Source organism: Ictidomys tridecemlineatus, chromosome 13, assembly GCF_052094955.1.
Source record: "Ictidomys tridecemlineatus isolate mIctTri1 chromosome 13, mIctTri1.hap1, whole genome shotgun sequence".
NCBI classification, from domain to species: Eukaryota; Metazoa; Chordata; class Mammalia; order Rodentia; family Sciuridae; genus Ictidomys; species Ictidomys tridecemlineatus.
The window spans coordinates 17416431-17488519 of NC_135489.1; the positions used below are offsets into that span (position 1 = coordinate 17416431).

Here is a 72089-nt window from a genome sequence, read left to right on the forward strand (position 1 = left end):
ATGTTAATGAGACAGCATTGTAATCACCGGATTTTATAAATATCTCATCCGCAAATTGGACCACAAAACCCAACTGAGCCAGCTGAGCATCTATATTCCATGAGCTAGTGTTTCCCCCACAGTCTTAAACCAGAGGATGTAAAAACGTGTTCTTGCTTTGAAGCCGCTTGGGCCCATGGGTGTTGGATGCTGAAGACAACTGCTGTTCCCCTGGCCCCAGCTCAAGTGGCTTGCTGGGTCTGAGCCTTTCACACAGTCCTGGGTGATGTAAGGGATTTAGGCTTGATCAATTATACCCTTTTCAAGTTAACGCTAGAAAAATGAGAAATTGATTTTTTTTTTGACGAAACGATATTTTAGAAATTCTAGGATATAAAAATGGGATTTGACCTCTCTTATCAAGTCAGCTATCATCATGATGATTACAGTCTACAATTATGCCATATTTTGTATGTCACGGCCTAACGCGATCGGCTTGTCAGATTTGTTCGGGGAGAGGATGCTCTGTCCACCGGATGATAAAGCATCCAGCTGTGACTGCTCTGTGGGGCGAGGGGAGAAGCAGGAGGATCCATCTTGTTTAGCAAATCTGCTAGAATGAGCGTCCTCAGACACGGGGGCATCAGATTCTAATGATCCTGCTAATCTCTGCAGAGATCTGATGGGCAAAAGCCACCTATTGAATACTTTTTCTGGAATTTTGGATTTTTAGCTGGTATTTCATATGTTACTCAATGTGCTCTTATTATGATAGCCAAATTATAACCAAATAATATAATTTCACAATAAGTGAAGAGGTGACATATACTGCAGACAGTCTTATCAGCTGAACTGATGGATTAAATATAATTTTGAAAGCTGGACTGGGCCTTTCTCATTTCTTTATCCTTAGCACCTGGCATACTGCCTGGTCCATAGAATAGGCTTAATTTGTGTTTTTAGAATATTTGTAAATAATTTTTCAGCCATGGAAATATCCAAAAAATATTTCTGAGTGTTTTCGATTGCAGTTCAATATGAAAGAAATCCCTATTCTTCAAAATTTTCTGTTAAAAAAAAAATGTTGTTCACTTTGGATAAGAGATGGCAAGGTGGTTGGTTAACCTGAGTGACCTGGTTAAAAAAATTCCTGGCAAATGAAACAAACAAAAATTATTATGGTGAAAGAAGAACTTGAAAAATTGAGTTAAAAACCATGCCACAGTGACTCCAGCAACATCCACTTCTCTTCAGATGTGGGAACCTGAATGACCATAACTTTAACTTTCTTACTATTCATTCCCAGATGCTTAGCCATTTTTCTCAATGTCATTTCTTTAATTACTGATTTAAAATGTCATTAGAATCATATACTGAATTCTTGGACCTGCCCTTCAGAATTTTTGTTCAAGAACAGAATACATTGATTTTCCTGTCTACTCACTCACTAGTAATACACCTTTAATTATAGTCACTTTTTATATGTTTTAATATCGGCCAAGGCTGGTCATTCATTACTGATTGTTTTTCAATAATTTGGGGGTTGTTTTCTCATAGTCATTCTTTAGGCTGAACTTAAACCATCATTTGGTCAAGTTCAGTTGTTCTATGCTTTGCTCTCTGCTTTCTAGTACCAAAATCTGGTTGGAATTTTGATTGGAATAATGTTGCATTTATGTATTAAATTTGTGGGGAAATGGAGTAATTGCCGATGCCACGTCTCTCATTTTGATGTTGTAACTTCCCACAGATGCCACGGAGACAACACAGCAGAGAGAAAAACCAGTAGACCATGTATCAGACGTGGGGAGCGTAGCACCTTCCCGGGGTTACTACATGCTTCTTTGTGCTGTGCTTCTCTCTTCTCGGTTGTTGAAAGCTCTATCTTAAAAATAGGGGGACTTATTATTTATGATTTTTAAAATCTTTTAAAAATCTTTTTCTGTTTGTTAGGAACTCTAGGATTTTGTTTCAGACAAAAATGACATTATAACTCATTACTATATAGAGCACTTCTCAATCTGTTTAGGAAATAGGAAGTTGTGAGCGATGATGGCTTTGACTTAAAAAAGAAGACTCAGAAAGGCTGCAAAGAAATTCATCAGATGCAACAGCTGAAAAGTGGAAGCCATCAACCCAAAGGTCCATTGATAGATGAATGGATGAACAGAACATGGTCTAAAAAGGAAGGAAATTCTAATTCAAGTTACAGCATGGATGAATCTTGAGAACCTTATTCATAGTGAAATAAATGAGTCACAAAAGGACTAATGCTATATGATCGCACTTACATGAGTAGTCAACTGCTCAGAAATTAGAGCAGTGGATTTTTAGGAGGTGGGTCTTTAGGGGAGTTTTAATGTATGTAGTTTCTGTTTGGGAAGATGAAGAAGTTCTGGAGATGAGTGGGGATGGTGACTTCACAACAGTGTCAATGTTCTTAATGCCACTGAACTGTACACCTAAAAATTATTAGAATATTTCATTTTGTGTTTTTTTTGTGTGTGTACATAATCTCCATTAAAATCAGGAAGCTGAGAACAGAAAGTAACCTGAAGGAAATATACTCTAGAAAGTGTTGAGTTTTCCTGAGATGGAAGAATAAAGCAGCAGCAGAGAGAACATGCCAGAGATAGAGATAAGAAGCCAATTGTGTTACTATCACAAAATGCTTGAGACTTAATATTTTATAAAGAAAATAAACTTATTTAGCTCACAGTTCTAGAAGTCAAAGAGCATGGCATTTGGTGTTTGCTTGGCTTCTTGTGAAGGTAACAGGTTACTCCATGCATGATGGAAGTTTGGAAAGGAAACAGGCACATGTGAGAGATCATATGGTGAGAGAGTGAGGGAATGGGAGAGAGAGCGGGAGAGTGAGCAAGGAAGCATGCACACAGTAGAAGTTAAACCCACATTATAACAAACCATTCTTGTGGCAATTAACCTCCTTTCATGGGAACTACCCAATCCCTTCACAAGGGTAGAGCCCCCATGACCTAAGTACCTACCACCTTGCTACACTGTTACTTTGGGAATTAAATTTCGACATGAATTTTGGCATGAACATGCGATTTATAAATCATAGCAACACAACTAAAATAATGAATGTGTGGATTACTTAAAAAATGTATGCCCCCTCCTCAGCTCTTCCTATCCACCCTCTCATTCCCAAGCAGTCAATGATTCTGCTTCCTCTCACTGTAGATGAGTTGGTATTTTCAATAATTTTGTAATCATGTAGGATGCACTCAGATTTGACTTCTTCCACTTGGCAGGATTTTTTTGAGATTCCTATATATTGTTGAGTATATGCATAGTCCATTCCTTTTTACTGTTGAGCAGGATTTCTTTATATGGCTAAACCACAGTTTTTAAAATTGATTCATTTGTTGATAGGTATTCTGGTCATTTCCAGTTTTGAGTTGCGACAAACAAACCTGCTATTAACATTTGTGTCCAAGCATTTGTATAGACATATGTCTTATTTTCTTGGATAAATACCAAGGAATGGAATGGCCAAATCATAGATCAGATACACATTCACCTTTTTAAGAAACTGCCAAACTGTTTTCCAAAGTGGTCATACAATTTTACATTCCTACCAGCAGTATATGAGAGCACTATTTTCTTCATGTCTTTACCAATAGTGGGTAGAATCGGTCTTTTTAATTTTAGCCATTTAATGAATATATAGTGGCATTCTATTGTGATATAATTTGCACATCCCTAATGGCTAATGATGTTGAGCATCTTTTTATGTGCTTAATCACCATCTGTATGTCTTTTTGAATGAAGTGTCTGTTCACATCTATTGTCCTCACTGAAGTTTTAATGGCCACGTGCATGTAGTCCTGCATCACCAGTTAGGACCTGAAGGATCCCCAGTTACTGATTAATTCGGCATCTACCCACATAGCCTTCTGACGGGCTTCAAGGAGTGGTTGGAGCTAGCACCTCCATTAGTTTGTTAGGGCCGCCATAACACAGTACCACAGAGTAATTTGAACAACAGAAATTTATTGTCTCTTAGCTCTGGAATCTAGAAGTCTGAGATAAGGGAGACTTCCATGTTGGTTCCTTCAAGGACAGTGAGAAAGGAGATGTTCTGCGCTCCTCTGCTAGCTTCTGCTGGTTTGCCTACAATCTCTGGCATGCCTTGGTTTGTAGAAGCGTCACCCCATTCTCTGCCATCTTTGCATGGTGTTCTCTTTGTGTTTGGGTTTATTTCCTAATTTCTCCTTTGTATGAAGACACCAGTCATATTGGAGAAGGGGCCTGCGCTACTTTCCTATGAAATTATATGTGCAATGACCTTATTCCCATTCTGGGGTACTTGGGGAGAAATTCAACCCACATATATGCACAAGTTTTGGAGCAGCAAAGCTAATAGAAAACCTTCCCAAGGCACATGATGCTTCCCCAAGTGCAAGGCTGTGGCCCTAAAGGCTGGAGCGTGGGGCATATGACCTGAGAGAAGTCCATTGGAGACACTCCTGGTCTTCACTGGGTGCACTGCAGGATCCTACCGAAAACTGGGGCAGAGAGGAGAACATTTGGAGGCCTACTGGTCTTCATCAGATAGAGGAAGTACCTGCTAAATAGAGGGAATGGGCAGGAAAAATCCCTCTGGACACTTCAGACCTCCACAGAGTGCCCTGAAGGCGGAGGACAGCGGCGCATGGCAGGTAGAGATATTTTAATGTAGATAAAGCCAAGGAGAGCAAAGAGAACTTCTCAGCACCCCCAAATCTGCTAGCAGAGCTGAGCTGTAAAGGAGAGAGAGTGGAGGATGTCTTCAGTGATTTTGAGAACTGGTGGCTAGGCTTTCAAACATTGAGATCCTCAGAATTTTGCAAGGACTCAGCTCCCAGGTCTTGCTGAACCAAACATCCAGAGCCTGTCTACAAAACACCTGAAGGCAGTTAATGAACTGAACCTAACTAAAGCTACAGGAAAGCCCAGACTCAGCTCAATTTGGTTTTCTAGGCCATAGCTTGAAAGAGTGTCCTCTTTCCTGGGTAGATATTTACTCCAACTGCTACTTTTAAAAAATATACCATATGGAAATACCACAAGATAAGTGAAGAAGCAAGATAATATGATCCACGGTGAAAAGTGAGAACTGTAATTAATTAGGTCCAGAATCAAAGTTAGAATTGTCAAACGTGGACTTCAAAATAATTATGGCCAATATGTTAAAGGAACTAGTGAAAAAGGTGGACAACATGTGTAAAAACATGGAGAATTTCAACAGAGAGATGAAAGGTAGGACAAAGAAACAAATGTAAATGCTAGAAAAAAAATATAATATCCAAAATTAGTTCGATTGACATGTTTAACTCCCTATGGATATGGCAGAGGAAAGAGTCATGAATTTGGAGCTTTCACTTTCTCTCTCTTCAGAGATGAAGAAGGATATATTTCAATGGTAAAAGGGTCAATTCATCAAGAAGACTGAATATTGCTAAATGTGCCTCCACCTAAGAAGACTATGATAAAATTGACCTTCCAAAGGGAGAAATAGATTAACCTACAGCCAAACTGGTGATTTTGTAACCTCTCAACAATTGACAAAACAGTAGAGAGAGAGAGGGAGAAAAAAAAAAAACAGTAATGAAGAATTGAGCAAAGTTGTGTTCTGTGAGCTTCCTGGATCTGTCTGTGGCTTGGTGTCATTAATTTTGGAAAGTTCTATGCCATTATAACTTTCTTGCACCATTTCCATTTTCTTCTGGCATCCCGATTCTGCATATGCTGCATCTTTTGATATCCTGTGTGTGTGCATGTGTGTGTGTGTGTGTGTGTGTGTGTTTCACTACCTTGGACAGTTTCCATTGACCTGCTCCAAGTTCATTGATTCTTTCTTTGGCTGTGTCTAGTCTACTGATGAACCTATCAAAGGCATTCTTCATTCTGCTACAGTGCTTTTGATTTGTAACATGTCCTTTTCAAAAATAATTAATCAGGCTGGGGGTGTACCTCAGTGGTAGAGCATTGCCCTAGCATGTGTGGAGGCTCTGGGTTCTCTCCCCAGCACAGAAAAAAACAAAACCCACCACCTGGGTAGATATTTACTCCAATTGCTACTTAAAAAAATATACCATATGGAAATATCACAAGATAAGTGAAGAAGCAAGATAAATCAAATTAATTTTTTAAAATCAATGAATAAAAGTTGTATGTATTTATCATGCACAATATGCTGTTTTGAAACAGGTATAAATTGTGGAATGGCTAATTAATGCTAATTAAAATATGCATTACCTCCCATATTTTTTTGTGTGATAAAAACACTTAAAATCTACTTTCTTAGTGATTTTTAAGAATGCACTGCTGTATAATCAACTATGTTATATGCTGGGTCTCTTGAACTTATTCCTGCTGTCTAACTGAAATGTTATGTCTCTGGCCAACATTTCCACAACCCTACGTCCCGCCCCTGGTAACCACCATTCTCCTCTAGCCTTTCCTTTTGATTCTGTCAGTTTCTATCTCTCTCCATTACCCACTTCTCCTGGCAGGTTTTCTTTTCTGTAGTATCATCATCATCACTAGAATTCCCTGTCTGGACACCAACGTCTGTGTCTTATCTGAGCCTCGTTCTGAGGATGGCTTCTCTCTTTGGACCTTTCCTCTTTCCTCTCAGCTTGCCTTGTAGACTTTTCTTGAAGTCAGGCAGGTTGTGCTGGGTAACGGGAACTGGGGTCTGTAGGCCCTAATGTGGGCACTTATGTTAATGAGCCTGGGACTGGGGCTGTGTTCAACATTTGCTGACGTTACAGTGCCTGAGGCTTCAGCTTTTCATGGTGTCCTGTCTCTGTGTCCTTCTGACTTTGGGCTTCCCTAAGTCCACTCCTCACAGCCCTTTCAGCTGTATGCCCTGTTTGCATGCTGGTGGCATCTTGGTGGGGGGATAAGGCTTGGGGGAGAAATTTTCTAACCTTAACCTCAGTCACCCGTGGGCCTGGGTCTCAGGGATGTGACCTTTACAAATGCTGCTTCAGTGGGATTTCTTTTCCTCTCTGGCTGCAGCATCTTCAATCTATTTTTATTTTTTATTTTTGGTAGTCCCTACCTGTGTCAATTGTATTATTCCCTCTTAGGTGAGACAGGAAAGCTGCAGGGAGCTCAAATGAGAGGAACCACCTCCCTGCAGCTGATGTAAGACCCTGGCAAAGTCTTTCCCCTGGAGAGGGGGCCTGTGTGCAGGGCAGCCTCTGATTGGGTGTATTTTACAACAATCACCCTCCGCCTCCTTCCAGACCCACAAGCTGTATGATTTCTTATGATATCAATGAACAGAGTCAGTCTACAGCCCAGGTGACTAGCTGGGGAAAGGGAAGTTGGTGCCATCCCCTTCGTGAGCTGACATCTGTCATTCACTGTCTTGAGGTTTAGTTTCCTCTCTATTAAAAGAAGTGGCTGGGTAAGATGGTCAAAAAATAGGATGATCATAATGACACAGTGTCCAAATAATGAAGTCCTAATGAAAACTAGGCCAGGACAAGAGTCATGAAGTGTTCTTGTCTTGGGCCAGTAGAGATGAACAGTCCTATCAAAAGTGTCACTATAATTAATCCAGCATCATACGAGGTAGCAGGGGTGGTGTGGGTGGTGGTCTGGATCTGGGATTGGATGGTCAGGTGACCTCACGGGTCTGTCTTCTGATGGGCCGTGGGACTCAGTTAGCTCAGCTGTTTGCAAGGCAGCGAGAGGGATTTTAGAAAGGCCTGCAGCTTTCCCATCAAGGCCCTGCTACCTTCCACTCTTGCAGAACAGGAAAGACTTTCCAATAGGAAGGCATTGACATTTCTAGGTTAGAAACGATTGTTGAGATGAAGTTAATTTCTCAATAGGATGATAAATGACTCCTGCTTTCTCCTGCTCTGATAATATGAAAATAATGGGTTTCCTCTACAGGGGTCACCCCTGTTTTCCCCATCTTTGGAGGCAACTGATGATTCTGTATTTGCAAAAGTAAAGGAGATTATAAGCTATTAAAATCATCTCTGTGCTGCCAAGTGATTTGAATGGACTGAAGAGGATGTCCTAAGTGACTAGGTTCCAGCTATTCTGAAATATTAGAACATCAAGTTGATGGAATCCAACTTACTAAAATAGGCATATGACTAGAATTCAGTCCTAGAAAACATTCAATGAATAATATGCATTTGTATATAAAGACAACAGAAAGTAGAAACAACTTAAGAGTATTTAAGAGGCTACTGGAAAATACTTCAAAAGGTTGTAAACCTCCCTAGGGTCATGGTCATGATGGGAGGGGGATTGGATTTAAATGAAAAAGCGGGTACCCTGCTCAGAATTAGGGGAACAGAGACTCTTATAAATATAGCACATTTATTTATAAATAAATCTACCTCTTAGATAATCAGCCAGGGCAGCTTTCTAATTTTTGTGTTTCTAAATAGGATCTCTGTGTCTCCAAACATGCCCCCAGGAGATCTATCATGGGATAATAATCATGAGGGGCAAATCTGGCCCCAGGTCTGTCCTGGGAAAGCTGGGTTGCCTGTGGGTTAAGGGCATGGACTTTATCAGCATGACCTTGAGATATTAGTAATCGCCTCATCACCGATGATAAGGTAGATAAAGTGTGTTTCAATCTTGTAGCATAATCCCAGCGACACAGTTCCATAAATTCCACTACTAAAAAATTAGTCCCCGGTTTGCACGGTGCTTCTATAGTTCTTAATCTTCTCTGTGCTGTTGAAGCTCTTTGGCAGTCTGATGAAGCCTGTAGACTATATCTCAAAACTTTAAAAAATGCAATTATGTTGAATATAACTATCAAAACATTAAAAATCAAATTTTTGATGTAGTCTTTGTGCTTCTTCAGTGCATTAAAGAAGATCTAGTGGTGGTTTTAATATCTACGTAAATAGTGATGCATATATTATACTTAAAGATATCTTTGGCAGTTTAATGTGGTATGAAAATATCTGGGGTTTCTTTTGGTGGCCAAGTCACAGACATCGCTAGTGTCATTGTGGTTTACTGTTTACTTTCACCATTAAAGAAAATTTATCAATTTATTTAGGAATTAGTCAAAATAAAGATATGATTTGTTTCCCATCCAGATTCCTGAGCTGCTGGTATTCTTTCTAGGGTGATCAGCTGTAGCAGTTTGCCTGGGAATAAGGATTTTCTCAGGAATCAGGACTTTTGGCTAACAGTTGGTCACAAGGATCCCCAGGCTAAGCCCCCTTGATCTGGAATCTCTGTAGTCAGATATAAATTAGACCAGAAGGAATTAGAATCAGCTCCAATTACCAACTTATCAAGAGATATAGTTCTTTGAAATCCACTTTGCTTTATTTTTTTTTTTCCTTGTGGTCTTCCTTGTGTTCAGTTTGCCTCACTGTGTTTCTGTTGTTGTTGTTGGAATGCTGCCGAGTTAATTACTAATTATAGCACAACAGCGGTTCTTTCAAATCTAAGCCGCTTCTGCCTTTTTTTTCTTTCTTTTAAAAAAATTTTTTTTATTATTATTAGTTGTTCAAAACATTACAAAGCTCTTGACATATCATATTTCATACATTTGATTCACGCGGATTATGAACTCCCATTTTTACCCCGTATACAAATTGCAGATTCACATCGGTTACACATCCACTTTTTTTACATACTGCCATACTAGTGTCTGTTGTATTCTGCTGCCCTTCCTATCCTCTACTATCCCCCCTCCCCTCCCCTCCCCTCCCATCTTCTCTCTCTACCCCATCTACTGTAATTCATTTCTCTCTCTTGTTTTTTCCCCCCTTTCCCCTCACTTCCTCTTGTATGTAATTTTGTATAACCATGAGGGTCTCCTTCCTTTACCATGCAATCTCCCTTCCTCTCCCTTTCCCTCCCACCTCTCGTCCCTGTTTAATGGTGATCTTCTTCTCATGCTCTAGCTTCTGCCTTTTGATCAGGAACCAGAAAGTCAGAGCACCTAGACATACCTGGCAGGACAGTGCAGCTAGAGGCAGAGGAAAAGATGCTCCCAGCAAGGCAGGGAGGTGAAGGCACACACTGTTTCTGATGCCCCTGTGCTTTATTTTATTCTATTTTTCTCATCAGAAAATGGGGCAGGAGCAGTAGTTGAGGAACTCAGATTCTGGTCTTTGCTCTGTCACTTACAAGCTGTGTGAATTAGAAGTCAGGTCACTCCTCTGACCTTTTTGAAATTAGTTACACTGTTAATATTCTCTGGATTTTAATCCGAGACATACATATTTTTAGCACCCATTCACCTACTGAGCATCATTCCTTGGCATCTTGTTTCTGGAGAGAGGAAAGGAAGTACACTGGGATTGCTTTGACTGAAACATTTCCCTCTCAGTCCCCGATTTGAACTGGGTGTCAAGGCGTCTGTTACTTGTCATGGAGCTTCGGGTTCCTGCTTGGCAGACTTCTCACCAGGAGCACTGTGGATATTGATGGTGCACCGTTGTCCTGGAAGACATCCCCAACCCAGATGATCCTCTTTGGATGGGCTGGCTCAGTCGTTCCCAGGGATTGGCTTAGGCTTGGTGGGTACCACTGCGAGCCTGGGATCGTGGCTTGTGCATCTCAGTGGTGAACTCTAGTTACAAAGTAATGTGAGGTCTGGAGTTGTAATGAATTAATTTATATAAGGGCAGAGAAGAGGGCACCAAGATGGGAGCTGAATAGGGGGTAACTTTGGGGTCAATATGTGAGGATGTCCAGTGCAGGCTGAGGAAAGGAAATGAATGGACTTCCCCCAAACGATGGTGGGATCACATCTTGACAGCCTCGTAGAAAACTGGCAGTCCATTTAGGGTGCTATAACAAAATAACCTAGACTAGGTAGCTTATAAACAACAAAAATTTCTCACAATTCTGAAAGTTGGGAAGTCTAAGATCAAGGTGTTGTCAGACATGGTGTCTGGTGAGGGCCCACCTCCTGCTTCATAGATGGTGCATTTTAGCTCTGTCCTCTTGTGATGGAAAGGAGGAAGGCAGCTCTCTGGGGTGCTCTGATAAGGACACTAATGCCATTCATGAAGACTCTGCTTTTATACCTAATCTCCTCCCAAAGGTCCTACCTCCTAATGCCATTGCTTTAGAGATTAGGGTTCAACATACAAATTTGGGGGAGACACAGACGCTTGGGCCTTAGCAGACAATTTAAAGGGACTGTCAGAGAGTCAACCCTACCAACAAATAGGGAGAGTCGAGGTTTTCAGCAATAAGGAACATGGGGAATGACAAAGATTAAAGAGAATGATGGAGTTCTCATCAGTCTCTTCTTTAGATAGTATCCAGATCAACCTCCCCTCCTCCCTCCATACCTAAGACTCACTGGCCTTCCATCTTCCACAATCCCCCTTTCCCACAGTGTTTGCTGCATGTCATTGCTGAGAGCCATTGCCAAGTAGGAATGACGCATGGCAATTTCTTTGTCAGCCGACTCCTTGTTGCTTAGAGGAAGGACTCTCCATTGTGGAAATGGGCTTGCCTTTGGACCCAGGTCATTTGTAGTGACATTGCATGTATGCTTGAGTAAGGTGACCTTGCTCAAGGATCAGGGCGGATCCGGGTTTAGGGCGGATCAGGATTTAGGGAGTATCCTGCTCCTTGGGTTTAGGACGGTTCCAGGTTTAAGGTGGACCCTGCTGGGAATAGGGTGTATCCTGCTGCCTCAAGCGCCCGCCTGCTCCTTGAGTTCCCGTTGAGTTCTTGTGGGATTCAGAAAGTATTTGGGATTTTGCGCAGAACGTGGATTTGCTCAGAATGTGTGTGTAGAGTGCCGGTGTGAGTTCCGGAATAAAGAATTGCTGTTTGAATCTACAAGGCTGTGAGTGGCTCATGATTTTGTGCCCAGCCAGACTGTGGCATGTCATATAGAAAATCTCCTCTCTTAGTTAGAACTGGATTGGAGTGAGAATAGATAAGCCACATAGTGCTTCCAGGCATAAGATCGTTTCCTGGTGTAGACATCCAGAGCAGGTGGGTGTATGATGTGGTTGATATGTGTCTGGGTTACCCTTGGCTACCTTCATGGAAAACCCTTTCTCATAAAGACCTTCACATCACTCCTAGGGACGAGCCTCCAACCAATCATTCTGGTTTTGAACAACTTTCCCATACATGGCCCATGCTGGGGGACATGGTGCTTCCAATAGGAGGCAGCAAGACCTATGGCTATTGTCGTTTCTGATTTCCTCTTGAACTCTCACTTTTCTCTCTTTGAAGTCACTCAATCATCCTCCTTTATATCTTCTACACGTTGTTAAAGATGGTTTCAATGTGTCCCATGTCTGAGAAAAATATCTCAGACTAAATTTCCACTTTCATTCCCAATAGACTCTGCTTGCTGATTAGGTCACAAGGTTTCTGGAAGCTAAATCAGACATATTAGTGTTTGTGACTAAAGTTGTTTAGATCTATATCTATATATCTGTGATAACTGCTGCAAAGATGAGAATGAGTTTTAAATTGATCTTCAAGGTGTTGAACAATGGGGTCCATGGAAACACTTTAGACATTTCTTCTGAACTTATCATTTCATGTCATAGGTTGGTCAACCTTCATATTTTTCTCTATTTTTACTTTTTTCTTTCAATGTGGTGCATGCACCCCAGCTAGAAAACTCACTTACACAAGATCAATATCCCTGGCACTGAACATCTCCTTGGTGTGGGAAATGAGTTCTTATGTATTAGGAATGTCTGTAGAATTTGTTGATTTCGGAGGGGAATGTTTGATTCGCTTCTAAATCTGTTATTAGAAGAACATCCATTTCCTATCCACAGACAATGGAGAGTTTTATAAAATCTAATTAATTTGAGGACATAACTCCCATCACCCAATAATGCTGTTGGGCTTTCGTAGAATGGATTTGTCACTTTAGAAGAAGAACAATTACACCTGGGGTGCATCTGAGTCTGTGCATTATTGAATGGTGTTTGTGGTCTCTCCTCTGTGGACCTTTGAGTTTCTTTGTGTCTGGATACTGATGTAAATGAATGTAGGAGGATAAATTGTGGCCCTCCAAAGCATGTCCCTCTAAAAGCCCAGGAAGTGATCTTATTTATAATAAGGATCTCTCTGCAGAGTAATTACAGTAGGCATTTTGAGATGATGGACTTGGGTGGCCGGTAAGTTCAGTGGTGAGTCCTTACAAGAGGAGAGAATGGAGAAAAGACACAAAAGCAGAGAGAAGATGGTGGTAGAGATTGGAGTTTTGCACCTACAAGTCAAGGAATGCTAAGGGTTCTGGCAGCTATCAGAAGAAAGGAGAGGAGCACCAAACAGATTTTCTCAAAGCCTCCAGAATGAGTCAACCTTGCTGATACCTTGATTTCAGATGTCGGGCCTCCAGAACTATAAGAGTAAATTTCTGTTGTTTTAAACCATCAAGTCTGTGGCAATTAATTATGGCCACTGTAAGAAACTGAAATGACGAAGGTCAAATGAGAAGTATTTTTCCATACTAGTAAGGAGCTTGTTACCTAATGCAGGTAGCTGTGTCAAACTGTGGCCTCCTGGGCTAAATCTGGCTGCTGCCTGTTTTTATAAATAAAGTTTTATTGGAACATACTGTGCTTACTCATTTTTGTATGGCTGCTTTTGTGCTACAACAGGGGAATTGAGTGTTTGTGATAGAAACTGTAAAACCCACAGTTTTGAGTATATTTGCTAATTTTTTTTTTTTTTTTGGTGAAATGCAGATTTACCTAAGAAAGGGACAATGGTAGAGAATTTTGTGGCGATTGCTTTGGCCGCCCTTTACAATATTTGCCTTGACAATCTATCTGTTAGTATTTTGCATTTGCTTAAAGTTACATCTTTTCTGTAGAAGTAGAGATATTGATTAAAAGGGGTTTGACAAAAACAGCAGATCCATAGGATTCGTGTAGCCTCAGGGTAGATTGTTTGGTTCAACCTCCTTATTTTGACTTCCTGGACTTAATGTGAATTGGAAGCATTATTAGGTTGGCAGGATTGAGTAAGCAATAAACATACTCTTAGAATAAAGAAAAGAGCTATCTATCATGATATTGAAGGCCCGTCTCTGAGATGGTCCTGGGTGCCTCTTATTTGATTAGTAATGAGAGTGTGATTGGATGGGCTTTCTCGGGTGCGTGAGGTTCTTCTGGTTCCTAAATGAGATGTGGTAACTGAATTTAAGTATTTATGCAACAATAGCTTGTTTGTTTACTTTAGTATATAAAAAGGTGTTATTTCTCTGTTGAGGAAGTCATCCTCAATGATGATGCATGCTTTTCTCTGAATTTTTATAAGTTTGCTAGGGAAATAAGGATTTAGGAATTTGATCATTGAACTTCTATATGAACATCTCTATTTGGCTCTGAAAAGTGGCTACTCTGAACACTATACATATACTCAGAATGTCACAGGTAAATAGGGGCTTGGAGATTCTGTGAATCCAGGGCTTTCATTTTCGGGTGAAGAAATTGAGGCTTAGGGAGAGGAAGTGATGTATATTACAAAAATGAGTTGAAAATAATAATATTCAATTATTACCCAAGGAAATAATTGAACATTTAATTACAAAAATAACAATTAAAAATTGCAGATAACCTAAATTTGAGAAAAAAAAAGAACTAAATTAGAAAAGATAATGGATAATTAGTTAAGTAAGCTATGGTACATTTATATTCATTCTGTGAATTTATCATAGAATATTTAATGACATGGAAAGATGTTCTTGATATATTCTTCAGGAGAAGCAGCAGAGAATACAACAGAATATCTGGAGCAGAACAAACACACTTAGTTAAACAGGTGAAAGGTTTAAGTGTTTTGTTAAGTTTTTTGCTTATCTCTGTTAATATGATCTCAATAACTTTTCTGTAATAATAAGTAAAATAAAATAATAAATGACAAAGTAAGTAAAATGAGCAAAATGTCTTTTTAAATTATTTAGAATTGAGGATTATTAGGTGACATAAAAATAACCTTCTTTCCTTTTTCTTCCTGTAAAAGTTGGTAAAGTACCATTGTTGCTCATTAGGAGAGGACATTTGTAGGAATCACTCTCTCTCCCTGGCTTAGTTTCTTCATCTGGAAATGAAGGAAATGAACTTCTCTAAGTTCCTGATCACCTAGGACACTCTGCATGGTATACACAGTGTTGAGAGTAACCTCTTCCTTGAGCTTACTCACTTCACAGGCCGAAGCAGAAAGCCACGCTTCTTTACTGATCTGGGAACTCTGGGGTCACGTTGGCCTTTTTATGAAGGGGGTTTCTCTTTTTAAATCCTCTTTGTCTTGATCAAGCAGTGGTAATGCATTTTCTTAGGAAAAGAATTCTATTTTAAAATTTAATTTGTACTAATCAGCCCCAGGCAGAAAGCCTGCAATAAACTTGGCGTCAATTTTATGTTTTGCTGAAGTTTTGTTTTAGAACAGTGTGCCAGCCCCACTTTCTCTCTCTCTGACATGGGGGTGGGGGCTAGAGAGGAATATTCAGTCTGACAGATACTTTTCAGAAAATGTAACCCCTGCATACTTCATTTGGCCTCTAAAACTTTAATTTGTACTAGAATTTAATGGTGCCCCCCGTTTCCTTCTCTGTTCTTCCCCTGTATTACCAACACCTCAAGCTGTCCAGGATCAAAGGTATTATCCTGTAATGTGTTCAACTGTTTTCTCAATAAGACTTTATTTCTCCAGCATAGGCATTATGATTTTGTTAATTTCGAATCCTGTTCCTGTCTGCCTGGTGTTGAACATAGTGATGGACAAGAGTGCTAGATCTGAAACACAGCAATCCTCTCAGATGCAACCATGCCTCCTGAGGGAAGGGTCCTTTCAATCTGTATTTTTTCTTTTTTTACCTTACTTGGGTTTGTCCTTTCAATGTGAATTGTAGTCAGCCAGGGATACAAACTGGATGGGTTATGGTGCACTCATATGCTGGGATATTGTTGATGTTGGAGCATGGACATTGAGAAAGTTAATTCCGACAATGGTTCATTTGTTCATTCAATCAACAAACGTTTGTTGACTATCGTTCATGCTTATTGACTATTGAACATGGTTAGAGAAGATCCAGGACTTTTGGTATCTGTGTTGTTGGTACAAAATGGGGAGGGAGAGAAGGAAAAAGTTGAAGTGATGTATAGACTATATCCATCCATCCATCCTATCAATATTGATTGCAGGTCTATGAAACTCCTCACATGATTCCAGGGACTACAGGCAAAACATGACTAAGAAGGGCCTAGTTACCTGCTTTGTATAAGGTGGAGCTTGAAACACGGTGGAAACACAGACCATGACTTAATAGCATTATTTCTAGTGATGAGAGACACTGTAAAGATGTATAGCTTTTCATCTCTGTGAAAAAAAAATACTTGATAAGAACAAGATAGAGGAGGAAAATTTTATTTTGGTCCATGGGGTCAATTTCGTCACTTTGGGCCCAAGGTAAGGCAAAACATCATGGCGGAATGGTTTGGTGGAGGAGGGTTACTCACCTCAAGGTGGCCAGGAAGCAGGGAGAGAAAGGGGAAGGAGCTGCAGGGCACACCCCAGCGACCCAGCCCTCCAGCCATGCCCCACCTGCCTACAGTTACCCCCACAGATAGCTCTCGAAGTCTCATCATTTCACCTCTGAATATTCCTCTATTAACACAGGAGCTTTTGGGGGCATCTCATATCCATACCGTAACAGCAGATGAGAATAATCCAACAGAGAAAGGGGACAGAGGCTGTGTGGCAGCCAGGAAAGGCTCTATGAGGAGATATGACCTAACAAGAGACTTCAGGAGTGGGCAGCTGCTCGTTTGTCTCCTCAGCACCTATATGTGCAGCCTGGATCAAGTCCCTCAGTTTCTCTCCCTCACAGAACTCTTGGTTCAATAAAATGATGTTTAATTATAACAGTGAAGAGTAATGTATCATCATTAATAATGTGAAGCCCTTTTTCATTTAAAGACCAATGGATAAAGTTTGCATGGGGCACTTTTGGTATTTGCATCTGGTTCCTGGCTGCAGACAACTAAGCTCAGGCCCCGTGTGGAGTCCCACAAACCTCTGGGAGAAGCCCTCACAACACTGAGGATGAGAAAACAAGTTCTTCACTGTATGAAGTGTGAAGGTGTTAGTGGGTGCAGGCAGGGAGCCGGTGGGGTATCCTCCAAGTGGAACAGAGTCAACCAGCAGTGTTTTCCAATGCACAATAAAAGTTTATTTAAAAACAATGCATTCAGTACTGTGTTTGGCACATGAGGCAATGGGGCAGGCACATTCACACTTAGATACATTTGGAGAGCTGTCAAAGCAAACCATTGCATTTTCTTCACAGACTACAGTCACAATATACACGCAATTACCTCTATGAAAGATGATCGTCCGTATTCACCAGGAAGGCAGAAGATATTTACACGGTCCTCAGTCCAGCAGTGCTGGCTTCTTTCAGGTCTCTGTGGCCCTCACCAGATGGCAGCTGTTTCCAAGGGCAGGAGAGGCTGCCTCTCCCAAAGCAGGTGAGTATGACTTGTAGGGGCCACGGCTTCTTCCAAACAGCAAGATAAATGGTGCTGTTGGGAAGGGGCAAAGCCTTCCTTCGAAGTCTCTCAGCATAAAATTGCATTTTCCAAAACAAATGCATCCAGTGTGTGGGGGAGGGCGCCAAGGTAATAGCAATATGAGGCATTTCTGTTTCCTGACACATGCTTCTCCTTCAATTCTTTAATTTACATTCGGTGTTCTCCGGCCTTTTCCCTTTTGGTTTCATCATTACTCTGTAAAGAGCTTTGTTCGTCATTCTGCACTGATATAACATTTCCTTAAGATGATGCTAAAGTAAAATGGTGAAACCAAAGTAGGTTAAGTGAGAGAAAACATCACAAACATTCTTTTGTCTTGACTTCTGGTTTATGCTTCCACAATCGATTGTCAGCTTCCCACCCAAGTCATAGAAGTGGCACGGTGTGGTGTGAAACCACCAATTGGGAGACCCACACTGGGATTCCAGGTGGACAGACAAGTCACTCTGACCTTCTGAACCTCACCTCTGCATGGAGGATGAGGATCTGCCATCTAGACCTGAGATGATGTCTAGCTCTGTCGGGTTCCACTGCAGACTTAGGTTACTATCCCATATAACTAAATGATCCTGCATTGTGGTGTGTCAGAGTGTTGTCCTGTGTGCAATTTTCAGTGCTAATTGCTGATGCTTGCTGACTGCATCTCAGTCTGTCATAAACCCCTCCCAGGGCTCTTAGCTGTAAGGCTGCTTTTCTGCACGGTGTGAGTCCAGATCTGGATCTTGCAACGTGGTTAAACAGCATTACTAGCCTGGAGTGCAGTTATTCTAAGTCTTGCAAAATAGTCTAAGGGAAACTTCCCCTCCTTTTTGCAAGTGAGTGAATGATTTTATTTCACTTCTATACTTGTTGTCCAAACTCATTGTCTCCCATGGTCTACCAATTTTTCTTTCCTACCTTCTTATCTAAAAAGGTTATAGAAGTGGCTAGTTCCACAAGACCGGCTTTTCTGTAAATTTATTCATAATATAATGGGGCCTACCTGTCAAGTCTCATGTGCATGTAGCTGAGGACTTATTTCTTTGGTGTCAGGAAAAGAACCAGAAGATGAAGGTGTATTTTGTGGTTAGTTACATACAATTTGTTGAGAACATAGAACAACACCAGAACATACACCTGACTCATTTAAAATAAACCTAGGTTGCTGAATATAGAGAAACAAGCTCATTTCCATGATTGTTAAGAACAGAAAACCTTTTAAAAATAATAAATGTTTAATTTGAGTTTCAAACATTGACAATATGGAAATCCCTTACAGAACTTGTAGGATATTTTACTGCAACAAGAAAGTAGATTTGGTCCTTCATGATCTAATTTTGACTCATTACATGAATAAAAACCTGTGGCCATTCACTGTGTTGAAAAATTAAGTACATATTTTTTTTCCAGCATTGCCCTCCAAAGGGCTTAATTAAGACCACCTCAGAATGACTTCTACCAGAAAAGCTGTCCATTTTCAAAGCTTTTCTGTGGATGACCAGTGTATCTGATTTCCAAATCCTCAGCAGGGAGTATGTGCACAGCTATTGGTAAGGAAGGACAGTCTCTGTGCTGCCCAGGGCCAGATGACTGCTATGGTTATGTGTTTGTTTTTTTCATAATCCAGCTTTGCTAAGGGCAAAGCATCACATGACACCTTCCTCTACAGAGTTTGCCCACTCACCCACTGAGTTGCCAGAGGTGTTTTGAGTCAGTGGTGTTTCTTGACCGTCAGCAGCTGTTTGAAGGGTAAATAGAGTCCCACTGTGTATACATGCCAGCTACAGGCATGGTGCTCAGTGGAGTGTCCCCTGTTGGGGTACAGACCTTGAACCACAGAGCTTTTGCAGGTATGCATGACCAGGTGAGCTGATTGGGTGTCTTGTTCTTTCTTGGCTCCTTTCATTGCCTGGTTTTTTGGATACCTGTGAATTTTGTGCTGTGTCAGGAGGAGGATGAGCAAGTGAACATAGAAAAATACAGAGTTGGGAAAACAGGGATGGACTGTAGGATTAAAAGACAAATAAACAGAAGATCAGTCAAATATGGTTTCAACTGGTGGTTAAATTACAGAATGTTTACCTGGAGGAATACTCTCTGAAATTAGAAAAGTGTGGCTGATAATCTTGAGTGCTGAGGAGTCTGTTGAGGGGATCCAAATAGCAAGTGGCTAGGAAAATTTTTGAATGACTTAGGGATTCAGCCTAAAGGACACAACATGCTCTTTTACAAAAAATTAGTGACCCTGGCCTAGGTGAAAATGTTTCCCTCCAAAGCCACTGCCAACCTCTTCTGTTGGGTACTCACTGACTTGGAAATTGTTCGGGCAGTGCTGTGCTGGAGCCTGCTCATGTTATGCTGAAGCCAGCTCTTACTGGCTCTTGAAAACGTTTTTGCAGTTTGAGCTGGCTGACATTAAGTTAGTAGCCTAAAATCGGCTATGCTGAAAATATTTACACCGCAGTAATTGGTAAATGCGTGTTCTCCAGAGCCAGTTGTTTAACATGTGGCAGCACATCAAAGGGCTAAAACTGTTTCTGAATCACACAAAAGGGAAATCAGAGGAGCCCTTTAGTACCTCCGATGACAGAGGCTTTGCATGTGCACATTGATAGAAAGAAGCCTGGCTAAAACTTCATTAGAACTGTGGCACCTTCTCCAACAAAGGCTGGAACAAGGCAGCTGGAACAAATGACCCTTTTTCTTACACTGGTTTGGTCTTAGAATTTTAGCCCCTTGAATTTCTTTTTGGATTGGTTTCATCGCTGGAAAACCTTTGCATTTTGGGCAGTACTTGGAGTTTGAGAAATCAGACCCTTCAAGAAACATTTTAGGCCCTGTGAATCGACTCTCAAATTGAATCTGATTGAATTATGTAAATTCCCTGTTTCTCAGTCGGTTCATTTGTAAAGATGAATCACCTGAAATCTGCCCCTTAGTTTGAAATATGGAGTGGAATATAAAGAGCCAGCCTTGGGGTAAAGTATATTAAAGCAATGCTCCCCACTTGGTCCTCAGGTTTCCATCCATTCTGACTAGAATGAGCAATTACCATTCGATTATGGATCAGTGAATGGTCAATTTAGCTGGAAGAGTTGTCTGGTTGGGTCTTTTGTCTACATGGCCATGTATTGTGGAAACTCTAAGGAACATTTGATACTAACTGTATGAGGACTGATGAGGATTCAGCTACCGTGGTTGGCATGCTATATTTGACTGTGCTTTATATTACTGGTTTCCAAAACAGACCACATCAGAATCATCTGGGAACTTTTGTAAGCTGAGCTTATTCCAAGATATGAGCCAAAGGTTTGGGGTGAGAAATTAAGAGTTGTATTTTCAAGAGTTCCTTATTTCATATAGTTTTGCTTGCTGATGGGTCAGTGGTATAAACCAGGTTCTTACTTCAGAACTCTACAGTAAACTTAGAGTCACTTATTCTGCAACAGGTCTTTGACTATGATTCTACTGTAATCAACACCAAGAAAATGAGCTTTGTTGAGGATAAAATGTCTATTAAAACACATATATCTTCAATAGTCATCACAGTAAAAATAAATTTTCAGAAATACTGACATGATACAATAACGACATTCTAAAACAATAATGACATTCCCATTTCAACTGTTACATCTGCGTGGCAAAGCAGCCTAAGTGTGAGAGGCATAGTCACTTTGGTCCTTGATATCAATTCATCTGTGGCCTTGATTAATTGGGCCACAGAGTCTAGACAGGTCACTCAGCAAGCCAAAGTGCCCTAGATCTCTAGTACCTGTGGTGTTCCCTCTGGGCTTTTCAGCCACATGGACACAGTCCCAACTCCCTTTGAAAACAAAAGGTCAGTTGTACATGTTGTGGAAGAAGCAGCAGCTAAACAGAAACTTTTGCCTGGTACATGCAAATAATTACAAGAAAAAAGGACCTAAGAATCCAGAATTACCCAGAAAATTGCTCATTTTATCATTCTGAAGATTCACCAAAATTGTTATTGTTGGTACAACTTCTCAGCATATTGAACTAAATATAATAATTCAAAGTCTGATGTTGAAATTACTTATAATAAGGAAAGCATTTCTGAGCTCAAGAGACCCCTGCTGCAAAGTAGGCAGAAGGAAAAATGGGCAGCCATTCTCAGCCTTTGGCTTCTAAACTATGCATACCTGTTACTAAAACGAGGTTTTATTAAGACGAACAGAGTATTGAATAGGATTTCCATTGTCAACTGTGAACTATAAAAAACTGAATTGTGATTTACCAAACAGTGAGCACCAAGGGGTTCTTCTTTCATTTCAGGGGAGAAGGTGGGTGGTTACCAGTGAACAAATGTATCCTTTATTGCTCTACATGGAGAAATAATTTTTTTTTTCCTTTGCAACCCTTCCAACTTACTTTTTGTGCCCTAAAGATTCCAGACCAAAATCATGGTCCCTTTGAGTCTATCTTCATTTGATCCTGGTAAGTCCAAGATGAGATAAATTTCTCCAAATTATACAATCTTGGGCTGTCCCTTAGCCTTTCTGTATCTCCATTTTCTCATCTGAAAAGTTGAGAATTAGGACTGGGGAAGCTTATAGGTGCTTATCTTTCCAGTGTCCTAGTACTCTGTAGTCTGATCCCTGATCTGCTGACCTCAGGGCAACAGTGCACTACTGTCTGAGAGTGTCTACTATTTAGTGTCTTGCTTAAAATTAAAGAAATGTTCTTCCATTCCTTGACTTCCCCACCAAATTAGATTTGTCTGGGGACTCACAATCATGTCTAACTGGTGACCTGTGCACAAGGAGACTGGTCCTTTGAATGTCCTTGCTGTAGCTCCACAGTCAGGTGCCTGACATGAGGGTCACACAGATGGCACAGTGGTCACAGTAAGCACTGCTTGGCACACAGCACTTTCCCGATGATCAAGGATACTTAACACAAGGACACAACAATGGAGGAACTACAGAAGTTAATCATCAAATATGGGAAAGAAACTCTGGATGTGGGAGAAATTCTTGACATTACCTTTAACCCTGTCTCCTGGGATCTACATGTCTGTACACTGGGGGTCTAGCATCAAGCAAGCTGCCAAATGTTAGTTGTTTTTCTTTTCTCTTCTGCAACTTAATTGGTTATTTGTGTTGGTGTCATGGACAGAATTGGGAGCCTTATGGTGATATTTATTCCCATAGGTGAACGTGGGCTCTGCTCTAAGTATTCTAAAAAGGGGAACGTTGCTGACAAAAGAATGTCCTTACCCTAGAACCAACAAAATGAGGTCAATGCAAAAGCCAAGGGGTGTGGACCTATAGTGAGTCAAGTAAGAGGTAAATTACCCTGTGGTAAATCTTCCCAGCTCAGTGCACTTGACTCCGCAAGCCTGGGAGCTATGGGAGAGCCAGCAAACTCTGGTTACTGACAGCTGCCTTTCTAATCAGGACACACAGGAGCCACCATGTCTTTTGGTTTAGATGGTGGCTATATAGGTTTAATCTTTGAAACAATCTTTAAAAAACAAAGAGATCTTGTACTATTCACTAGAGGCTGCTTTTCTCAGTGTTGGAACTGCAGGTCAAGGGCATAACCAACAATACAACAATAGGAAAGGCTGCTATATGTTGAGCACTTACTATGCACTGAAAATTGGGATAAATGCTTTACCCACATATTGCATCTAATTTTTTTGAATAGGAGGGGAATGTGAACTACAAATGAAAAAAATTATGAAGTCTGAGTATTGTGGATAACCAAACAGGAGGGCTTAAAATTTTCTTCACAAGATTTTTCTTAATAAAGGGAAATGTGGTCTTTAGGGATCACCTTCAAGAAATCCTGTCTAGAATTAGGGGTGACCTCTAAGTCCTTCTGGTTCTGGAGATAAGTCCATTTCCCCTCTATTTTGAGTTCCTGTTAAATACAGCTGAAATGATGGTAGGGGAAGGAGAAGGTCCTGTCACTCCTAAGATGGAAAAAGCATTCAGTGAGATTAAACAACAACAACTACAACAAACCTCTCAGAACTTAAAAAACAAACAAAGCTTTACATTGAGATGAAATTAAATTTAAATTTAGTCTGCCTTGGAACAATGAACTGTTTTTAAGGATTCTGGTTTTTTGTTGTTGTTGTTGTTCCTTCAATCTGCATGGTTCAAAATGTCTATGTATTTATATTTAGTAAATACTAAAAGGTACATTGGGATTGAAACTCCAGAGTCAGAATCTGGCTCGAGGAATATGGGCATTAAATCACTCAGCTGTAACCAACTGAACTAAGTGCTCAGGAACAGCCAACTACGCATTTCTGTCAGTTATCAATCTCTCTGTGATTCTAACCCAGCGCAGCCTGAGAACAGCAGGATTGTCTTCTTTAAAGTGACAGGGAACATACCACTGAACTTCAGAATGTTTTAAATATCTTCCCTCATAGTTTCTTCATATATGGAATTGTTTTAGTTTCCTGTTTCAAAACTTCTATTCCTACTTCTTCCCATTTATGTAGATGACGACCATACATGATAAGTCATGTCACAGTAGGTACCGTGTTTGAACCGGAATGTTTTTCTTTCACTTTTTCTTTAACCTCTGGATCTATCCAGCTGCTCTGAATAGCTCCCTGAAGCTTTAGGACCATGCAGAACATGAACATAAGGATTATGTCTTTCCTTATTGTATTTGGCTTAATTTTAGGCATGATCTTACTTTCCCAAAGAGGGGCAGTGAACTGACAACTGAATACAGCAATGGTTTTTCATGGGATTTGTGACATTGCAAGCAATCTAGATGAGATTTCTGGAAAAGAATAAACTCTCCCACTCAAACATATAACAAATGTGCTTGACTGGCATTTGGAAAGAAACTTATTAAAATTTAACATCAACTTGGCCAGACTTTGGGCTGAACTGGAAGAACAAAGTGCTGCTCAGTAAGAAGCCAGGGGTGGGGGTGATACGATTTCTACTCCTAAGGCTGAAATAATGAAAGGAGAATGGCCAACTAATTCCTCCATGGCAAGCCTATATAATCTCAAATTCCAAGGACTATTTAGTACTAAGACTCACCACTGCACAATGGCTTTCTCTTTTGAAATACTTAACTTATAGGCATGTAGAACTGATTTCAGGGCAACTAGGGAATATTCAGTGTCTACAAGTGTCTCAAAGCAAACAAACAGCAGGGCCCTGAAATGCTCTCACCTTACCATTATCCACAGAGGATGGCCTGGCTGACCTCCAGCCTTCCTCTCTAGCCCTGCTGGTTCTCAAAGGCTCCAGATGTGCAACATGGTTACCCCATCATGGTGTAGACAGGACAACGGACAACGTAGCAACTTCTAAACAGTCTTTTTCTTCCTTCAGTGTCCCAGTCTCTTCAACTGACTCAATTGCCTCTGTATGCTGAGAGGATGGTTTGGGACTATGGGAAACACCAGGCCTAGGCTGCAATGCCCTTGCAGATGTGGCAACATTGTTATTATCTGCCATAATCACATCCATGCCAAGAGATGCAATGCCACCCACACCATAGGCTTTCTCTGTGATAGTGAAAGATGACCTGCATTATATGCCACTCACCCCAGAGAGACCACCCTGCTGCAGAATGACCATATGGATGAGTGAGGACTTCATAAGATGCATTTCTTATAAAAATAGTCATGAGGGGATTCATCATGATTTTTCTCGGTTTGTCATGAAACATCAAAGTTACCCAGAACCTTGAACACATCAAGTACAGATGCAACACACACAAGCAAAGCTAATTCAATAGGATTCCTAGCAAATTATTAAACTCCGTGGTTGTGGGGCAGGGGAATGGTTTCAGGGAGAGGGAGAGACGTGACAGGGGGTGGGGGAGCAACAGGGAGAGAGGGGGAGAAGGAGGGGGAGGGGAAGGGAGCAGAGAGGGAGATATGCAAACCAATTTTTTGTTTCCATTTTGAAGAGTCTGATCCCACCAGCAAAACAGATTCTGCCCCAATTGGCCTGAGGCCTCTGATTACAAGGACTGTATCTGAGCAGAGCTGCAGAAACTACAGCTCTAGTCCTCATCAACATGGGAGGCAGTTTATTATTAAAATACAAACATGAAAATACTTCACACCATTCTGTTAGCAGCATACTTCCAAATGCAACATTCCCTTTATCAACTGAGCTTAAATTATGTGGCTTCAATGCATCTGTCCTGCCAAGTCTGCTAAGACCATTCAAAGAGTAATGCAAAAGGGGGAGCAGACACCTTTCCTTTTAAGTGGCAGACGAGCCTTGTAAGTCTCTGGGGTTCTACTCTGAAGACTATTCAATTTGATTTGGGGCACTTTTTAAACAGCCATTTGGCACTTTCCATTCCGAGTTCTTAGGCACAGTGTGACAGAGTCAGCTTGGTGAGCCCTTCCCCATGCATTCGATATAGCAGCTGAAACTCAGCAGGCAGCTGGTGGGACTCCTGCCACTTGGTGGTAAATTTGGTTCCTTTTTTGTCATAGTAATGGTACGGAAGATCTTCCCTTGTGTTGGGGTCAAATCCAAAAGGCCAAAATCCATACAAGTGGATCTCTTCACATATTGCTGAGGCAAGGGTGTACATAAGAATACCTGTGCTCAATCGTTTGGGCGACAAGTGTTTGTTTTTCCAGTACCTGCAGAACAATAAGTACACGAGGATTCAGAGGCCAATGTCAAGGCTTCAATCTGATGGGTCAGTTGTACTGGGCTGGGAGATGGATTTGTTTAGACAGTTTAAGTTACATGGATAAATCCACCTCCCAGTCCAGTCACCCTGGCCTTCCCCCTTCCAATTGAAATTTAAAATTCACTAAAATTAAACATGAGGGGAGCCAAAGGATGAGTTTATAAAGAGACAGTCTGGCAGAAGACCTGGCTTCTAGTTCTCCATTTTGGAAGTGATTGTGACGTTAGGTAAATAGTTCTTGCCCTTTATATTTCAGTTGGTTCATCTTTGAACCTGAGAGTTGGGCTCTATTATCTCTGAACGTACATCCTGGTTAATAGGGATTGCCCAAGTCTATGTCTGTTATAGTTGTTGTAATTGTTAACAGGACCCCCTTTCTCTCCAAGGAAAAGTTCTGGTTTGGACTATTAATTATAGAATCACCCTACCTTTCAGAGATGCACCCATTTATTAGACATATCAGCTTATTAGAATCCTTTTTCAATGAGAGGTTAACTAGAGATCTTAAATTTGGAAGACTTTAGGGGCTATAGGATGAGAATAATCTGTTACAGAATGAAAATCCTTAAGATTCCCTGGTTACCAGATTTTTCCAGAACCCCACTCTAATTTGTAGTAATATTTGGTGCTCTGTTGGGACACTTTGTCTTCTTATATAGGGGGAATCAGCATTAGGTAATTTGCTCAGATGATTTAAAAGGAAAAAAAAAATCCAACAATTAATCTTGCTTTCTAACATACCCTGGATTAGTGGCTCTCAATTCCAACTGCATATTTGAATCATCTGGAGAATTACTACAAAACCCCAACTGCCTGGTCCCTTTCTCCCTTTCCACCAGAAAAAATTATATTAGATGCTCTTGGGGTAGAGCCCATATAACAGTATTTTTAAAAGCTCTTCAAGTAATTCTTACGTACAACCAGTACTGAAAACCACCAGGTTATAGGAAAACACAGCTGCTCTGGCTAGTCCATCAAATCATAAGAGATAACAAGGAGCTCATAAAATATTTTTCACAGGTTTTTATATTCCAAAATCAAATTATAAAGGCAGATAATACAATTTGTGATTTATTTAGGTGGTTTGCTGGCCTTGGACATCTACAAAAATATCTAAACTATCTAAACATCAAACAAAAGGGGCAATTTTGAGCCAACTACACCTTCTTTAAAAACCATTTGCTCTGTGTACTTTAGCCAGTGGTAAATTCTTGATTCCTGGTGTTTTCCATGACTTCTCAGTAAGCTTCCCACCAAGAGGGGAAAAGGGAAGAGAGGAGGGAGACTGATGAAACACCAATCTCTCCATTTGACACTGGGCTACCAGCTGGAGGGTAGACGGAACTTTTTAACTGGAATGATTCATTCATTGATTAAGAAAGAGAAGAGTTTTCCCTAAAGTACTAAAACAACTAAGGATGACTCCCAACCCCCAAGAGGTTACAGTATTGATTTGCCATCTGGTGGGGTAAGAGTTAAATGCAATAAAATATACACACCTGTTGACATGCTGCATTATATTTCCAGGCCAAGCCAATTGGACCTTTAACTGACCTCTGTGTTCAACAAAAAAGTCAACTAACGTTCTGGTAACAGTTGCTGAAGTGTGGAAGAAAAACGCAGGGATCCAAAGAATGGCCCCATCAAGCTTTTTTAAACTGAGGAAAAAGTTGTTACGGTCCTGTATGGTCAAAAGATTGTTGTAATATTTTTCCAGGATGCTGGGGTTGAAGGTGGTAAGGTTGGTTTTCCTTCCAACATCTCTCTGGAAAGCCTCCGTAGGGGCGAAATTGCAACGAAAAACAAAATCTGATTTATCTATTTCTTGTCCACACTGGCTCCCTGTCAGGATCCCACTATTTCCAACCACAGCACAAATATTATAATGCTTATTCAGAATGGGTGACACTTCTGGAAGCAGTGACCGGAAGTTATTGCTAATAGAGAAAACATATTTATGGCTGGAATAGTCATAGTGCATCAGTTGTCCGATCCGAACACTATTCTTGGTCAAAGAAAAATTTTTTATTACATCGACATGCTGCAGAATTTCTTGCCTAAAATAAAAAGAAATTCATTAAATGCATTCCATTCAAAAGAACCGAGTTTCCATCTTATGTCTTATGCTGCCATTTCATTCAGACAAGAATCTCAAGTACATTGAATTCAAGGGCTACACATTCATAATTGTGGTCTTTGAAGGGAGGGCTGCAGTCAGAATGTATAGGAATGTTGCAATCTTTCAGTCAGGTTTGGAATGTAATCCTCTGAGGTTTGTAAATGCAACTTGCAGTTTTTTTGCTTTTCTGATCTACTTGAGGAATGTTATTTGACCAGGAAGGAGGTGTATGCCAAACTGTGTTAGAAAATATAGGGAGACAATTTACACAGGCCCCAAAGAGCTTACATTAGTGCACAAACATTGGTGACTTAAGAGTTTGTAACTAGGGACTACTTGTTTGCTATTGGACTGCAATGTTTAAGAATATCAAATATCACTGGTGTCCAAATAAAAGCCAAAGAGATATGAGTCAGTACAACACTATCTATTATTAAAATATGAAAATGGGAGTAGCAGTGGATGTAGTTGAATATTTAATAGAAATGAGATGATAATCTCATTAAGACCCCTTGAATAATGAAACAGGATATTTTCCTGCTTGATTATGTAAAAACAGAATTTAGTGGGATATATCAAATCCTTAGAAACAGAGTCTAATGTAACACTGAAAATATATGTATATTTGAAGAATAAGGAGCTTAAGACAGGAGTGAAACATAAAATGAACTTCAGGTTGATTTCTTATTAATCTTTAAGTAAACTTGTTTCCTTTTAAATGCAAACCCATTAAAATATTTAAGGGACCAGTAATGCCTTACTTTGCTGCTAGATTTCCCAGTGCTAAGAAATTACACTGAAAATCCAGTCTTTTTGTTTAAAAATATCAGGAATGAAATGAAATGTTTTGAAACTTGCTTGGACTTTCATTTTTAAAAAACTACTTCATTATTCAAAGTATAGAGCAACATCAACTGACATCTCCAATCCAAAATTTCCGAAGTGATCAGTACTGTTTTACTGATTATAAAGCTGTTATAAAGGCAAGGAAAGTTTAAAATGATACTGGTGAAAATTAAAGGTTACCTAATAAGTGGATTGAAAGGAGGGAAGTTTTAAAAAAGAAATGCCCTTCTGATTGGTCATCAGGGTCACATGACCTAGTGGGTTAGGAATGTTTTTATTGAGTAAGATATGTGTTTTGGGAAAAGGTATATAATGTGTTCTATCCTTGAAAATTTGGGGGTTATTTATAAAATGAATATTGGATTAAAACCCCAAAAGTTTTTAAAAAGCACCCCAAAAGTTTTACAAAATCACTTAGGGGGTTTTTAATATTACTCAAATTTCCTGAACTAATTTTGGATTAAACATAAATATTTAAAAATATGTAATAATAGTCATATGGTTGTATGTCAATTTTTTTGAATAAACATTTTCCTGACACCATGAATATTTACTGAATATGTTTTAATTTTGCCAGTAGATTACACATTTTTAAAAAGAGCAGTAACTAAAAATGGTATGATCAAAACAACTCCCTAAACAGACTAGTCTGTAAAAATAAGAATTCACACCCTTCATGAATACACTAGATGGCTCACATTGCATCCAGCAGCACGATAATCCCACCAAAAGGAAGAAGCAATGACTTATGTGTGTTTCTGAGAGAAGACCAGAATCCCTGAGGAGAATAAGTAAATTTGAGTAAATCTCATTCCCTCACCCCATGTAAAACAACAACAAAAAACTTTTTCATATATAAAATGAGGCTGCATCAATTAATAAGAATGACCTTAGACAGCTTTATAGTAAGTTAAAAGCTGTAAAAACTTAATGAAAACAACTAGGCAAAATCACAACAGTCCTAAATACCTGCTTATATTTGGGCCCACCTCCTCATCAGGAATTTGATGGAGATGCTATTTCCCGTGTGTCTCAATGAAATAATACAGTTTTACTTTATTTTTCATTTTTCCCCCCAAATGAGCGAATGAAAATGCACTGGGCAGTCTTGAAATTAACTACGGGGCTTTCTTCTTCTTCTTTATTTTTTTAATGGCTGTCTGGCTTTGGTAATCCTAGCCAGACTTGTTAACTGCAAGTCATGGTGTTCTTTCAAGCCCAAGTGAGGGAGGATATTGGAAATACGTATTTTTTTTTTTCCCTATTCCAATTGGTCATTCTGGTGTTTCCTATTTAGAGAGGGCACTACACTCACTGGAGAGGGTAACCAATAATGATTGTGCAGTTAGGCCAGGAAGACAGGGCAAATACACTGGGGGTGGGGGAGAGGGGGAAGGCAGGTTTTTCTTGTTTGGGATTTGGATTTGTTTTTGTTTTGTTCTTGGAGCTTCGGAATTCAAAAGCACCTTTTAGATGGGTTCTTCCTCTCCTACCTTTGATGTAAAAACGCTGTCCGATTAAAGGTCCACTTAGAAGGTTTCTCTTGGAGCTCCTGGGTGAGAGAATTCGTAATGGGCACAAAGGACGGGTCTAGAAACTTCAGCGCAAACTGTGACCTGGAGAGGAGCATGAGTACAGACAAACGTGCTGGCCTCAGCTCGGGGAAGCCGAGGTAGCCATTAAAGTCCAGCCAGCTGGGGCCGGGGGCAGCTGGAGCGCGCAGCGCTCACCCCGGAGCCCCTCTCATTTGTTCCACCCTCTACTACTAGACGCACCGGGTAGAAGGAAGGAAAACCTGGGAAACCCCTCTCCATTGTCCATCCCTCCGGGTGCGGGAGAGACCATAAAATGGCCGTCACGCAGTGAGCAGGGGCGGGAGCCGGCAGCAGGGCTGCAGCCGGCAGCGTGGCCAGGAGCAGGGAGTCAGCACCGCGGACAGCGGCCGCGCCGCTGCCAGTGCGACCCGCGACGCCCCCGCGGCCCGAAGGAATTGATTTTTGGAGAAAGGGCCGAGGAACTGGAGACTCGGGGAAGAGTGCGGGAGGGGCTCCTGCCTTAACCTCTTCCTTCCCGAGCCTGTGTCTGATTTCACTGCCCACCCTCCACTGGGGACCCCGGAGGCCGCCGCCAGCTCTGCTCCTGTGCCCAGGCGGGGCTTCCCTAGGCTCGCACCTCTGGCCCGGCTCGGACCACAGGTTGCAGCAGCCCGTGAGGAGGCCCTGCTGGCGAGCTCCTGGGCACAGGTAGGGGCGGGGGCTCGCCAAGAATCGTGGGGAGCGGCGACTTCGACCCAGGCGAGGGTAGGCGGCCCTTAGGAGGCCAGTGTCCCACTGGGGCGGGAGAATTGCAGAAATCGCCGAGAGAGGAGGGCGGCAGTGAGGGGAAAGGGCCGAGGGAGAAAGCCCTAGGGGCTTCGACAGAACAGACCCGCGCATCCTTTGATGGGGAGGAGGGAGGAGAGGAGGCGAGTGCGAGGAGAGTCGGCGCCTGCGCCATTAAATCGCCCGCACCGCCGGGAGCCCAGCCCGCGGAGTCTGCGGACCGCGAGCTGGGAGGGTGCTCACCTCGCGCCTGTCCATCTCGCGGATCACTCCCCCCACCGCCCCCCGACGCCGTCTCTCCCTCCACCATCTTTCTCCTTAACACCCCACCCCCCATTTCTGAAATGGGGGAAGGGATGCCGAGGAAGAATACAAGAAATGCAATAATATCGATCAGGATTACGAGTTTTAGGGGCTTTGGGTTAAAAAAAAATAAAAGGGAGAAGGAACAGAGAATCCGAGAGGGGAGTGGAGGACCACTCAGTTTGTTTGCCCAAAGTGTCTCAGATGAGCCCCAACACCCCTCTCTGACCTTACCCCGACACATCGTAAACTAGACCGATAGCCCTGGGCGCTCAGGTAGAGGCCCGCACTCACCGGAATCCCGCGTGGAACATGTACATTCGGGGCGCCCCCGGGCTGGCGTACTTGGGAGTGGTGAAGATGTTCTCCTTTTTCAGGGACACGTAGCTGATGAGCGATAAAATCAGGAGGGCGACGCTGAGCATGACCAGCCCCAGCACACTGGCGACCCGGGCCATTTTGCAATTTCTCATCCCGTGCAGGGCTGGGATCAGGGAAACCAGGGAAATCGGTCCATTGAGCGGCCAGCAGCTCGCTGGCGTGTCAGTGAGTGTGTGTGTATGTGTGTGTGTGTGCGTGCGTGCGCGTGTATGTGTGTGTGTGTGCTCTCGGGCGCGTGTGAGCGTGTGTGGCGGGGGAGGGGGAACCTGGGCAGCCGAGCAGCGGAAGGCCGGGGGTGGGGGCGGGCGTGAGTCGCTGGAGTAGCGGGACCCCCAGGGCCGGAGCCAGCGGGGCCCAAGCTGAGCAGGAAGATGGAGGGGCTGCGCGGCGGCGTGGCGATGGAGCGCGCCGCGCTGTGCGTCTCTGGCCGCCGGCTCAGGCTCCCCCGCGCGTTTCCAGCGAGGCTGCCATCTCCACCGCCGCCTGCAAGATAAATGTGATTGGAATAATGTTACAGTTCGATCTAAGCACAGGATTTAATTAATGAACTCTAATCTCCCAAATAACGGGGGGGGGGGTGCAGGAGAGGGAGGGAAGAAGGGGAGGTGGTGGAGGGAGGGATGTGAGGCTAGAAGGCTTCAGCCCACGCCTACCGGCCTCCCTGGCTGAGGGTATCCATGAGGAGGTCGTGGTAAGGAGACAGACACCCAAAGTTTAGTGTAATGGACCATTCATTACTTTATAAAATCTATCATGGAACAAGGGGGTAAATAACTGAATTTGCTATTCGGAGGATAAACACCAGCTGGTTGCTTTTCAGAAATGCAGGAAGAATGTTTTTTAGGATGACAAATGTTTAAAAGCTTTTCTTAACCACCCTCAGCCCCATTGACCAGCACCTGCCAAGGCACCTCAGTAAGGAAGTCCCAACAGCAGCGGGGCTGGTCTGCTTTGGTAGTAGTTAAAACCCTGAAATTTTCTAGAATGTCTCCTTGATCCCCTTTCTATGCCCACCACATAACTTATCTCTAAAAGGTGGATACTGCCTAGCAAGTTGTGAGGTGAGTGTGGTGTAGAGGCCTGGCTCCCTCTCTTCTGTCCCATGCACCCAGAAGGTGAACAAGCTTGTCTGAGTTGACCAGATCTGGATCATTAGCCCTGATTGAAGGATACATTGCACCTCTTTCATACCCACCCCTATGATCAATCTCCTGGCTTTGCTGGGTGGTCTGACTTGCCCAGAAGCTGAGGACATTATAAATGCACAAGATTTCTTTTTCAGGATCCCAAGAAACAGGTTAAAGAGGCTACCTCTGAGGGTGGTAGGAAAACTCACTTACAATTTGTATTGCTTGACCTTAAATTTATTTTAGCATATTAATTCATATGTTATCTTTTTAATATTCATTGAAAATACAGATGAATCCATTTTTAGTCACATTGGGTGGTGAGGAGTAGCTCACATCATGTATTTTAGCTCTGCCCCTTGCAACTGGTATGGCTTCTTCGACCCTATTTACCCTTGGCTTGGTCCTCAAATTTTCATCAGTAAGCACTAATGAAAGAAGCTGGAGGTGAGAAGTTGGCCTTCAAGAGCCTTTTCCCAATAAACAAGAAGAGATATTTTCAAGAGAGTTAGGATTTCTTTCTCTCCTGAAAGTCTTGCCTTATGGACTTGGGTGGACTTACCTTACTATGTTTTGTCAGGGGACTGTAAATTCTCCAAAAGGGTAAGCTCCTAGGCTGTAAGCTCCTGCAGAGCAGGGACCATGTCTTCTTGGCCAGTACTGACTCATATAGAGGGCATGTTTCCTACATGTTTGAGGACCAGATGAGCTTCCTTGTGACGCATATCTGCTTGGTTGTAGACAGTGAGTGGCAAGCAGACTGCTTCTATTTCCAGTGACAAAGGGGGTCACTTAATACCCATTAAAGATATTTATGTCAAAATAAAAATGTGGGTCAGGAGGACACAGATAATCTTCTTTTCCCTGTGGGGCTTTTTCATTATTTAAAACATTTTTGAAAAGTGCATGCCTCAATATGATGAGTACTTGAGTGGAATTTTTTAAAGTAACTACCATGTTTTTTGTTAGAAGATCACATGAGTATAAATGTCCAAAGGAGTAAGATCGTATAAGAGTTATCTAGGAATTAAAAATGTTGGAGGAAAAAAAAGGTCAAGGTAACATGCCACGGGGATTCAGCCAAGGTAGTGGCTCTACTGTCAGGCTCTGGAGCTAGGCAGACCTTACCTAAATGCTGCCTCTGGCACCTATGAGCTACGTGACCTTGGGTGAGCTCTCAACTTCTCTGTTTTTGGCTTCTCATTTATAGAACCAGGATAAAAAAATCTCAGAATTTGGAGTGAGATTAAATACCCTGGCCTGTGACCCCATAAATGCCCTTCTATAAAACATACCAAGGAAAAACATACTTGGGTGAAGTATTTTCCTACAAAGAATGGTGAAGATCAGGTTCAAGTTCAGCTTCCTCTAAAAAACAGTGTTCTGGGCTTCCCTGGGACCTATAATATGAATTTGCTGTACCTAGATTTTAAAAAATTGATATGCTGCTTCTACTTGGCACACCTCTGTGCACCTTTGAAAGGAAGTTCTAGTAGGATGATTCCTATATTGCATATGGTTCATTGAAGGTCACATGATATAAAGGAACCAAATTAGCCAGAAAATAAACAGGCAGGCAGGAATTCTTATTACATGTACCAGGCTGATCTGTGATTGCTCAGTAATTACCAGGGGGATAATCCTGATGGTGGTACTTCAAAGAGTAACTGGAGCTGCTGGATAAGGGGTTTTCCAGACCTGGGATTAAAGCTATTTAATAAACTAAAAAATAATTAGGATCTTTTTACAAAATACCACTTACCAAATTTTACTAGCATCAGCCCTGTGTGTAAGTATAGGAGGGCAAAAAAACCCAACCAACCAAACAAAAAAAACCCCAGCAATGAAAATTCCCTTGGCTTTAATATTTTCTAGAGGATTTGTTATTTGGGACACAGTATTAACTTTCCCTTGCCCACCCCTATGAGTGCCCACTTTTTGCAACATGCTCTGTTATTCTGTGTCCCTTCACCAACCCATACCTACCAAGAACAATTTCCAGGTACATTGGGGTCGGAAGGCCAGGAAAGTTGGTGTCTTTTATTAGAAACAACATTGTGCGTTCTTTTATTCATTCGTCTCTATTTTCTTTCATAAATCCACTAAATAAAATGTGCTGATTATCAAAAACTACAGTAGACATACTGGGGGGTTATAAAGTCACCTTTGACCTCATGATCTTGTGGGGGAGAAGAATATAAACAACAGAAGACTGATGAAAGAACTAAACAATGACCTCTGTCAGCACAAGGTCAGTGGAATTCTTCAGGGGGCAACATTTGGGTTAGGTCTTAAAGCATAAACAGGACTTATTAGATAGAGGATTTTAGAAAAGGGTATCCCAGGTAGAGGCAGGGAAGGTTTGCTGAACAGCAGGAGGTTTGTGGTGAATGCCCCAAAGACAAAGACAAAGAGCAGAGAAAGGGAGTTGGGGTCAGACTGAGAAAGGCCTGTCGGACAGGAAGATATCCAGTGGTGGAGATGGCCAGTGTGTGGGTCAGCTTTGTATTCGTGTGTTCAAAACATCTGATAAGAATAACTTGGAGGAGGGAAAGTTTACTTTGTCTTATGGTTTCAGAGATTTAGACCACGATCACTGAATTCATCCTTTGTGTTCAAGGTGGGACAGAACATCATGGTGGAAGGGCATGGTAGAGAGAAGCTGCTTGACTCATGGTGGCAGGAAGCAGAGAGAGAGCAGAAGGGGCCACAGGGAAGATGCACCCTTCTAGGGCATGTCCCCAGTGACCCACACCCTCCAGCACATCCCACCTGCCTACAGTTACCACCCTCCTAGTCCACTTAATCTAGGATGGACTGATCAGGTTCCAGCTCTCATGATCTAATCATTTCACCTCCTGCATCAACACAGGAGCTTGTGGGAGACACTTCATATCTAAACCATAACAGCTGGTATCTTTAGCAATACTGCTCAGGACTGTCCAAAGTTTGTAGAGAGCAATGAGTTCATGATTTGCCCTGAGTAGAAGGAGAAGCAGCGGGAGTCTCCCATGTGGATGTCAGAAGTCAGCTGTTGTGTCCAGTAGCCCTCCAGCCTGATCACATGCTAGAAGTTCCAGCATGCCTCAATTTAGCAATGAATTTTCCATTATGGGACACTCCTGAATAAGGCATGAGGGAACTTTCAGGAGGGTAAGTAACCCTGGCCAGACAATATGGGGCTTGTAGTTTACAGAGGGCCGGGAGAGTCTATCGGGAAGCTGCTTTTTGGAACTCCATGTTCCTGGAGGTCTTTCTGCATATTATTGACTTAATATCTGTTTTAATAAGTCTAGCCATGGCCACTGAGAAAGAATCTTGGGGTCCTCTTGTTTTCCAATTCCTATTTCCCCACAAAAGGTAAGTACTTTATGAGTTCAGTGGTAAGAAAAGTCACTATGGCCAGAGATATTGCCACCAAAGCTCTCAGAGGCTAGAAAGATGCTTGAAGTTTCCAGAGATGGAGACAATCAGAGAGGGCAGGGCAGGCAGGGCAGCATGACTTCTAGCAGGATGACAGTGTGCAGGCAGAAGAGGGAAGGCTTGGTGGGGTCAAGGAGAAGATATACTTCCTTGGAGTAAAGTGATAGGAGCCCAGGCACCCAGGCACCCAGAGCACGCATGTGCCAGCACTCTTCTACACTATGTGGTGGTCCTGTTAGGAAGGCATGATATTTTTGCTTTACAGTTGAAGAAACTGATGTTGAAAGAGATTAGAGATTTGCTCAAGGTAAAGTCCCTCTAGCTCTAAAGCCACCTTCCACTCGCCCACACTGCTTGTGAGTGAGTCCTGGGATGGTGGCTGGACATAGAAGCAGGCCTGGGGAAGAGTAGAAGCACCAGCCTTTGTAGCGGGAGCCAGTTATTTCTGCTACTACTGGTGATGCTAACAATGCTGAAGCCATCTAGCATTTGTTTTTCACTTGCTGTGTTTGTGTATTGTCCTAGGCAATTTCCATAATTAGTCTCATTCCATCTCTGTTCTGTGCCTTTGAAGACATATGGAGGGTCCCTGTTGGTTTGACCTACAGATTTTCAATTTGCTATGGTATTAAAACAATATATATTCTATAGAATCCATACTTCAAATTTTGATTTTTGATCATGTATCTGGATAGCAACATCTGGTAATACCCTCTCTGCTGAGAAGCAACGAACTGCATCTCCAGCCAATTACACAATCATAAGAGCGAACAACTGAGAAATCATGATGTACGGTGTTATCAGTGTTTTGGGGTACAGATATTCAATATTCAACACTTTGCTCTAAAATGAGTTTTGTGTTAGATGATTTTGCCCGGGTGTAGAATAATGGGAGTATGTCTGAGCATGTTTAATATAGACTGAGCTAAATAAAGATGTTCAGTGGGCTGGGTGTATTATACTTTTCAGATGCATTTTTAACCTGTGATTAATTTAATTTACAATGTGTTTATTGAAATATAACTTTATTTGTAAGTGAGGGAGCATCTGTAATGACTACTACCATTTCAAGAATAAAGAATCTGAGGCTCAGAGAGGTTAAGTAACTTGCTAGAGTCACACAACTCTTGTGTTCCAAAGGAGAGATTGTCTTCACCATGTTTCATTGGTATTCCAGGGACCAGAAGAAGATGATCTTTAACTTTCTCCCATAGTTATTGTGTCTCAGAGATCCTAAGGAAAGGCGTGCACACCAGTTAGGGTGGAGGGGTAGGAGCAACCAAGGAAAGACCAGAGTGGTACCTCTGGTAAGCATGGCTTGCTATGAGGCTGAAGGAAGGTTGGGTAGGGCTGGAGCCTGGGAAGGGAGGGTGAGGACAGCTGGAAACAGCATTTTGTTTTCATTGCATCCTTTCAATGCCGGCAAAGCACCCAGAACAGAGGGTGCTCAGCATGAAAAGAAGGCTGGGAATCTCTCTTGCTTTACAGTGAATCTGAAGTTCAGACCAGAGAGAAAGAGTCTGGTCTCTAGAACCGATTACAGAGAAAGAACATCTGCTCCACTGGGATGCATGAGCTGCCTTGCCTGCTGAAGAGGTCATGGTTAATTAAATTAAGTAATTAGATTAAGTGAGGTGGATATTAATACACGCACATATATAAAACATAGGAGGGATGCACTGTGAACAGGAAAACTCCCCCCACCCTCTCTCAGGATCTCAGTTACCCTCCCTAGGGGCAGCACCATTGCTGTCCAGAGATGCTCAATGCGTCCTGTGCCAGGCATATGAGTATGTATTTGCTTTATACATGTGGATGCTGGGACCAGTTTGAAATGATATTTGCTTCAAGGATTTTGTCTGCATCTCTCCAAAAGACATTTTTGCATAGCATTTTAACATTTCAGATGTTTGCAACGATTACATTTTCTAGAAGCTGAGGAATTACTCACTTTGCGCCTCCAGATGAATGCTTCTCTTAAAGCTCAGTGAAGTGTCTCTATGTGAAAGGAATACAAGAACTTCAAATAGTCTTTTTTTTTTCTTCATTGAATAAATAAAATATATTTGGAAAGCTGTTTTAAAGCTTCAAGCTTTTTGCACTCCAGTCCCTAGGAAATGGTTTGGAAGGAGCTATTATGTTCAATTGTGTTAATCTCCCAGGCCCTTGCATAGAGTTTCGACTTTTCAAATGTTTGCAGCGATTACTTCTTCTAGAAGCTAAGGTATTATACTTGGAGAAGCTACTTGAAAAATAATCTTACAGTTAACTTTTAAGCTATTCTTATGTCTATTGTGTCTCTTTATTGCACTGACTGCAGGTATAGAAAATCACCCACAGTTAGAGCAGCCAAACAGCATTACCTAGGTCCCATGGCAGGGCGGAGGGGGGGGTTGTATTTTAAAAAGAAATCTAATTTTAGCTCTCATCTTGAGTTTTTGGGCAGTTCTTGTACCTTATGCTCTGAAACTATAATTGTCAACAGCATATCTTTGAAAGTAGGAGAAAGGAACCACTGTTTTGTTTGTATATTATTATAACACATAAAATGGTAAGATTTTCATGTAATTTTGAAAAAAAAATGCACTGCCACTTGCTGATTTATTGATGAATACTGTTTCCATAGAGGAAATGATAGGAATTGTTGAAGGATGAACTGCCAAGTAGCCCCTTCCCTGGGCTCTGGACCCCTGTCGCAATTATAAGCACATAACTGTGGCTGGGATTCTTTTTGTCTTTTGTTCATAGGGGATTCATAGAGGTTAGAAGTCACTGGACTTCCTAATATTGAAAAAAAATCATTTTCAATAAGAGAAAAAAAGAGCTATATGCTATTGTATTTTGATCACCTGCACATTCCATCTCCAATCATGCTCACAGGAATGCTGTCTGATGACATTTATATTCCTTTCTTTAAATGTGGGGAAAAGATACCCAAGGAGGTTAAATCACTTGGCCATAGTCACGGTAGCTTTTTGAAAGGTAGAATTTACACATAGGACTGAAGGATCCTTTTCACCAAACCTAGTGACATCCCATGTCAGAAGGTTAGGCTCTGTACACTGGGGCGTAGAAGATGCTTCTTCAAAGAGCATTGTTCTCATTAAGCAAAGAGACAGGGATGCCACACTGATGTTAGCCCTGTGCCCCTTTCCCTGAATACACAAGGAAGCTTAAACACAAGGAGAGTGGTTCCTCCATGGATGAGAACATCATTGTAAACTTGTGAAGAATCCTGTGTAGCTTTGTTTCAAAATCCTTTTCTGTTCTGTGGTTTGACATGCAAAAGGGTCTAAATCCTGGTGCAGGTGGTGTAGGATGAGGCGTGGCTGATTTTTGGGTATCTGTGCCTTGGCTTTGAGTAGGGCAGTTTTTCAACTGGTGGAAGTGGTTGGGTGGAGAATAGTGGAGGAGGTGTGGGCAGATCAAGAATGTCATTAGCACCTTCTCTCTGATAGTAACCTGAGTAGAGCAAATGCCCCCAGGGCAGGCTCCACAGGGGAGGAGGTAACTGATCCTCCCCAGGATATCTCTGATGCTCACGCTAGTTACCTGACACCTGACTTAACTCCTAGTTAGGAGTTTATCCATGTTTTAATTTTTGTTCTGAATTCAAGTTGATAATTAGAAAAAAAAAAGGACACTCAGCCATGAAGTCTACTATTTCCTTGATGAAAATTGTATTTCCTGTGTTTTTACTTACTTACAGGAAATATCAAACCCAAAGTGAGTAAAAGCATGTTGTAATACTACTCTTTACATCTATGGTCATCTATGATTAAAGAAAGCCTCTCTGTTGGACCTTAGCAACTACAAACAGGTACTATTGCTCATCTGGGGAAGGGTAATTGAGAGGAGTGTTGTCATTTCTTGGAGAGACCTTGTATGACATGTCTTATGCAGGTGGGCATATCTGGATACCCAAGTAGACCTCAAGGGGGTCACTGGATTGTACTGGTGGTTTTGGCTCAGATCTTGGACAATCCTTCCCCATCTGCCTGGAGAAGGAGGCTATTCTGATTTGTAGTACTACCTGTTCTCACAGATGTCTCTCAAGCTGTCCTGGCTCACTCTAGCTCTATAATCACACCATGGACAGCTAAATGGGGGACCTTATAATATTAAAATTGCCTTTTAACCTTTACAGCGGCATCTTTCTACTCTTTTTATTTTTTGCTCCATGGCTGTGTGTGTTAGTAATTTTAAGCAGGTTTTGCAAGACTCTGGAAACTGCATCTACTATAGATCTGGCGCAAGGCTGGGGCTGTGAGTTGCAAACAGTATTAGACCTTTAGATAGTAGCTGTGAGCACTTATCAAAGGATGCTGTCTTTGTGAGCTCAGTGTGGAAAGGGATGCTGGTTCCACGTGTAGGTCTTTACAGTTGATAATCACTATCTTTAAGGCCATCTTTTGGGGGGGAAAACATTTTATATTTTCTTACATTTTTTTATAGCACTTCAATCTTTTTTCAAAGTACTCTCACATCTATTATCCCATCTTGACCTCCCAAGGAAACTGTGAGTTGGGCACAGCAAGTATTTTTATCCTGATTTCACAGATAAGACACAAAGAGGTTAAATCACACAGTAAGGCAGAAGGAGACCGAGGCTAAACATCCCACATCTGATGTTAACGCTGCTAGTCTTTCTATGGAAACACACACCTCTCTTTTTATTCTCTTCCACTAGCTTCTACTGTTACCACTCTACTGAAATTGCTACCTTTAAAAAAATTGTCTAACTTCCTTTTATTAGTTTATTTTGAAACTGACAAATAAAAATTGTATGTCGTTATCAAGTACAGATATCTTGAAGTCTTCAGACATTGTAGGATGGCTAAATGGGGCTAATGAATAGATGCTGCTATCACTGTCTTTAAAACTATGTTTCTCAACTCTATTTGCACAGTAGGTTTATCTAAGCCACTCAATTCATCATATCTATGGTCAAGTTCAACCTTAGACCAGTGGAGTCAGGATCTTGGGGGTAGCTGTCATGCATCTGTGTGTTTTAATGATCTTCAAGGAATTCTGATGCACAGTGAGGATCAAAAACCATTGCTAGGGGCTGGGGTTGTGGCTTCGTGGTGAGGTGTTTGCCTGGCATGTGTGAGGTGCTGGGTTCGATCCTCAGCACCAAATATAAAGAAATAAAATAAAAGTCCATTGACAATTAAAAATATATTTAAAAAAAACATTGCTAGAAACTTACTAATGGTAACACTCATGTCAAATTAAATGACTTCCCCCCCCCCTCCAAACCTGGGACCATTTGACACTAATTTCTTCTTTAAACTCACTACTGTGTGGGTGTCTATTAAATGACACCCTTTGGATTCCCTCTTCTCTGATGCTGTCTTCCCTTTCATGTTCTTGCTCACCACCTTCGTTTTGTCTTCCTGACTCAGCTTTCCTCTTTTCACTAGGTCACACAGGATGCAGGGAATTAGTGGGGAATTGTGCAAAGGAGTTAGGCATTGGAATGTAAGCTGTGGGCCTTTCTGTAATGTAAGCTCATTGCTGCAGCTTCAGGATCTAGCACAGTGCCAGAGGCATGCTCAATAACTGCATGCTCCTGAGCTGCATTTCAGTCTCCTTGTCTAATGCCATCTCTTGGTTATGCCACCATCTTCTCAAACCCAACCTGTTCTAAACTGAGCACATCTCCTTCCCTCCTCCTACAAAGTTACTCTTTTAAATATTCCTCTCCATCTCTCTGCTTCCAATAGCTTCATTATTTTAGGTTTTAGGGTCAGTTTTGACTCTTACTTTCCATTCTCCTTCCCTGCACCTCCATTTACCTGACTCTTCCCTGTATCTGATCCCTGGGGAAGCAGTGCTAGGTTATGCCCTGGGCACTGGCTGGATTCAGTAAGCTCACCCATCCATTGGCAAATTGTCTGCATGGTGACCTGGGAGAAAGGCTCCCAGTTTTCTCTAGAACATGATGGGAGGACACAGAGCATGTTGACTGGAAGGAGTACAAAAATGTCCTTCTGAGTCAACTCACTTTGGCAGTACATGGCTTTCTAGATTCAGTTCCAGGTCCCATGAATCATTTAGGGAACCTTAATTTTTCCTAGGTTCCTGACATGAGACTGTTCTGGTGACTCCCACCCATAATCAATTATATGAATATTAGTACAAATATTTCTTCCTATGAAAATAATATTTTTTTCCAACTTGTACTTTTCTTTCTTTTTGTACCATCTAACCAATATCCTAACCACCAGATCTGAACCAATTAATAACTTCTTAGCAGATATATTTGATTATTATTAGCTCTTTCAATACATCCTTTTTGCCATCCCTTCTGCCTGGATTTTATAACTCCAGTTTGACCACCTGGAAAACTTGGTTTGCCTTTTTGGAAATATTTCTTTTTTAAAAAATGAGCTTAGGAAGGAAGAATGGTTCAGAGATAAGTTAACAGAATGGCTCAGGAGTGAGCTCACCTGGGCTTGAATCCCTGGACCAGTAAACTAACATGATGATGGCGAAGTAGGAAAAACTACTTTGTTCACTTTATTATTTCCTTTATTATTGGCATCACCAAGCAAGCACCTTCCTGTTCTTCATTTCTACTCTCCAACAGTTAGGCACTTCTCTGTGGTCATCGATTGTATATTCTCTCATTATTTTGCATGTTAGACCTAAGCAATCTTTTGCATACTGAATTTCACAACTGGGCCATTACATTAAAATTTGGCTGATCCACAGGCTTTGCATCTTTTCCTGGTGCCTCACAACAAAGACTCCTGATTGGTTCTGGGACAGGCACTGCTATCAGACTCCCCAAGAGGCATCTCTTCAGGAGTAATTCTTGATGAGTCCAATCCCAAGATGGCAATTCCATGTTCTCCCCACATCCCACTCTAGGGGGCAACATGAGCCCCTTCCGGCCAGTGAGACATGAAAGGAAGTGTCTGGAAGGATTTCTGAGAAGATGTCCTCAGTTTTAAAATAAGATCTGTTGAAGACCAACAACCCTTCTTATTTACCTGGACATTGTTGTGCTTGCTGTGAGGTCTGGCATTTTGTGACCACGAGAGAGAGAGAGAGAGAGAGATAAATGAGGACAAAGCTAACACCAGTCCTGCCTGTCTGATGCCATCTCCTGGCTGTACCATCATCTTCTCAAACGCAAACTGTTCATAATTGATCACATCACTATTCTTCCTCCTACAAAACAGCTCTATTAAATGTTTCCTACCCACTCTTGCAATAGCCTCACCTCTCATAGTAGGTCCTGGAGGATGTCATGAATCATTGAACTAACTAATCCTGAAAAAATCATTCTTACTGAATAATCTAGTAAAGTCTGGGTTTAATTTGGCTAAAGCCATCCTGACATAGTGTCCAGGAACATTGTTTAAGTTCTGATATGTATTTTTCTAGAACCTGGTCCCTAGTCTGATTGATACCCTGGAACTTCTTACTGAGAGACTTTTCCAGTAGTGACAGCAGAGCGGGGTGACTCATTCCGTCACCATCCTCATCTGCTTCTCTGCCCCTGATCCTACTCAAGCTCAATAGGTTGAAAGGTCTCCAGTCTATCAAGAGAGGGAGAGGAAAATGGGAATCATTGTCAAGGGAGCAGGACCAGCAGGGTGGAGGGCACAGGAAGGAATAAGAGAATTCTGTGAGCATCACCGAGGCCTCTGGAAGCCAAGCCCGTGCAGAAGCACGAGGGAGGTCAGTGCTCTGGTTCCTACAGACCTTCTCAACAGCCTGAAGGTAAGGGCCACCTTCCTGTCATGTCAGAGGCTCCAGGAGGCTAAGTAATGTGGTTTGTGCCATAAAGCATGAGGTTCGGGTTTCTTCTTGTGAGTCTCAGGTGTTTGAGATCCATGATAAGCTCATGTGATGTGTGTGAGCATGTTTCTGGGAGGGGTTTGTGATTCCTTGGAAAGTTTAAGGCTCACATAAGTAAATGATAGAGCTGAGGTTCAACCTCCTTCCATCTTACTCCTGAAGCCCAGTTTCTTGCTTCTACCTGTGTGGCTGCTGAGGGTTTAAGGGTCAGATCTCCTTCCCAATACAGCATTTTCTCTCACTATGGAGTTTCCTTCTGCTTAATCTATTTGCACTTCCCGTGTCTTTTGTTGACTGGGTACAAAATGTAATGACAGGGTTGTGGGTTAAATTTTGTCCTTCACAAAATGAAATGTTCATGTCCTAAACTCCAGGACATATAAATGCAACCTTGTTTGAAAATCAGGTCTTTTGCAGATGTCATGAAGTTAGGATGAGGTCATGTAGAATTAAGGTATCCAATGACTGGTGTCCTTATAAAAATTTGGACACAGAGACACAGAGGAAAGGAGGCCATGGAATGACAGAGACAGAGATTGGAGTCATGTGGCTACAGGCCAAAGAACACCAAGAACTGCTAGCCACCAGCAGAAGCCAGGAGAGAGGCCCAGAACAAACGTTCTCTGACTTCCAGAGGGAACTAACCCTGTCAGTTCTCTGATTTTCCATTTCTAGCTTCCAAAATTGTGATAGAACACATTTCTCTTGCTTCAAGTCACCCAGTTTGTGGTAATTTGTCATGGTAGTCTTAGAAAATGAATACAGATAGTGCCACAGAGTAGAAAACTCTCAATAAGACAACAAATTCAGAGCTTTGCATCTGAAGCAAACATGGCCTTTAGACTCATTGGAAGAACGCTATGAGGTGTTGGTTTTTCCTTCCATGGACCCGCCAACTGGAACCTGAAAGCCACATAACTCACACACATTGCTCAGCTGCTAAGTGGCAGAGCCAAAGGCAAACCCTTATAGGTCTGCACCTGTTGTCCATGATTCACAACAGCCCAAAATGGGACAAAGATGGGGAGGGGGTAATGGTTGGCAGTGAAAGAAAAGATGGAAGGAAAGGAAATGGAGAGGGGTTGAGGAGAACGTGAGAATAAGACCCACAGAGGGAGATAAAGGAAAAGAGGAGGGAGAGAATTGGGGAGGGAATCTAAGACAGTAAGGCAGCTCCTGGGGCCGCTGGGTCCTGTCTTGACTCCTTAGAGGCCAGCACTTCCCCACCCCTATCCCTTGCTGCTCTCTCTGTCCATCCTTGGCCATGAAGCTGGTGGTCACCTACCCCAGATTTCCTCTCTTTCTTCCCTCTCTCCCTCTCTTTTTCTCTTTCTTCTCATTGGTCACGACTGAAGAGAAGTGCCTGGATGCACATGACAGGTGCAGTTCCCCTGGCGAGGGCACACCTGTGCCTGGCTGTCTTCTCTCCACTTCCATCTGCAGTAGGCTGGTGAACTCATCAGTTACGGGAGTGGTTTGGATGCTGTGAATGTCAGTCTACAGATGGGAGGGCTGGGAAGCCATGGTCCATCTTTGCACCGGCTCTTTTATATTTTAAACTTTTAAATTTCTTCTAATTAGTTAGACATAACAGTAGAATGCACTTTGACACATCACACATAGATGGAGTATAATTTCTCATTCTTCTGGTTGTACATGATGTGGAATCCCAAGGGTCGTATAGTTGTATATGTAGAGAGGGTAATAATGTCTGATTCATTCTACTGTCCTTCCTACCCCCTCTCCCTCCCCTCCCTTCACTTCTCTCCACCTAATCTAAAGTAACTCTATTCTTCCCTAGAGCCCTCTCCCCCATTGTGAATTAGCATATCAGAGAAAACATTCAGCCTTTGGATGCATGGATTTTTTTTTTCTTGATTGGACTATTGTGCTTACTCTTTCTTAGATCAAACTATTTGTAGAACCGTATTTATTCTGCCCTCCTCTTCCCCTATGGGAAGTCTAAATTCCAGAGAGCAGCCAGCCAGGTATTCTCTACTGTGATTCCAGGGGCTTCTGAATCTGACTTCCAACCCTTATCTTAGCTGTAGACTCAGCTGTTTCCAGCCTGCCAGACCCTGTCAGCTAAGTGACGTGAAGCATCAACTTTGCTTCTTTTCCCTGGACCTTTGCTTAAAACTTCATGTTCCCAGTTGATTTCTCCAAACCATCTTTGAGCTCACCTGATTCCTATCCCTTCAGCCAATAAATACTTAATGGGACCATATTATGTGCCCAAGTAGTGCTCTGTGCCCTGGGGATCTAGTGATGAATGGTACAGACAGGGCCCAACTCTCCTGGTGCTAATATTGTTCAAGTGACAGTGATGAGTAAACAAGGTCATTTCATGGGGAGCCACTTGTCACGTAGTAAATGTCAGAGGAGATGTGATAGTGAAAATTCAGGGAAAGCCTCTCTGAGGACACAAGAGCACAGGATCAGCCAGGCGCTTCCAAGAAGAGGGAGGAATTGCGATATCCCAGGGGTGGGTCTTAGCTTGGTATGTTGGAGGTGCAGAAAGGTTGGAGGTTGGAGTATAGTGAGGGATGGCCGTTGGCAGCAGATCCCATAGGCCCTTGCAGTAGATTTGGACTTTATTCCAGTTGCAGTGGGAGCCCTTGTATGATCTGAAGTAGTAGAGCAGCAGGGTTAGAGTCACAGTTTTGGAAGCCACTGTGTGGAGAATTGCTTTTGGCTGGGCATGGGGGAGATTGATGGCTTATGAGAGGAAGGCAAGAAAAGAATCAGGGAGAATGGTTAGAAGCCCACTATGATGGATAAGAAGTTTTTGGTTGAGCAAGGTGAAAAAGTCTATGCCCTCATGGGGCTTATAGTATTTTTTTGGTTGGGGGGCTAGGTGAATAAACTGGAGATTCTGAGAAGGTGTGTGTTCTAATAGGAAAGCTTACAACCCAGTACGCTACTGGTTTCCATTACGCCTCCTGGTGCAGTGGGGAGAGCAGTTCATAAGGACATTGACTTGGCAGGTGGTCCAGGGCTCAGCCATTGAAAAACATCTAGTGGGAAGGAAAGATCCTTGCTTCATTGAGCATGTGCAGACATTTACCTTCCATCGATGCAGTCAAGATGCCCAGAGTGACTCTGGGAGACTATAATCACCTGCTAGGGAAGGGGTAGAGGTTTGAACTGAGGTCTGTGTTGCTAAAGACCAGGTTCTTCCCACATTCCATGTCTTGACTGCCTTTTGTCTCCTTTCTCTGAGCTTTCATGATGCTTCTTGTCTCTATATTACTTTGTTGGCATGACCTACATTGTCCTCATACTTCATTTGGCTTTTGATATACAATGCCTGGACTATCAAGGGAGATATTTGATCATTTGCAGTAAAGTGATGCTTTTTACTTTTAATAGCCTATGTGGCATTGGTACACCTTAACTGCTTAATAGGTATTATTCAGTATCTATCATTAATTCCCGCACTCAACTCAGAGATGAGAGTCTAGTTTCCTTTTCTAGCAAGAAAAGATAACTCAGTCTGAATCTTGGGATGATACAGTTGAAACAACCAAACTGGGCATTTGAAGAGAGTTTAATAAAGATGTGGTCGGGGTACATGAAGCCTGCAAGGAATGATAAAGTACTTGGGGGGCAAACAAGGGGTAGCTATTACTTGTCACATGAAGGGCAGAAGAACCTAGAGAGAATATACCATAAAGATGACAAACCGTGGAAGGTGTGGCCTTCAGTTGAGGGTGGCAAAGAAACACTATTCTGAGCCTTTGATCTCCAGCTGGGGTTTTGCATTGGCTTGACCCAAATTAAAATCAGGTGGCAAGGAACGCCCTTGAAGAAGTCCAGACCCAGACCCACATCCTGGGGCACAAAGCAAAGTGGATGGGAACAGAGAGTGGTTTGGAGTGCAAACATAAGAGAGATGTCACAGGAATCTCGCCTCTTCCAATATCTCTTCCTTTTGGAGGATCGACTCAGGAATGACAGAGACTGTGTTTCATTAGAATCAGAGTCAAGTCATCAGCGTACCCATCATCATCATCATCATCATCATCATCATTTTCATCTTCATTCTTATTTACACAAAAGGAATCTACAGAGTTCAACATAATTGGATGCATCGTGGCAGAGCCAGGATCACATCCCAAGCTTTTGGGCTCTGATTCAGTATTTTTGCACCAGCACTCCCTGACATCTCCCTAGCCACCCTGTTCCTTGCCCACATGGGTGACTCCTTTTCATCTCCATAAGTTAGCCCACCTTCATGATGGGCAGCTCACCACAGAGGAACCCTGCCCAGAATCCCGGAGCATGCACACCCTGCAGTTGGTGATTATTTTGTATTGGTACCACCTGTGCCACCATTCTAAAGCCTCTGGGAATGGGAGCCCAAGAGCCACACCCAGTCCTGATGAAATTCTGAGTGGGGAGCCTGTAACTAACAACCAAGAACCACCTGATCCAAATGGTCTCTCCTTTCAGCAGGACCCAGTGTTCTGTTGCCATGTCTGCTGCCAGCAAAGGCTGGCGTCCAGGGAAGCCTCTTCTCAGGGCATGTGCAAGATGTTCTTGGCAGGCAAAGGCCCCAAGAGCTGTGAGATGAAGGAACTGTTTTCCAGGGGTTCATTGCGGGAACCATAAAGTGGAGACAACCTGGGACTCCAGCCAACCCTGAGATGTTAGAAGAGTGGCAATTCTTGAAGATCAAGAGAATTTAGGAAAAGTAATAAAAAAATGAGCTAATATTTATTGTGTGTTTATTACATCAGGCACTATTCCAAGGGCATTATGTATTATCTGATTGAATCCTTGCAGCAGTTTATAGGGGAGGTGGAGGTACTGCTCTGACAATATACCTATTTTCCAGGTCTAGTATCCCCTCTGCTCTCACCCTGTCACACCTGCTTCCTCCTCAGGCTGCTCTACCTCCTTCCTCATTTTTGCTCTCACCTGGCAACTCCACTGAGAAACAGAAGAAACCAGAATGGAACTTTAGCAGCTGCCCACTCTTCTACCACCTTGAGTGAGAGTCTCTCAACTCGACACAGTCTGCCTGGTCTTCTGAGACCATGGGTGACAGCCAGTCCTGCACTTCTGTAGCAGGCCCACCTGCTCTTGCCCAGTCTAGGGTGTTGCTTCCCCTTCATCATCACGTTGTTGCTCTCTGTGAGCTCATTCCCAACAGCCTACTGACATTCTTTGATTTTCCCCATCTTAAGAAAAATTCCTCCCTGACTCTGTACATTCCTTCAGCTACCACCCTTCTTTCTGTCCCCTGTACAGCAAAACTCATCAAGACAGTTGTCTATTCTTGATGTTTCCAGTTCTCCCCTGGATGACCCTATAGAGGCATTTGCCCACGCTATTCCATAGAACACACTCCTGCCAGGATTTACTAAGATTTGCAGTGACTTCCATGTTGGCCAAGATTGGACTCGGTGAGTTGGTCCATTGGAGGTCCAACTTCAATCCTAAGTTTACGAGGCTTTTAGCATCATTTGTCCCAGGTGGTTCTTTCCTGCTTGAACCTATTTGTCCCAAATTCAGGGACATCAGACATCTATGGGTTTCCTCCTTCCTCACAGGCCTTTCCTTCTCAGAATGATTTTCTGGATTCTCCTCATCCCTCTCCCGCCTGTCAATCTTAGAGAATCCCAGAATTCACAGCATGATTTTACATCGACACTCCTTCCCTAGAAGAACTTAACCCGTTCCAGTGATCTGAACTATCTATACATGCTGAACATTTCCAAATTTTTATTTTCACCTGGTAACTCATGTATTCCTGGCTAATTTTTTTTTTCTCCACAACAGTTTTTCTCCATGTGAAAAAATATATTTTACTTCCTTTTTAATTTTCTCACAATCAAACAAAAAATTCATGAGGTCACATTAAAAAAAAACCCTGTTTCATGGAGCACTTCAAACATATAATAAATACCTTGTGTCCACCATCATACTATAATGATAAATTCCTTGCTAATCTTGTATTTTTGATACCACCACTGTGAATTAATTTGTGGCAAATCACAGTTGTCTTATCATTTAATCTGTTAATACCTTGATATGTATCTGTAAAAGATAAGGACACTTTAAATAGAACCATAGTAATTCATTAAAATCATCCATCATCCAATACATAGTCAGTATTCATATTTCTCCTATGGTTTCATAAACACATTTTTATTCTGGTAAAACATAGGTTACATGAAATTTCTCATTTTGCCCATGTTTCTGTGTGCAGGCCAGGAGCATTATTGCCCCTGTACAATTCACATTGTTGTGCCCTCCAGAACGTTTTTTTTTTTCCCATTCCAATTTGAAACTCTGTATTCATGAAATGCACAAATGATTTTTATTTTTTCAATAAGTGATCTTTTAAACACATAAATCAATTTTTTAAAATGTTCTGTTTGTATCAGAACATGTGAGGTTCACAGATTCATAGGCTGCATTTGATTGCTTTCTCTTTTATATTCCTAGGTTTCCCCTTCCTTTTTGTAACTTAATATTGAATTCATTGGGTGTTTTGTCCTGCTTCTCCCTGGGTGCATCTCCTTGATGTCATTGAGCACATCTCTGTATTTCCTGAAAACTGGTAGTTGGATCCTAAGCCTTCTTCGGGTTTGGTTTGGTTCTTGTTGTCTGCCAGGAGTATGACACAGGTGTTACTGTATTGGAAATCTTCTGGCATCTGGTTCTACCTCGTTCTGTGATGTGAGCAGCCACTGATGCTCATAACCCAGATCTCTTGGCTCATCCCAGGGTTGCAAGAAGGTGATAGTGTATCATTTCTTTCTCATTTATTATGTGAAACATTCCTATCAAGTGAAGCATTCTTGCATGAGCTAGTAAGTTACTTTGAGATACAGTTCATTCATGAAAGATAGGTTTTCAGAATAATGCATCTAGCATCCTTAAAATGTGACTATTATAAATATATCATGGAATTTTACAAATTTGATGAAATTTATAACATAAAATATATAAAAATATACCATGGAATTTTAAAACTCTGATGGGTTAATGAATTTACTATTATTAATCTTTTTGATTCTCTTCTTTGGCTTGGCCAGGGGAGATTCATATTGGCTCTCGAGAGCCAACAATCTCTCATAACAAGATCTTCCAGGCCCATCTAGTGCATATTCTGGCAAGACCTGGAATCTTTACCTATTTTGTTCATTGCTGTATTCTTGGCCTTGTTCTATGTGTCAGAATAGTGCCTAGTACATAGTAGGTGCAAAAAAAAAAAAAACCTGAATGAATTCATGCGTCTTCATAGTATAGATGAGGAAAAAGAGGCAGAGGCATAAGGGCTTGCCAGTCACGTGGCAGATGTTGGAACCAGGGCGTCTGCTTTCAGACTTTGTGTTTTTCACCATAACTTATGTGACCACTCCCTGGGCCAGGATGAAAATACAAATTGGCCAAGAAGGAGTAATGCATCATGAGTGATCAAGCCAGAGAAGGTCCTGAGAGTGGAAAAGGCCACTGCGGGTGGCCTCATTCTTGCAGCATCCCCGTAGCACCATTCTGGATGGGAAACCCATATTTACTGTGCACCCAATATATCATTTGCAATTTGCAACAGCCCTCAGAAAAGGTGACCATGATTTGTGGGAGGTGGAGTCTTTCCCTGGGTCCACAGCCAGTCAGTGGAAGCACCAACACAGAGTCCAGTTCTGCCTGATTCCAAGGGAATGTATGCTTTTCCTATGGTTTCAAATTTCCTACAACATTGGGTCAGGACATTTATTAGGGCAGTCCCTTAGGGCTAAATCACCTTTAAGTGTGAAGACACCTAGCCTCTGTGCTGGGAGTTTACTTTTCCCACCTCCCAGGTGGCAATGTTCTGCCTAATCCTCAGAGCTTGGCTCAAGCACCACCCTTGCCCAGTTCTCCTGCCTTATTTCCATGGCCCATTGTTCCTCTTCCCACCCAGCTGCCTTGGGTCTAAATTGCATGTATACACTCCTGAGCAGAAGACCAAGTTCTCTGGAAAGCAGATACCATGCCTCCCATGGTGCCCAACACAGTACCAGGGCACAACCATCACTCATGTGCCCTGAATTGTTGTAGAAGGCATGGGCTGGGCACTTTGAATTTCTTCTTCCCACCTCAGACATGTTCATCTAGGTAACAAGGACACTCCCGCTATGTAGGAAGTTGGCACACCTAAGATGAATGGTTGAACGGGGCTGGCACCTCCAGCCACATTTAAGGAATAACAGGATAACAGGTGATGGGGCTACTTGGGGCCTTGGCCTCCAAAGTGGATTGTACCTGACGACTGGCCAATCAGGGGAAGACAACGTCAGACCTTCCATTTCTCTTTAATTTTGAACTCACCCTTTGACAATGCTTATTTTGGGGTATGTTTTATACTGTACTAATAGACACAGTTGCATACAATTTAAATGCATATATGTTGGGAAGGCATGTAAGGTTTTTTATTAATAGAGGTGAGTGATCATAATGTATGCCTGTATCAAAACATCACTGTATCCAATAAGTGTGCACAATTATTACGTATCAGTTAAAAATAAAATAAAACTTAAAAAATCTTTGAGGACCACTGATTTCTAAAAATTTCTGTCCAACGTCCTCAATAAATTCTTATGGAAAATTTCAGGCTGCCATTACCCAGGCAGAGGGGCAACGAAACAGTTATTCTAAGGCACCCATGATTTCAGCAGGTGTTCTTGTTGATTTTTGCAAGATCTGCCAATTGTTGGCCTATTCTACAGGCCCAAATGGCTAGGGTTGCTCCTATCTGGAGAGCCGAATGAGCTCTCAGCTGGGTGAGGACCAATAGTAGATGGGAGGCGCCAACCTGTCCCCACTGGAGCTGAAGGCCTTGATGTCCTGTGGGGACAATCCGTATGGACTGGTTGCCTGGCCATCCTGTCCTTCACCCCCAGCTCTTCTGGCTGCCCTCTATTCTGTATGTCATTCTTTTTTTGCTCTGCTCAACCCTCTTCCTTACCTTGCCTTTCTGCTTTGTAGTCACCCCACATGTACTCTTTGGCCAACACACCTAGGTACAAATGTTGTGGAAAGGGGTTGAGCCAGGATGGCCTGATCCCATTCTGTCCCTCAGGGCACTGAATCTGGAATGGTGGCATCACTCATCTCCTCACTGGTGCTAGGAAGTTGTGTCCCCAAGGCCCGAGTTCCACAACAGGGAGCCCTCCTCTGCAACAAAGGCGGGGGGGCTGAACAGGAGAAGTAGCTAACGCTGCTGTCCCTGGGCGGATAAGTATAAATTCTAGAAGTGACAACTGGACCGGGAACTAGAAGCAGAGGAGGAGTCCTGAGGGACTCCCTGTTTCTCTAACTGTGCTGCATGTACCCTCCAATCGGCTTGTGGGGGGTATTTACAATAATAAGATGAATGTGGTGCATTTTCCTAGGGTATCAGTTTTATCTGAAGAATAGGGGAAAAATTTTACACCAACATAAATTCAGAAACATTATGGAATTAGCTATAAAGAGCACATGCATCTTAAAGGTGGAACACTGTTATTTTGTTGTTGTTTGTTGTTTTTATTTTAGATCTTTGACTATCACCTTCTTCCCAGACACCAGGGATTTGTGTTCTGTGCTTGTGGGAAGCCCATACCAGAGCACCGTGTGTGGGTTGTTAAGCATGAACGGCCAGAGATCAAAGATACAGGTCCTTTCTGGCCCCACTGAGCAGGTAAGAGAAGCTGACTTGGCCTATAGCACAGGACCCCAGGCCAGAGCAAGTCCTGGCTGTCACCCTTAGTCTTCAGCGGGGAAATCTGATCCCACCTAGGGGTGTGGTGTCAGCTTCATCCCTCTTGGCAACCAGTCCTTGCCTTGTAGTGTCACTTGCCCTAGGAGCTGGGACAAAAGAAGTTTCCATGGGCTCAGAGCCAAAGCATACTTGGGGGATATAGGGATCTTTTTGGATTGAATCAAAACCACTTATTGGGGGTCTGAGAAGAGAGATATCTGCCCATGTGGTGTTAAATTACTGAAGATCTGAGCAGGGAGGAACTGCACAAAGCCTCATCTAAATCAATGGTTACACGTGAGACCCTGGAACCCCGGGAAGTGATTAATTGGCTGGCCTGGTTAGTGACGGAGACAGATTAAAAATAACACATTGGTTTCTTAATCCAAGGCTGTTTGTTCCCTCCAGATGCTTTTTATTAGAGAAGAACTGAATGATCCATGTGTTCCAACAAGACTAGGCCTTGACACATGGTCAGAATTTCGTAGGACAGCTTTCCCTAAGGATATGTCTTAGTAACCTTAGTAACTCATACAAAAAGGTATTCTCTCTCTCTCTCTCTCTCTCTCTCTTTTTTTTTTTTTTACAGTACTAGGTATTGAATCTAGGGCCTTGCATATGATAGGCAAGCACCAATGAGCTGTATCTCCAGCCATGCACAAGGATCTTTAAAACAACATTAGGGAAAATAACAAATGCAGGGACAAACCAAAAGACAGATTAGTTTATTTGTTGTGGATCAATCACCAAGGTAATATATCATTTAATGTATATCATTAAAAATCTTCTTTGGAAGAATATATGTTAGTCAGTTTTCTGTTGCTGTGACACAATTCCCGAAACTATAAAATTATAAAGAGGAAAGGTTTATTTTGGCTCATGGTTTCAGAGCTTTGAGTTCATGGTTGCTTGGCTCTGTGGCCCTACGCCTGCTAGTGAGGCAGACTATTATGGCCAAGGGCACAAAGAGGGAGGAAGCTGTGCAGCTTATGACAAAAAAGGAGACAGAAAGGAGCCCTAATATTCCCTGCAAGGGCACACACATAATTTTTTTATGTATTTAAAATGCTGCTTTTTTGCTCTTAGTTTTGAATGATCATTTAGCAGGATGTATAGTTTTTGTTCTATTTTCCCTCAGCACTTTGAAGCTATCATTTGATTGTCTTCTAGCATTGATGCTACTAATAAAAAGATTGAGTTTAGTTCAATATGCATGTCTTTTTTTTTTTTTTTTTTTTTTTTTGGTGCTGAGGATTGAACCCAGGGCCTTGTGCATGCAAGGCAAGTGAACATGTCTTTTTGGTGGCAATCTTTTCTCTCTCTCTCAGAGCTATTATGATTTTATCTATAATATTCTGCAGCGTCACTACACTATGCCTAAGTGGGGATTTTATCTTTGTTTTTTTTTCTATTTGGTACTTGGTGTACACTTTCAATCTGAGGACTCATCATATCTCATTAACTTTTATCCATTTCCTTTTTCAATATTGCCTTGCCATCAGTTCCTCCTATCGTCTAGAAGTCTTGATTCGATTTATGGCCAGGTTTTTCAACTATATTCTGTTTTCTTAACAGTAAGTTTCTTCTTAAATTGAGGCAAAATGAATATAGAGGGGAATGCATAGACCTTACATGTAAAATTTAATAAATGTACGTACCTGTGTACCCACAATCCCAACCAACATTTCCACCATCATGAACATTTCCTTCTGCCTTCATCCAGTTCGTTACCACTTCTCAGAGACAGCTGTTGTGATTTTTTTGGTCACAGAGGAGTTTTCCTGTTCTTACGCTTCCTATAAATGGAATTATGTAGATTATAGCTTTTATGTCTGAAATCTTTAACTCAAACTATTTTTGAGATTCAGCCATGTTATTGCATGTACAAGAGCAGCTCATTCCCTTTTAAAAAAATGAATAATATTTCATAGCAAAAAAAAATATCAGAATTTGTTCAACATATTTTTCTGAATCATCTGGGGAGGGGAGGAGGAGTCTATTTTATTGACTGCTTTCTTTCCCCCATTGACTATTCGTCACTTTCCCTCTGTCTTCGTATGCCTAGTGATTTTCAGCTATATACTGGACACTATGATGGCTATAGTATAGAGGCTCTGAATTCTGTCCTCCTCCTCTGATTAATTCTAGCATGGATTTAAGTCGTGACTGATCACTTTGGACATGTGGAGTCCTGCTTTTTGCCTGTGGTCACGGGGAGACGTTTCACCAGGCTTCAGGGGTCAGCCTGGCTCCACAGGATTTCGGGTGCCTTTATCCTCCCAGGGACCACGTTTTCAGCTGCAGAGCACGTCCTTCTGGAGTGCAGTGCTTCCACTCTGCTTCTGCCGTTTTCTATTCCTGATCTGGAGGATATTTGCCTTTTCTGTGTCTTTTCAAATTTTCTTCCATATATTGCACTTTTTTTTTTTTTTAACATCACTGTGTTTGCAGGTGGAGGGGAGGATGCAAAGCACGAGTTGACAGCACCGCCATAGCTAAAAACCTTTCTGCGGCTCATAAAGCCAAGAGATAAGTCACTGAAACCACTTCTGTGTCACTCCTCTCTCTCAGTTCTACACTCTTCACCCCGTTTCAGTATCCACTGTTTCCCTCTAACCCACTTCTCCTGCATCTCCCCACTTAACTCCAATCCTTTAGCGGGGAAGAATCTGAATGTGTGATTCACACCTACTCAAACACTGGGAGGGGTGATGGACAGAAAAATACCTCCTCCAATGTCCATGTCTTAATCCCTAGAATCTGTGACTCTGTGGCCTTATATTTAAAAAAAAAATAGGATGACTTTGCAGGTAGGATTAATTTAAAGATTTTGAGATAGATTATCCTTGGTTACTTGAGGGTCCAATGCAATCACAAGGGTCCTCCTAAGAGGGTCCACAGGAGAGAAGTGATACCAGGCAAAGAAAACAGAAAAGGTGATGTAGTGTGAGTGTGAGTGTGTGTTTGTGTTTGTGTGTGTGTGTGAGTGCTGGGGGTGGGAGTTGGAAGTTGCTATGCTGCTGAATTTCAAAATGGAGGACGAAGGTGGCCAAGGAATGCAGGCAACCTTTAGAAGCTAGGAAAAGCAAGGAAACAAATTCTTTCCCAGAACCTTCAGAAAGAACTCAGCCCTTTTGATCCATTTAGACTTCTGACCCCTAGAACTCTGAATCAGTTCTTATTGTCTTAAGCTACAAGTTTATGTTCATTTGTTACAGCAGCAATAAGAAATGAGTACAGGGACTGAAGTTCAACCTCTCCAGAAATGCTGGAAGGGCAAGATGGGGCCAAAGGAGAAGAGCATTACTTAACTCAAGTGAATGACTGCAGCGGGGCAGTTTCCGCCACCTCATCTCCAAGGCCTGCTCCACGAGGGTTGCTGTGCCACATGTCTGGACCTCCCTCATCAGCACCGTTGCTTTGGATCAGCCTTTATTTCTCCATAAGGCTCCTTTATCGACAATAGTGGGCCTGGAGGACACTAGGATGGGAGCAGGTACTAGTTTTAGAGTTGGAACAGACACATCGCAGGGAGCAGGGTGTGAAATTCACCAGGTTCTCAGCTGACAGGCTGAGGCCCGGTGGGGCCTTGGGCATCTGGTGGCAGGGAGAGGCCAGGATGGTGGAGGAAGGCATCCAGGTCCATGGCTGGCCCCACGAGTTCTCGCCCTTCCGTCCTACAGGCCAGCGAGGTCATGGGCAGCTCCTCTGACACATGGTGTGGAGGAACAAGTTGCAGGAAGAAACAAAGGTGATTCTGCTTCACATTCTTCAGAGTAGCAATATGTCAGCAGCCCCCAGAGAGGCCGAAAGTAAATGAATCAGTGCTAGAAAGTGAAGGATACCATCCGCACTGAATGGTGAAAAGGACTCCCGAACAGTATCTTCATTGATTTTTTCTGTAATTGACACAGCATCTTGGTTTGCCTTCGGGCTTCAGCAGGAGAAAACGGGGAGCCATGTACACAGAGCTTCCTAGTGTTGGAATTTAATAAAAATCTCTCCTGAATGAGCTCCCTTTTCTTTTCCTTTCTCTCTCTTCTTTCTCTCCCTCTTCTTTCTGCTTCCTTCATATCTTCCTAACTTCCTGTCCTTCTCCCAGTCTTTCTCTCTCTCCCTCTGTGCACAACACACGGGCGCACGTGTGCACACACACACCTCGTACACTTATTTCCTTTTGTTTAGTACAAGAACTTAATACAACAGGGACGACATGGTCAGAAACCTGTTTTTGCTGGCCATGACATTAAGGACTTTAGGAAAGAAAAAAATAACACATTCCCTCTTTCCTAGTGGCTGAAATCGCATTCAGGCAGAAGCTCAGTATACATTACTTGTGGTTCCATATCTGAGAACAGGCCTCTGGAGTAGGGTATTGAGAAGGCGTGGGCTGGCCCCGGGCTCCCAGGGGCTCACTGTACAGGAGACGGGGGTGGGGGGATCAGCACCTCACCTGCAGGGCAGCTCCACGAGGCCACAGTGGCAGAGCCTGGCCAGTTATGGGGTTCACAGACCTGGGAAGCAGAGGCCAGCCTGAGAATTTTCAAGAGTCCCCTGAAACGAGTCCCTGAGTAGGGCAAGTCTGATAGCAGAGGTGGAGGTTATTCTCAGCTTGAAGCTGACTTGATGAGGCCTGGGAAGAAAGGGAGGGAAGTCCTAAATCAGAGGGAAGTGGTATCTGCGGATTTATCGCTGCTGGGCCCTGCCCAAGGGAAGTCTGGTGCTGGGGGACACAGATTTCCAATAACCCCTCCTCTACCAAACAGGCTTGTCCAGTGTTCTCAGAGGAATGGAGCATTCCCGCAAGGAAGGTGCTCCACCAGACTCAAGCTAGTCTGGGAGCAGAGGAGGTTCACAGTATCCTTCCCTTTCTAGCACTGATTCATTTAATTTGTCTTTGCTTGTTTGTCCTAGAGTTGCCTCCAAATTGGCATTTGGGAACCGTAGTCACTCATTCAACAAGTCCTTATGAAGGTCCTACTATGTACCAGGCTCTGTGCTTTCTGCTGTGAATATAACGGTCGGCAACAAGTCAGGTGGCACGTCTTCTTAAGTGAAGGAGATGGACTTTGATCCAAGACTTTGACAAATAAGTGGAAAACAAACAGTGTGGTAGGTGCCATGGAGAAGAGACGTAAAGAGGCAAGGGCAAGATAACCGGAGGCCGTCTTGTTTAAGGAGGTCAGGGATCATTGTCCTGGAAAGGACTGAGCTGGCCTGGGGAGCTGAAGTCTGCAGGGAAAGCACAAATCGACAGGGGAGAATCAAGGTGATCGAGGAAAATATCTAAGGATAAAGCAGACCTGTCTAGAGGCCCCTCGGCAGGGAGGTTTCAAGGAATGCAAGAAGCCACCCACGGTTGGCTAGGACCAGCACTGGAGAGTCAGACTTTGTCATGGAATTTGTTCTTTACCTCAAAAGGATTTTTTTAGCAGCTTTAATGTGTGTGTGTGTGTGTGTGTGTGTGTGTGTGTGTGTGTGAGAGAGAGAGAGAGAGAGAGAGAGAGAGAGAGAGAGAGAGAGAGAGAGAGAGTTTAATATTTATTTTTTCATTTTTGGCGGACACAACATCTTTGTTTGTATGTGGTGCTGAGGATCGAACCCAGGCCGTACGCATGCCAGGCGAGCGCGCTACCTACCGCTTGAGCCACATCCCCAGCCCCCATGTATATTTTTAAGGGAAAATAATCGATTTGGTGCTGGGTTCAAGAGAAAGGTGGATGATGGGAAAGCATTAGGAATGACTCCCAGCTGTTGGTTTGAGCAACCATGGAATGGGTCACGGTGCCACTTGATGAAGAGGAGAGCCATGGAAAAACAGCAGATTCAGGACGAGGGTGGATTTGATGACAGGCACACTGGGGTGGAGATTTGGGGTTCACTTTCATATGCTCCTCAGCACTTGCTCTCTGGGGAGTCCTCCAGGTGCTTGCTGGGTACGGGAGACCTGCCCTTCCTCAGAGGCCAGCCCTACCTATCCTGACCTCCTGCCCAGGCTTCTGAGAGGTATGTGTCGTCCCAGAGTTATCCCTCCCGTGGGGAAGGGATCTGAGCCACCAGCTAAAGAAGGTGGCAGCGACTCTACAGCCCCACACAGACCCATCTCTCGGGGACCTGTAGATTTGCAGCGGAGCCTGAGCCCTTCATGATTGCAAGGCCCTTTCCCAACTAGAGCACCATCCATTGTGGGTGGGATCATTCATTGTTGTGGGAGAGCATCCTGTGCATTGTAGGATGTTCAGCAGACCTTGCTTCTATCCACCAGTTGTAACAATCAGAAGTATCTCCAGATATTGTCAAATGTCCTTTACAGGGCAAAATTGCTACTGATTGAAAACTGCTGCCATAACAATTCCAATGGACGCCAACATATCTAGGTAGGCACAACAAGTATTATCATCCTCATGGTTAGATGAGAACACTGAAGCTCAGAAAGGTTGAGTGCTTGCCCAAGATCACACAGCTAGAAACTTGTAGAACTGAGATCAGAGCCTAATCTTTTGACCTCTAGCAGGGCCTGCCTTCCATTTTATCACGCTGCTTTGTAGTTAAGGTATATCAATAATGATGCATTTCTTTGCCCTGTGGGAAACTTCGAGAGGAAGGTATTTTGGCACCTGGAGACTTCTGCCCAGGTGGCCCCAAGTCTGTCTCCAAGTGAGATTAGGGCCACCAAAAACCTCAGTGCCAATGGCATACACCAATATGTCTAGATACTTGCTTGTGTGGTCATGGTTTGAGGATCCAATATTACATTCGAGATTTAAGATTCTAATGAAGAAAGAGGACTAACATTTATTGCGGATTCGTTTATTCATCACAACTCTGCTGTATTGTGGAGGTGGGCATCCCAATTGCCATTTTATGGACAAGTAAACTGAGGGACCTTACTGTCAGAAAGTGGCCCTGCTGGGGTGGGAGCTGCGGTTGGTGTGAAGGTGCATTCACATTCTTTGAATGAAACCTTGCTGATTCCTCAGCGGGTGATGGGCTGGACAGATGGCCTTGAAGGGCCCTTCTTATGCTCCCATGTAATGATCTGGATTATGAAATCACTGTTAGGGAAAAATCGGCACTGAGCATGGCCCTAATGTGCATGCTCTGTTGCATGATGCTATTTTCCTTGACCAAGACTGGGCTCTGAGGATGTGCAGAATACTAATGCTCATTTTTGCCTGGTCTATGGAAAAAAAAAGATCAAACTCCAAATAAAGCAATAAAACGATTCTCATGGAGTACTCTTAATGAGGAAAAATTGGTCTGCTCCTTTTTCCTTTCTAGCAGTCTGCTTTGAACTTGGGAGGGAGATAAGTTTAACCACAGAAGAATTCTAAGCAAAAAGATTTAGAGGTGCCTCACGAAACCCAGAAGGAGGCTGGAAACTGGCAAACCTTTCAGGCGGGGAAGTTTCCCAGCCTCCTGGGGCGTCCCTTCCCTTAGGGCTCCAGGCCCTTCCTGCTTTCCTGAGCGTGGGGGAGCCCCAACATGTGCGGAGTGCTCTGCATCAGAGTCCGGCCACCCTGCCGCACGTTAGAATTGCAGGGAGGAAACTTTAAAAAATACACAGAGATAGGCCCTTATCCAAGACCAATTAATTCAGAGCCTTTGGCATTGCGTGACGATTTTAGTCTCACCAGGTCTCAGCACCACTGCCCTGGCCATTGCTCTCTGTCCTGGCTCCCATTCTTTGGGGGGACTTGTTGCTATGAGAAGCTGGGTTAAGCTAAGGCCTTAGAGGTTGTAATAGTTTAGTGGCTGAGTGTTTGAGATGGGTGTTTGCATATTTGCAGCCTCTTGGTCCGTTTCAACCTGCTCCTTGTCTTCTAAACTTCACGGAATGAAGGACCACTCCCAGTCTTTGCCTCAACCAGACTCACTTGCAACATATTAGGAACTCCTCACCACCTGTGAGGTGGGGTGTCTAGGGGAGTCATGCCCCCACAGGTGGCTCCCCAAAGAGCCACCATCAGCCCCTTCTGGTATGGCCCCTGTGAGGAAGAGCCGTGGACTTCTGCGGGCTCCAACCAGACCTAGACAACACACCATCTGCACTGTGGCTCCTCGGCACATCAGCTTATAAAATGATATCCTTTACCTTTAAGAGAGAGAGAGAGAGAGAGAGAGAGAGAGAGAGAGAGAGAGAGAGAGAGAGAGAGAGAGAAACCAGGAGATCTGAGATGATGGAGGACCTTGTTTAGCTGCTGAGGATGGGGCAGATCTCACTTAGACTACTCAAAACAGCCTCTGCCTCTTCCTTTCCTAAAGACCCTGTATTAGAATAAGTTTTGTTCTGTTCTTAGTTTGCTAAAATTTTTTTTTTTTTTAAATCACGAATGGATATTGGATTTGATCAGCTCCTTTCCCTGAATCTACTGAGTATCTACTGTTATAGGATGTGGTTCTCTTCTCTTCTGTTAAGGTGGTGGATAATCTTGACTTTTTTTTTTTTCCTAATCTGAAACCAAGCTTGCATTCCTTGAATCTACTCAACTTGCTTATGAGATGATATTGATTTTACATAGATAAAAAGAAAGTACGGAAAGACCTGGAGGTCCAAGGTTAGGAGGTTAGCCAGACCACACAACTCACTGGAGGCAGAGTGGGGACTTAAGCAGACTCTGTTGACTCCAAAGTCCCTGTGTGTGCCTTTGTGGGACTTTGGGAAAGGCTAGTTTAGGAGGTAGACAGGAGGAGGGACTAGTGAAGGCACCCAGGACCAGCCTTCAGAGAGGTAGGGGAGAGCTTGGCGTCAGGAATGACGAGGAAGAAGTCACACTGGGAGGGGGTGGTTGGAGATGTCTCAAGGAGAGAGGAGGGTTGGGAGGAGGGAGCGCTGGGTTCAGCCACTGAGTTCATCCAGAGCCATCTTAAGGGTGCAGTGGGGGGCTGGAAGCTGCCTGAAGGGAGGAGGGATCCGGAGTTGGGCACACATGTCTGTTTTTTAAGGTAGTTGGTGGCAAAAGGAAAGGGAGACAGCGCTGGTGTGCTGGGGCCAAGCACAAGAGTGGAGGACAGAGAGACGGAGTGAAGGATGAGGCTTCCACCTTCTTCCCAGGCCAGGAGTCCACTTGTTTTCTCTCCTTTGACTTCTCTGTGCCTCAGTTTCCATATCTGTGAAATGGAGACAATAACAAGCGCTGCTTCCGAGGGCTGTGGCCAGTGGAGAGGGCTGTGGGATGCAGTAGATGCCACAAGGGCTGGTGTCATCACCACCAACCACACACATTCTTCTATCGGCACAATCTCTGTCCCCCTCCAACAAGCAGGCCACATGGTCCTGGGGGCATGGCGTGGGATGGCACCATCTCCCAGCCTGGGTGGGTGGCCTGGAAGTGCTGCAGGGTGTTGGAAGTTAAGGCAGCTCCCCTGCTGTGCCTCTGGCTGGGGTTTTTGGTTATTTCTCCTCAGTGTCTAATAGCCATATTATTTTTTTCACAAAAATCTATACTTGCTCCTCACAGCATATGGTGCAATGACAAAACTCTGTGTATCGGAGTGCGGGGGAAGTCTCCTCGTTTTTTCGTGAAAAATTATGTTTCGACTGAAGGCATCAGCACCCCTCCCTTGTCTGGCTGCCGGTTCCTGTGTCTGTCCCTGAATGTGGGGCTGAGAGAAATCAGCGCTAGGTACCAGACAGTCCGCCCTGGTTCCACCAGCAAGCTGCTGTGTGATCTCAGGGAAGAGGCTTTGACTCTCTGGGTCTAGGTGTCTTCCTGTGAGGGTAGAGGGCCTCCACCTGCATCCATCCATAAGCACTTGTTGGGCAAGGTGGATGCTGTCATTCATGGAAAGAAAACGGCTGAGAAACGGCAGGGCAGGCTTTTAGGGGATCCCAGAAGGCCAGCTGCATCCTGTCGCCGTCAGCTTTTACACTGTTGGAACCAAAAGACGTGACAAGAACAATTTTAGAAGAGGAAAAATGAGTACTGAACAGGTATAGGCCAGCCCATGTGCGCGGTGAACAAGAGCTGTCCTGTACCCCTGTTCTATACCCATTTTAAAAAAATTCTGTTCCTATGGAGAATTATCTTGACTTTTTTTCTTCTAATCTGAAACCAAACTTGCATTCCTTGAATCTACTCAACCTGCCTCCAAAATGATACTGTTTTTACTTTGAGAAAAGAAAAAAGACCTGGAGGTTAACCAGGTTAACCGGGTCCTGGTCTTTTTAACCAGGACCACACCATAACTAGAGGTGGAGTGGGGACTTCAACGTGCTGTATAGACTTCAGAGTCTGTGTTGGTGCCTTCTTGGGACTTTTGGGGAAGGCTAGTTTAGGAGGTGGACAGGAGGAGGGACTAGTGAAGGCCCCAGGACCAGCCTAAAGAGAGGTCGGGGAGAGCTTGGCGTCAGAGGACTATAGACCGCGGATCTGTTGACAGGGACCCAAGGGGAGGAGCATATCATGGAGGAAGAGTGTGTCAGAGGAAAGCAGTTCAGGACATGGAGGGAAAGAGAGGGAAAAGAGAAAGAGAGCTCCACTCACCAGGACAAAATATAATCCCCAAAGGCCACCCCCAGGGACCCACCTCCTCCAGCCACACCCTGCCTGCCTACAGTGACCACCCAGTGAATCTCTATCAGGGGATTGACATGTTGATTAGGTTAACACTCTCCTAACCCAATTATTTCACCTCTAAGCTTTCCTGCATTTCCACATGAGCTTTTGGGGGACACTTCATACCCAAACCATAACAACCCCCAACAGGGACATCTGGGATTTATTTTGTTTCACAGCCAAGGGCTGCAATCAGGCATGTTACTCAAAGTCCCCTCCATCTCAGCGTGAATGCACAGCTGCTGCTCCCCCGAGAGGAGGGCACCCACCAGGGCCTCGAGGGAAGGTGGGAAGAGTGGAGAGGGCAGCAGACCACTAGGAGAAAGCAAAGGACTTTCTCACACACCCACAGGTGGCCCAGTCAGGGGAAGGCATCACACCTGACATGCCAGCCGAACTGTGATTCTATCCATCTTTCATGGCCATGCTGAGTCATGGACTTGACATCCAGCAGAAGTGGCTGGGTGGCCTTGTGTAGCTTATTGACTGTTGCCTCAGTTTTCACGTCCTCAGGGTTCCCCACTAACAGCCGAGGTGGGGTGACATTCCCCATGAAGGGGGCAGTCCTGTCCCCGCACAGCATCCTGTGTGTTAGTGCTATTAGAGTTCTCAACTTACAAACCAGGAAACTGAAATCTAGGTAGGTTCCATGACTGTGATAAGTTCCACGTCTGTTACGTGTCAGAGCCGGGATGCCACTCAGGCAGATGGCTGCAGTCTGTGCTCGCAGCTCTAGTGCCTTGCTGCCTCGCTAGAGCCTCATGTCCTCCTACACTGCCACCCACTCCCCCCCCATGTTGTAGTCATTCACTACAGAATCACCCCAGAATCACCCTCTGGTTCCCCGAAGACTTGACTTCTCCATCACTGTTACTCTTTCCCAAAATATTCCTTCCAGTTCTTAGTAAACCGTCTCTTCTCACCTTACCTGCTCTTTGACTTCCCCTTTCCAACTCACCTCCCCATTGGATCATTCCAATCACCATGCATAGAGGCTGGAAGTTCTTACACCCTTAATAAAATGCAAAACTCTGTGGTCCATCTCTATTTATTGCTTCATCTTTTTCTCCTCTTTGCAGCAAAAACTGCAATGTGACCTGTTCTTGCAGCCCAATTGCCTTTCTTCCATTCTTTCTTGAATTGCCTTTCTTCCGTTCTTTCTTGAATCCACTGTAATAGGGCTTTTGCCTCCAAAATCCAAAGGCTTTGCTCTTGTCAAGGTGACTGATAACTTTCGTGTTGTGAAAACCAATGATTAATTCTCAGTCTTCATTTTGTTTTGCCACGGTACCTACGTTTTACTCAGCTTCTTCATCTTTCCTCTCACACATTTTGTTGACTTGGCATCTTGGACATTAGCTACACTCTTTCAGCTTCCATCTCACTTCATTGACTATACATACTTCCTCAGTATCCTTTGCCATTCTCCACAGCTCCCTAGTTTCCAAACATGGGCATTCCCTAAGGTTCAGTCAGTCCTTGGATCTCTACTATTTTCTATTCTTCTCTAGCTCCCTTGATGATCTTATCCGGGCTTTAAACATCATCTATATGCTGGTTTCTCATGATTTTATATTTCTAGCCTGATTCTTGTTCTTGAACTCCACATTTATATAGCCAGTAGCTACCTGCATAGCTCTGCCTCCGTCTTACAACCGAACTCCTGATCATCACCTTCCAACTTGCTCCTCTCATCCCCCTGGAGGTCGCATCCTTTCAGGTACCAAGGTCAAGACCTTCAGATCAACAGTGACTTTCTCCAAGATTCACACTCCATGCCCAATTCATCAGCAAATCCTGGTGGCTCTACTCTGCATAGCAGCTACAGTGGCCCTTTCCAAATGCAAGTCAGATTGTGTTACTTCTCTTCTCTAAATCCTTTTAATGGATTTCTAAGTGTAAAAAGCCAAAATATTTCAAAAATATTCAAGGCTCACTATGGTTTGCACTCCCTATTATGCATCTGACTTAATCTCTCTTTCTCTCTCTCTCTCTCTAAAAACTTTTCTACTTCTTCACTTCTCTCTAGCCCAAACTTGAAAAGAACTTGCTTACTTGCCTGCAATGCTTTTCCCTCAGAAATCCACAGGGCTTGCCTTCCAACCTCCTTTTTAGTGAGGACTTCCATTATGGCTCTAGCTATGATTGCTAACTTGCTTTTTTCCTCTATAGAACCTATCATCATTTGATGTTACATATTTTGTTCATCTATTTTATTTTCTCTCTTTCCTACTAGGGTGTACTCCATGAAGAGAGCAATTCTTACAGATTTGTTCCCTGCTGATCTCCAGCACCTACAACAATGCCTGACATACAGTAGTTATTCAAAAATAATCTGTTGAACAAATGAAGAATCTCCAAAATGGAGGTTCTTGAGTTTTTGACTTGTTTAATTCAGTAATATAATGTTACTGTCACATACGCTTAATAAATAGTAACCATTATGACTGTTCCTTGTGTATTTGGATATTAATCCCTCACAGATAGATGATTGAGTAGTAATTATTATTAATCTCCATCTTAGATGAATAAACCAACCATAATGGTAATCATGCCCTGTACTCATTATAAGTTTACATTTATGAAGCATTAGGTTAAAACTTAGTTATGTCATTAGTGCTAAAAATTATATTTGGAGAGGAATTTAGAGGACTTGGAGTTATGAAATGACAAGATCTAAAATATCTATTAAAGCTTAAGAAAACTTTGATGAGAAGTGAAATCAAAATTACTCATGCTTAAATTATAAATACATGACAGTGGTGGCAGGGATTTGAAATAAGATTTGTCAGAAGCCAAGCTGTGTTCCCTAACTTTGCTCTCCTCTCTGTTGGAGCATGTTACTCAAATGCTCCTTACCTCTGCTCAATGTGGATAAATGGATTTAAAAGCCAGATAAGGGGAATAGGAAAAGTTATTAGATTTGCTCAAGGAGTTTTTTATTTTACAGATCATAACTTGATTTCTGAAACTCTGAAACATAAATATTCATATGGTCTAATACTGTTGAAGGTGGTAATGGTAAATGAGAACTAAATGCCTTCTCTTGGGTATTATTAGCTCTAACATGATGGCTGCATCCACATGTATTTGTGAGGACTGATTGATAAGAAAAAATTTAGGCAATCAGCCTATAGATGTGAGCCTGTCAGTGATTTGGGTCAGCGTACACTGTGGTGCAGATGGCTAATGCCTGTCTTCATTAGGTTACTCCCTGCCATTCATTTCACTGATCATTTATGGAAACTTTGTAAGTCTTCTGAGTTGGCCTTCTAGGTAGAGGGAGAAAGCCGAGGCAAGCCAAGATCTTGATCATACTCCGTGTCTTATGGTGCCATAGCTATCTGGAGACAGCAAAGGGGCTGGGCCAAAGGTGGAGCTTGCTGAGCATCCCCTTCCCCTGGTTATCTGGCAAGACATGGGAGAACTACATATAGCTGCAGCCCTGAAACCTACAGTGGAGGTAGTGCAGGGTAACTAAGTTGGGTACCTTAGAGGTGTGGTGTGTAGAAAATGATCAAATGCAACCCAGATCAAGAGCTAATGCCAGCTTCCCGGCAAGCAGTCAAAATTTTCATTCGAGGACATATTCACGCTGATTCTCATTTGAATTCCAAAAACGACCAGGGAAAGCCTTGTCCTAATATTGCTTGTGTTGTCCCTTGACAGTTTTGAGGACAGGAGCCATATATTACTCATCTAGCAGGATGCCCAGAATGCAGTGGATTCTCAAGAAACTTGCAAAAAGTGAATAAATCATTCAGAACTGTGTCATGAAGGAGCTAAAAAAGTGGGTGCTTCTGGTGCTCATTTAAAAGGGTATTGTTGGGATGCAGAGGTAGCATCTCTATGAAGTGGGTTTTGGGGAAGGGTAGTTAAAGACCTGGAGGTATTTTTAAAAGCCCCTTTAGCCAGAGCCTATTTGTGTGCTGGGGTGTGAAACTCTATGAATGTATTATCAGCAGGGCCTTCGATGGGTTTGTGTGATTTGCTTTGGGCAGAATCAGGCTCCTTCTTTACAGATTCCCCGGGGATAGAGAGACCAAAAGAACCAACTGCTACTCTAATGGTTCACCCACCCCACGATTAATGAGGGAGATGTTTTGGGTCTTTAAAGGCACAGTGTCAGTGAAATGTCTGAAACAGTAGCCACACGTGGCTCCTGGCACTGAAAATGTAGCTAGTTCAAATTCAGATGTGCTTTGAGTATAAAATAACCACCAGACATTGAACTCTTGGTACAACAGAACATATTATATACCTAATTATTAATTTTATGTTAGTTACACGTTAAAATGATAATGCTTTTGGACATATTGGACAAAAGAAACAACATTTCAAAAAATAATATAATTACCATCCTTGTCTCTTTAAGTGGCTACCGTGAAATTTAAAATGCCATATGTGGCTCACATTGTGTTTCTACTGGACAGTGCTCTCTAAAAGATACCTTGTTTTGGGATCCATTCCTAGAAAGCTTGTATTTCATTTAGATCTGGAAGCAGTTATAAGCTCTGAACAGACAAAGAAGAGAATTGGATCTGGCATGGAAAAAATGCAAGTACCTTTTTTCAGCAAAAAAAAAAAAAAAATGCTGACCAGTTGGCCATAAATCCACCTCTAGCCTTCTCTGTATTTGATCTTATTCTTTGAGGGCTCAGGTGTCAGTTCCACACTGTTATTTCAATGTGCTGAAAACAAAAAAAATACCATAAAGATAATGAGCATCTATGGAGAACTTGCCATGTGGGTTTTGTTAATTGCTTTATATAAATTATTGCATTATTGCATTAATGAAGTAGGCATCTGACTCTCCTCACTTTACAAATAAGCAGAATAGACAGATGGCATGCAAAAGGATAACTCAGGAAGAAGTCACTGCAGGTGGGGGGTGAGGGACAAGAAACAGACACAGGTGTTACTCCAGGTCCAACTTGGCAAGTAGGTGAACACTCAGCCCGAGCCCTGGTTGGGGGTGCAGGAGGGACGATTGTATCCTCTGAAGAGATGCCTGGCAGAGTGCCCCTGGGTAGCTTGTGCTCATTAAACATTGCTGATTCCCCACATGGCCTCCTCCCTCCCTTCTTGCTTTAATCCTGCCCACTTCCTTGTTTCCATCTCCTCTTCCCAGGATGACTTCTCCATTTATGTAATGGACAAAGAGGAGTCATTAGTGCCAAATGGACTTGGGTATACCATGGGAAGAACTAAGGACCGCCTCACAGGGTTGCATTGGGGTTTAATGTTGGTGCAATGAATCTTTAGACCAAGAGAAGGTAAATATAGTAATTGCTAGTGTTTACTTTTTCCATGTAGCTCACGTCTGTGGCTGTTTTCTAGATCTCAGTCACAGGAGATTGATACCAAGGGAGCTAGGAATAAAAAGGGAGCCATTTACATGTTGGGGTTCATGCTGACCTACCCCAGGTCAATTCCTTATTGTGTCTGTACACACCTTGGGATCTGAAAAGAGATAGTCTCCTTTGGTCTATAAAAAAGATTTCCCTGAAGTCATCTCTAAACACATTTGGAGGACTTATTTGCCTTGGAAATCTGTGTGTAATTAACAAGCTTGCCCTCTGGAAGCTGGTGATCTACTTTTCGTGCGCTTGCAGCAAGCAAAAAAGCAAAAGTCACCTCACCAGCATAGATTTCCAATCTGACCTCCCTCCATTCTCTGTTGTTAGGATCCTGTGACCAGCATGTTCCACGGGGAAGCTGACTGAGGACATTTTATTCCATTAGACCTGGAAGGGAACATGCTGGGGCAGACCCAGCCCAGAGCTGGCAGAACTCAGGTTTCAGTTCCAGCTCAGGCACTCAGGGTGAGGTGGCTTTGGGAAGTCTTATTTTTTTCCCCCTGGATCTCAGTATCCCCATCTAACTAGAGAGTTGAGTCAAGGGTCTCAGCTCTGGAGACCTCAATGGGGAACTCTGGAAGGCAAGGACTGTACCATCTTATTTATAACTGGGTCCCCAGTGTCTTGTACAATATCTGGCATATAGTAAGTACTTGCTAAATCCTTGTTGAATAATGATTTATCTACAGCTGTTTCAGCTGTGACCATCTGCATGACAGAGGCTGCTGATCCTAAACCATCTCTTGGGAGAGATGAGTGATAAAGGGACCAACAGACATATAGAGTTTCACTAGGAAAGCTGATGTTCTTGAAGGTTAGACATTTTTCCATCTTTCTCCTTCCTGTGCCACGTAGAGACTTGGCCTGACCCCACACCTGGGGTAAAACAAGAAAGAGAGGGATCCTAGTAAAACTGCTTAATTCAGGCCAAAACCTGGGAGTATATTGAAAAAACACCAAATAGAACATATGTATTTAAGCAGCTTGTTTGTTTCATAAAAAATTATCTTATTTGGATTCAAGAGACGGATCCCAGTCAATGCTTAGCTAATTGCTTTGGTTTGTACATATGGAACATTCTATTTAAATGATTGACATGGGCAGAGATTGTTTGCTTGGTAGACCTGAGAGGGAGATTTCTTTCCCAGAAGCTCCAAGACCCCTCTCATGTGTGTGTCTCACCAGGTGGGCAAGAGCAGCTGAGGGGACCTTGATTTGTGAAGTCCACTGACTCTAACCCTTTCATCAAGCCAATGTCTGCAAACCATTCCCATGGCCATGGGTAGGTGGTGAACCCATGGAATCTCCTGCTTTAAGAGGAATTGTCTCCACAGGAGCATTTGGTCCAGGGAGCTGCTCAGCACTTGAAAAGCAATAAATAGTAACAATAACCAAGCATTGAAGGCATATTATATCCTGAGTGAAAGAAAGAAGATGTTGTACTTGGAATTGTGATCTCTCTGTCTTGTACATTTTTTTTTTTTTTTTTGGTACTGGGGATTGAACCCAGGGGGTGCTTAACCACTGAGCCATATCCACTACCCTTTTTATTTTGCGACAGGGTCTCATTGAGTTGCCTATGGCTTCACTAATTTGCTGAGGCTGATTTCAAACTTACGATCCTCCTGCCTCAGCCTCCCCAGCTGCTGGGAGGCATGCACCAGGGCATCTGGCTTCTTGTACATTTGGGATAAAAAATGGATAGCAGGTAGGGTGCTGCTATCAGAAGCTTTAAAGAGACAGGTGTAACTGGACCACTGGGAGCGATGAGATGATGCCTTGGCCTGAGAAAGAGCCACAGACTGGGGCCTGAAGCTTAAAGGTTTCAGTTCACCTGTCCCTTGAGGGCTCCTTCCTGCTCCCTCACTCTTACTTCTTTCTTTTTGCACATGTGCGCATGCACATACACACACACACACACACACACA

General features: G+C 42.9%; 1 protein-coding gene across 2 annotated transcripts; it reads right to left on the reverse strand.

The window, feature by feature from the left end:
* Positions 1-17144: 17144 nt before the first annotated feature.
* On the reverse strand, positions 17145-32655 carry St8sia3 (ST8 alpha-N-acetyl-neuraminide alpha-2,8-sialyltransferase 3). 2 transcript variants are annotated; one of them, XM_021724977.3, is made up of 4 exons: positions 32055-32655; positions 30630-30752; positions 27671-28228; positions 17145-26118 (listed from the first exon to the last, which is right to left on the reverse strand). In XM_021724977.3, the coding sequence occupies exons 1-4, from the start codon at positions 32231-32233 to the stop codon at positions 25836-25838; spliced, it is 1143 nt and encodes a 380-aa protein (XP_021580652.1). In that variant the 5' UTR covers positions 32234-32655; the 3' UTR covers positions 17145-25835. The 2 variants fall into 2 exon arrangements, with proteins under 2 accessions (XP_021580652.1, XP_077886092.1); XM_078029966.1 differs by lacking the exon at positions 32055-32655 and adding an exon at positions 31309-31649.
* Positions 32656-72089: the final 39434 nt, after the last annotated feature.

What these genes read in the sequence shown, in the direction of transcription:
- St8sia3 (XM_078029966.1), bottom strand. Translation starts at nt 31,571, where the DNA reads ATGCGCGGGTCTGTTCTGTCGAAGCCCCTAGGGCTTTCTCCCTCGGCC. An exon ending in TGGTCCGAGCCGGGCCAGAG is followed by an intron (nt 30,753 to 31,308) that starts GTGCGAGCCTAG and finishes GCTCCTCTCCAG; the next exon opens with GTCACAGTTTGCGCTGAAGT. An exon ending in ACAGCGTTTTTACATCAAAG is followed by an intron (nt 28,229 to 30,629) that starts GTAGGAGAGGAA and finishes TTTTTATTTTAG; the next exon opens with GCAAGAAATTCTGCAGCATG.